Source organism: Dendrobates tinctorius, unplaced genomic scaffold (assembly GCF_039654945.1).
Source record: "Dendrobates tinctorius isolate UK_male_01 unplaced genomic scaffold, ASM3965494v1 ptg000366l, whole genome shotgun sequence".
NCBI classification, from domain to species: Eukaryota; Metazoa; Chordata; class Amphibia; order Anura; family Dendrobatidae; genus Dendrobates; species Dendrobates tinctorius.
The window spans coordinates 1,018,790-1,090,878 of NW_027362032.1; the positions used below are offsets into that span (position 1 = coordinate 1,018,790).

At 43.9% G+C, this 72,089-nt stretch overlaps 1 protein-coding gene, 1 long non-coding RNA gene and 1 pseudogene across 2 annotated transcripts; 2 read left to right on the forward strand and 1 right to left on the reverse strand.

Moving 5' to 3' along the window:
- The first annotated feature begins 21,508 nt into the window (after positions 1–21,508).
- Positions 21,509–25,894, forward strand: LOC141075619 (uncharacterized; annotated as a pseudogene).
- A 9,952-nt stretch (positions 25,895–35,846) lies between these two features.
- On the reverse strand, positions 35,847–41,954 carry LOC141075620 (uncharacterized). The gene is made up of 2 exons (XM_073562725.1): positions 41,852–41,954; positions 35,847–37,173 (listed from the first exon to the last, which is right to left on the reverse strand). Exons 1-2 carry the CDS (start codon positions 41,952–41,954, stop codon positions 35,900–35,902), a joined length of 1,377 nt encoding a protein of 458 aa, XP_073418826.1. The 3' UTR covers positions 35,847–35,899.
- A 2,080-nt stretch (positions 41,955–44,034) lies between these two features.
- LOC141075612 (uncharacterized) lies at positions 44,035–57,710 on the forward strand. The gene is made up of 3 exons (XR_012227311.1): positions 44,035–44,239; positions 47,444–47,527; positions 57,623–57,710. It is a non-coding gene; the product is annotated as an uncharacterized lncRNA (long non-coding RNA).
- Positions 57,711–72,089: the final 14,379 nt, after the last annotated feature.

Sequence of the window (72,089 nt, forward strand, 5' to 3'; positions counted from 1 at the left end):
GGAGGCAATATCTGTTATGTTTACAGGAAAAAGCCCAGAGGAAACTCTTCTTTACTAAACAAACTTATTTTGAACTTAATAATCAATCAAGTAATAGACTTGACTTGCTTTCAGTCTATTAGCTTTGGAGAATTCTCAGGTCTTAAAATTAATTGGGGTAAATTGGTAGGTATGTAGATTGTGGGTAATATAACAGTACCCGTGTTATTTGGTTTGCAAGTAGTACAAAAACATAAGTATTTGGGCATTGTAAGTAACCAAAATCCAATTAAAGACCTTGGAGACAATATATACCCCCTCGAGGATATGAAAAAAAAGTTTGAGATATGGTCTCGACTCCCCCTATCTGTAGTGGGCAAAATTGGATTAATTAAAATGATAATCCTCCCAAAGTGTTTACATATGTTGGAACATGCATCAATTAAGGTCCCCAAGAGTTTCTTCAAGAAAGTGCATAGCTTGATGGCAGCGTTTATATGGGGCTCATCTAGACCTAAAGTGAATATTGGTTCCCAGCAAAGGCCCAAAAGGCAGGGTGGATATGCGGTACCTGACCTTTTTTTGTATTATCTGGCTGGCCTACTATGATATTTAAAATATTGGTTGCTCCATGATAGACTCAATAATGCAGAGGCTCATCTCATTCATTTTCTCGGGGGGCACACACCATGGGCAGTATTGGAGGGTTCATACAGACCACCTCAGGGTCTGCTGTTTGCACATAGTTTAGTAATGCAGGATTGGCAGGAAAGTAAACATACTTTAAAGTTTTCTGATCATAGAATCATAGAATCGTAGAGTTGGAAGGGACCTCCTGGGCCATCTGGTCCAACCCCCTGCTCAAAGCAGGATTCGCTAAATCATCCCAGTCAGATGTCTGTCCAGCCTCTGTTTGAAGACATCCATTGAAGGAGAACTCACCACTTTTCGTGGCAGCTTGTTCCACTCATTGATCACTCTAACTGTCAAAAAGTTTTTTCTAATATCTAATCTGTGTCTCCTCCCATTCAGTTTCATCCCATTGCTTCTAGTCTTTCCTTGTGCAAATGAGAATAAAGATGATCCTTCTACAATGTGACAGCCCTTTAGATATTTGTAGACAGCTATTAAGTCTCCTCTCAGTCTTCTCTTTTGCAAACTAAACAATCCCAAATCCTGCAACCTTTCCTCATAAGACAGGGTTTGCAGACCGGTCACCATTCTGGTTGCTCTTTTCTGAACTTGCTCCAGTTTGTTGATGTCTTTTTTAAAATGTGGTGCCCAAAACTGGACACAATATTCCAGATGAGGTCTGACCAAAGAGGAGTAGAGGGAAATAATGACTTCACGTGATCTAGACTGTATGCTTCTGTTAATACATCCTAGAATTGCATTTGCTTTTTTTGCTGCTGCATCACACTGTTGACTCATATTCAGTTTGTGATCTATTAGTATACCCAAGTCTTTTTCACATGTGCTGTTGCTTAGGCCTATTCCTCCCATTCTGTATATGCTTTTTTCATTTTTATTGCCCAGATGTAGTACTTTGCATTTTTCCCTGTTAAAAACCATTCTGTTAGTTGCTGCCCACTTCTCCAGTTTATTTATATCTTTTTGAATCCTCTCTCTCTCTTCTCTAGTATTAGCTATCCCTCCTAGCTTTGTGTCATCAGCAAATTTAATCAGTTTACCCTCAATTCCTTCATCTAAATCGTTGATAAAGATGTTGAACAATAAAGGGCCCAGGACAGAGCCCTGTGGTACCCCACTTGAGACATTCTTCCAACTGGATGTGCTGCCATTTATGACCACTCTTTGGGTCCGATCACTAAGCCAGTTATGAATCCACCTAACAGTTGCCTTGTCCATTCCATACTTAGTCATTTTTTCAATAAGGATTGTATGAGATACTTTGTCAAATGCTTTGCTGAAGTCAAGATATACTATATCTACAGCATTTCCTTGATCCACCCAATCAGTGATTCCGTCATAGAAGGAAATTAAGTTAGTCTGACATGACTTATTAGTTACAAACCCATGCTGACTCTGTTTAATCATTTCATTCTTATCCAGGTACTGACATACATGTTGTTTAATAATTTGTTCAAAGATCTTTCCTGGTATAGAAGTCAGACTCACCGGCCTATAGTTGCCTGGGTCCACCTTCTTCCCCTTTTTGAAGATAGGAACAACATTTGCTCTTCTCCAGTCTTCTGGGACTTCTCCTGTTCTCCAAGAATTTTCAAATATTATGGAGAGAAAACCAGGGGAAGAGTCTTGAGGAGATCATCTGCATATTCCCAGTGCCTTCTGGGATAAGTGAAGAGTCTCCGCGAGCTCAACGATCACTGGGTTTTGGCTGTTGCAGCTGAAAAGAGGAAATCGGAAAGCCGCGCGCCGAATTTTGGCTCATCTTTCATCGTTTTTAAGAAATCTCAATATGGAAGAGGCCAGGAGCCATTTGGTGAGCTGCATTTCTTGCTACATGTTCACAGACTTACCAGTGGAAAAGCCAAACTTCACATGCCACAAATGCAAGCTTGTGTCCCTGTTGGAGGAAAAGTTGCAAAGTCTCGAAGACAGGTTAGCTACGTTGAAGATCATTAAGGAAGGTGAAGAGTTCTTGGACAGAGCAGAATTATCTCTTCATGTTACAGAAAGAGAAGAAATTCGAAGTGCACCTGAAGAAACAGAGGAATGGAGACATGTGACCCAGAGAAGCAGGAGGATCAGGAGGCAGTCAGCACCCATACTCCTCAGGAACCAGTACCAGGCTCTCACGCAGGAAACCAATGAAGAAATACATCAGGATAAGACTTTGCCCACAAACAGCAACCTTGTACGCCTTCAGAGTCCTCCTGGATGGAGAAAGAAAAATGTTGTGAAGAAGAAATGAAGAGTGGTTGTCATGGGGGATTCCCTGTTGAGAGGAACAGAGGCCGCTATCTGCAGACCGGATATAACTTCAAGAGAAATGTGCTGTCTTCCAGGTGCAAAAATTAAAGATGTGTCTGACAGGATATCAGGACTCTTCAGATCTACAGATGACTACCCATTCCTGCTACTACATGTGGGGACAAATGACACCACAAAAAAAGACCTGGAAACCATCTGCAGAGACTTTGAAGACTTAGGCAAGAAAGTGAAAGAACTGGGAGCGCAGGTGGTCTTCTCTTCCATCCTCCCAGTGGATGGCCATGGAACTGTTAAATATTAATAATCCGTTAATTTCTTATAAGAATCAGTTCTGTACATTGCTTTAGCTTACACGACATAGGCTATTTTTAAGCTTGGCTCATGGTAGAAAGACAGCTCCATATATGTAGAGACCACGTGCTTTAGGAGACGTATATAATTCATGGCTAACTGTAGAGGTCGCTCTTCTTCTTCCCTCACCATCATGAGAGACAGACACGAAGATGTCATCTGTTCTGGGCCATGACATGACATAACAGCTGGTATGTTACTTTACTACGAAGAAGCCGAACTGAGAGACAGACGCCATTTGCCATGTGAGATCCCAGAGAGAAAGAAGACTACACGTTGCTTTGCTATGAACTGATGGACAATATCTCACTTATTTTTATTCACCTATTTTTCTGTAATAACCTTTCTTTGATGGATGAATCCAAATAAACCACTATATTTTTATCTGGTAACTAGTCCTGAGTATTTTACAGGATAAGCATTATTTTACATTGGAGAGCCAGCCAGATCTGAATTTTTGTACTTTTTTGCGGATTTCCCTCAACTTGCCCACAAGGGGGATTGGACTTTGCTAACGTCAAATCATATGTGCAAGTTATCGGGAATTCCACTACTTACAAGAATCACACAGAACCTAGAAGTAAGAAGTGCCAGATAGATTGAGAAGTACTACAAGTGCCAAAGTGCCAGACGTGCTGAAGCCAAGACGTGTAAAGACAAGAGCCCAGCGTTGTCCATCAAAGGAACAAGCTGAGACATTTCAAGGTAAGAGAAATGGATGTCATTAATTGTCTTGCTAAGCAGAGTAAATTGAAATTTAAGTCTGTAGACAATTCTAATTCAGAAGTTTTATGGTTAAGTTTATATGCCGAGTGTGAACTCGAGAATCAAAGGTAAGATTCTAAGTTTTTCAATAGAGAAAGAGAGAGATTAAAAAATATTCTACAGATGGTAGATATATTTCATAGATCTGTGTCAGAGAAATCCAAAAATGATTGTTGTGATGTTCTCGAGATTGGCTGTAAAGTTAGGGAGATTGACTGTAATCAAGTGTCTGTAGCAGCCATTGAAGGTGACCTTGCAGACGTGGAACAAGATGGAGAAGTAGGAGGAGACTTCAGAACTGACGTAGAGGACGTACAAGGGAAAGACGTACCACTAAAAATAGACGACTCACAGGCCCAAATCCGAAGTAACGTAAGGAAGAATTTGATAAAAATATGCGAAATAATTCCTGCATATGACAACAAAATGCATGTTTGTAGAAACTCTGAGGTTTTTGAAAGTTGTGTTGACAAATTTGATTTATCGAACGAGGAGAAGAATCAGTTGTTCAAAATGTGGATCCCTGTAACCTTTTCCAGGAGGTTATCTTTAAAGTTATCTGGTGAAACACATGAGAATTTAACTGATAAAGACAGATTAAAAATTCTCATTTTTTGTTCATCAAATGAAAATCATCCAGATATTGATATTCTTCAAAAATTAAGGATTGGTCGGAAGGAATGTATTTTTACGTTCATGTCCATATATGAACGTTTGTATAGAATGCTGAGTGAGAATGTCAAAACACCGTCCCTCATAAGGAGTTTTGTAAGCAAATTTTGGTTTCTAAATCCTGCATCTCGTGTTATTGCGTCACAAAAAGATTCTTTGTTTGAATGTGCGCAATCTCTTGATTTTGCCAGAAAACATGAGAATCGTGAGAGGAAAGTAAATTGTGCTAATTTTGTAAAGACAGGCAGAGTAAAATCTTATCAGAAGCCTGTATTAGCAAAACCTTCTAAAATGAGTTTTCCCCAAAATCAAATATATGAAGAACAAAGGAAATCACATGTTTGTTATAAGCCATATGGAATGATGCAAAAGAACACCGAAAAGACACAAATTGAATTAAGAAAAATGATGAGTTTTGATCTTCTTTCTGTAACCAAGATGGCCGAATTTGACAGACAGAAACAGGTGGTGAGTGACATCATGGCCTGTAAACTGAATACTCTGCTCCAAGAATCTATCAGCTTTAAAATGGCAAGAACCTTTCAGGATATTTTTTGCAGAGAAATAAGTATGGGTGTAGGAATTGGCTAGAAAAAGTAAAATATATTGTGTAACAGTGTTATACAATTAGTGAGTTATATGTAATTATTTTATAGAGTATAATCCTGTAGTTTTATAGTTTGTGGATATATACATAGTCATACAGTATATATAGAGTGTTTGTAGAAGTAGAAATAGTAGAACTGTATTTTTTAATGAAAATTAAAATTTACTCCAGTAATAACATTTAGAATTATGAATATGATATTAACCTTATCTTTTATGTTTCCTTAGAATTTTCATTTCAAAGCAGGACTTAATCAGAAAAATTCTCTTACAAGGATTTATGCCTTTATTTACACAGGAAGTTGCAATAATTGCATGATTTTATATATCTAACCCTTAAAAGGAAATAACTAATTGCATTTTAAAATATGTTCTGTGTGTGTGTGCCTTCACTGCATGGCATGAATGACAACCACAGCAGGTGAAATTTGAACCTTGTTCTAATAATACAAGTATACCAGTATACTATGTCCCTGTTCCATAGGAAAAGAATTTTTAAGGGGGTCTCAACTTTTGCAAACCAATGGAATTTTTTTCCAGGCCTAAATGTCAAGTATAGCTATACAACATATATTTATGTCATGAGTATTCGGGGAATATTCAAAGAAATATTAAGACTAAATTTAAATAGTTTACAATGCATTGATAATTAGGATAATTTGGGTTAAAATACGTGTATTCATCACACCTTAGTATGTGAGGTATTTGGTTTAAACTTAATATGTGACACAGTCTGAGTGACAGTGACTGAGTGTATGAGCAGCTGCTGAGCGAGTAATGTGATATGTTTGTGAGGCCTCAGGATCCTGAATGCATGAGAGAAAGATAAAAAAAAAAAACCCCAAAAGCTTTTATCTTTAGGAGAAATATGCAGATCAGTTAAATTATTAGAATATTAAGATACATAATGAAATATTATCTATACAACATATATTTCTATATTTCTATAGTAATTATTATTTCTTGATTTAGTTAATAGTGGATAAGTGCAAAGTGCAATCGCACATCAAAATGGTTTATGCAAATTAATTTTTCCAAAGGATAATTTTATGATATTCAAATTAATTTTGATGGTTACACATCTTCAGACAAATAATGGTATAAGCAAGTATAAATTCACATAATTTATACATTAATTATTTTTAATTTTGGTTTTGATAAATGAATTATTTCATGAAACAATATTTTTTGGTATTAAGGGGGAAATATGTTTTTGATCCTGACTACATCATCACATTTGATTAATACCTCTTCTTCACACATTTTAATAAAGAACAAATAGAAATAAGGTACAATGGTATAAGTATTGGGTATAATAACATTAAGTATTATAAAGAGTCAGTTCTTTACAGTAAGAGGAATATTATATGCAAAGTTGCATAATTTGAATATTTTGATAACACAAGTTTATGACAATTATGAAATAATCCAGATCATGGAAATATTAAGGGTATATGTTACTGAAGACATAACTACTCTGCATCAACATAAAGGCCTTATTCTTATTTTTATTTTTATTCTTATTTTTTTATTATTTTTAATTCTTTCACCAATATTTAGTAAAGTAATATCTACTGAGAATATTGCTTCATTAAATATAGCAATTATATGGTTCTATTACTAAGGAAATGTTTCACTTCTCAGTTATATGCAACAATTCTTTTATTCATTCATTCGCTCACTCATATATTCTTATTTTGGTTCATGGCTTTACATTCCTACATATTATTAGTATAATAAATATATTCCTTATTAATAAAGATGAAAACACTGTTTACATAAAACACAGTGACACCTATGGGTTGAAAAAAGTAATTACACCTAAGACATAAAAAAAGTTCTATCACATGAAAAAATATGGATAATAATGTATTATCACTTATTATTGGTTTATTATTTCAAACATTGAAATCCATATACAGTACAAATTCTGATAATAATTATATGGATATTACTGATTGCTATGGTACGCTGTGATATTATAGGATAGGAAAATTACCAGATTTGGTATAGACTAGGGAATGAAGACTTCAAGCAAGATACTGAAATTACGTTAATAAAGACTTTTCATATTAAAATTGATTCTTATCAGTTGCAAGAAGAAGAATGCCGCGATCCAGAAGTCCCAGAAGGTAACAAAGCTATGATTACTGAGAAATGAACTGTGTTAATTACAAATGCAGTATCCACCACTGACAGTCACGAGTGCAGTATCCACCACTGACAGTCACAAGTGCAGTATCCACCACTGACAGTCACAAGTGCAGAATCCACCACTGACAGTCACAAGTGCAGTATCCACCACTGACAGTCACAAGTGCAGTATCCACCACTGACAGCCACAAGTGCAGTATCCACCACTGACAGTCACAATTAAAGTTTCTAACCTGACAACCAGAGGACGATGATCCTATGATGCTGAGATGAACTGTGTTATCACGTTCTTATCAAGTTCCAGAGGTTTCAATCACTTGAAAAGCTTCGATGTAAAGCTGGTGAACAATAAAGTAACCCTGACATATGTCCTGTGCATTAGGACAAGGACTGGTTATGGTGCTATGTTTAGCAAGGAAGAGTCATTTTAACCCTTGCTTTGCTGACCAAAGACGTCACACCTGTTCAAAGACCAGTGCGGATGGAGGATTCCAGAATATCCAAGGCGAGCCAATGTAAGCCCAGGTTTTTAAAGATGACACTGCACAGATATTAAAGCTGCATAGACTTTGTTTTCGTATTAACATTTGAATTTATGGACTTTGATTTGATACACGACACGATTTCTACAACATCTATATGCTATAAGAAAACTGTATTTTTAAAAGAACCAAGAAGAAGACAGAAGACATCAAAATGAAGACCAGATGACACCAGATGATGACTGAACCTGAGATGCTTCAATTTAGACTTAGGGAAGTATAATTATACATATTTTATATGAATATTGTTCACGGCTTACCATAACATGAATTCACATCAATTATGTCATTGAGTACTTATAACGGTAATCTGATATTATTATTATTATTATTATTATTATTGATATTAAATTATTTTGTCAAAGAAGAAGAAAAGAAGAAAAAAGATCTTGTTATATTTGAGGGTTCCAATTAATGTCTGTCTCCCTCAAAAGGGGGAATTGTTAAATATTAATAATTCGTTAAATATTTCTTATTACACCCAGTTCTGTAGATTGCTTTAGCTTATATGACATAGGCTATTTTTAAGCTTGGCTCATGGTAGAAATGTCAGCTCACTACATATTTAAGTTTAGCCTTGAGGTAAATGTCAAACTCCATATATACCGAGATCACGTGCTTCAAGAGACGTATATAATTCATGGCTAACTGTAGAGGTCGCTGTCTTCTTCCCTCACCATCATGAGAGACAGACACGAAGATGTCGCCTGTGTTGGGCCATGACATGACATAACAGCTGGTATATTACTTGACGGCTATGTGAGAAGCCTAAGAGAGACAGAGGCCATTTGCTATTCAGGATCTCAGAGAGAAGAAGAATACATGCTGCTTTGCTATGAACAATGGACAATCTCTCTTTCACTTATTTTTATTCACCTGTTTTTCTGTAATAACCTTTCTTTGATGGAAGAATCCAAATAAACCACTATATTTTTATCTGGTAACTAGTCCTGAGTATTTTACAGGATAAGCATTATTTTACACCCCCTCATATAGTATGATGTAGCCCCCCAGAATATAATGTTCCCTGAGAATAATGCAGTCCCCATCAGAATATAATGTAGCCCCCTCATAAAGTATATTGCAGCCCCTCTCCACCCCCATCATTGTCCTCACCACCTCCATCATTTCCTTCTCCCCCACCATCCCTATCATTCTCCCCCACCACTGCCTATTCCATCACCTCAATCATTGCCTCCTCCCCACCATCATTGTCCATTTTATCACCTCCATCATTGCCTCCCCCACCACCATCATTGCCCATCACCTCCATGATTGCCTCCCCCACCGCCATCATTGCCCATCACCTTCATTATTGCCTCTCCCCACCACCATCATTGCCCATCACCTCCATTATTGCCTCCCCCACCTCAATCATTGCATCCCCACCTCCATCATTGCCCATCACCTCCATCATTGCCTCCCCACCAATCATTGCCCATCACCTCCATCATTGCCTCCCCCACCATCATTGCCCATCACCTCCATCATTGCCTCCCCCACCACCATCATTGCCCATTACCTCCATCATTGTCCATCACCTCCATCATTACCCATCACCTCCATCATTGCCCATCACATCCATCATTGCCTCCCCCACCGCCATCATTGCCCATCACCTCCATTATTACCTCCCCCCACCACCATCATTGCACATCACCTCCATTATTGCCTCCCCCACCAATATCATTGCCCATCACCTCCATCATTGTCTCCCCCACTGCCATCATTGCCTCCCTCACCAATATCATTGCCCATTACCTCCATCATTGTCCATCACCTCCATCATTACCCATCACCTCCATCATTACCCATCACCTCCATCATTGGCCATCACCTCCATCATTGCCTCCTCACCGCCATCATTGCCCATCACCTCCATTATTGCTTCCCCATCAATATCATTGGCCATCACCTCCATCATTGTCTCCCCCACTGCCATCATTGCACATTACCTCCATCATTGTCCATCACCTCCATAATTGCCCATCACCTCCATTATTGCCTCCCCCCACCACCACCATTGCCCATCACCTCCATTATTGCCTCCCCCAACAATATCATTGCCCATCACCTCCAGCATTGTCTCCCCCACTGCCATCATTGCCTCCCCCCACCAATATCACTGCCCATTAACTCCATCATTGCTTCCCCCACCAATATCATTGCCCAACACCTCCATAATTGTCTCCTCCACTGCCATCATTGCCCATCACCTCCATCATTGTCTCCCCCACTGCCATCATTGACCATCACCTCCATCATTGCTTCCCCCACCAATATCATTTTCCATCACCTCCATCATTGCCTCCCACCACCCCTCACACACACACACATACACACAGCACCGGTCCGCATCACTCACTCACATAGCAACTCATCACACACACAGCACCGCATCACTCTCACACACACAGCACCACATACACACAGGCACACAGCACAACTCAGCTCCCCGCAGCAGCAGCAGCAGCACATCCCGGAAGCCTCTTTCTCTCTGGCAGCTTTCCCTCTGATACAGAATGCTGGATGATGATGTCATCCCGCTGGGCTGTCACAGACAGGAAACGCCCAGAAAGCAGGAAGCCGGGAAGTGCTGCGGCTGCGGGGAGGTGTGATGTGTTGTGTGCTTGCGTGTGTGTGTGGTGCTGTGTGTGAGAGTGATACGGTGCTGTGTGTGTGGTGCTGTGTGTGAGAGTGATACGGTGCTGTGTGTGTGGTGCTGTGTGTGAGAGTGATACGGTGCTGTGTGTGTGGTGCTGTGTGTGAGAGTGATACGGTGCTGTGTGTGTGGTGCTGTGTGTGAGAGTGATACGGTGCTGTGTATGTGGTGCTGTGTGTGAGAGTGATACGGTGCTGTGTGTGTGGTGCTGTGTGTGAGAGTGATACGGTGCTGTGTGTGTGGTGCGGTGCTGGGGATGGGCTGCCCACTATTAAAGAGGAATGGTATTCACGCCTCTCCACGCCCATAGGGGCGTGGAGAAGCGTGAATATTCATTTCGTTTTAGCAGCGGGGACAGGAACTTGTCTCCTGCTGCTGCTAGCTGGCACAGGGTGGGCCCCCTTGACTCCGGGGCCCTATACCCACTGACTTGGGGGCCCTTGAGCAGTGGGGGCCCTTGGAGCAGTGGGGCCCTAGGCACTTGCTGGCCAGTAAGCCAGCAGGTGTTAGTGCCTGGGCCCACCAGAGAATCCTCCGGTTCCTCGTTGGGCCAGTCCAAGCCTGCATAGACAATGGTCCTCTGTGGCTTACCACTTGCTCCTTTTACCACTATGCAGGCAGCAGACAGTCCAATAGTCGGTATCTCTTCTGGATGGACTAAGGTTCTAGTGCTGCTGCTGAATCAACAAGAAAAGTGACCTCATGGCTTCCCACAAGGACGGTTAATTCTGGAAATACAGTGTTTTATAAATGTATTTCTACTTTAGCCAAATTAAATATTTCCTCTCATTACACATTTCTTGTACCAAATTTTCACATTTTATCAAAGTAGTTTACCATCAAATACAACCCATCTGTCAGGGGACACACTCAGCTCTTCTAGTGGCCCCTTCTTATCTCAAAACCACAACCACATTCCACAACAATCCTCAGGCTCACAGCTTATCTCCCACCTCAGGACTGTTTGCTCTGGGTGGTGCCGTCTCCTAGTTTTTCAAGATTAAAAAGACATTGTCAGGGATATAGAATGTTTACTCTCTATTTGTTATAATATGTAAGAGTTGGGCCTATAAGTTACCAATAAGGACACATTGCACATCTGATCTGAAGACTGTTCTCTCTGTGTACCTGATGAGAAAGGACCATATCCGGTCTCATTCCAGGGATACCTTCTTGGTACAATCTTAATAACTTTCCAGCCATCAGATGAAATGGTCAATAACAATTCTGCCTTAAGGGCCTGTCACACTAAGCGATATCGCTAGCAATATCGCTGTCTGATACTTACCTCCGACCGCTCCCCCGCTGGTTATCGCTGATCGCGCGAGAACGTCCTGGACCATTTCTCGTCGTCAGCTTCCTGCTGGGCTTCCTGCTGGCGCCGACGAGCAACGCGTGGACGCGGGCGAGAGGACATCAGGATCGCCTCGTCTGACAGGTAAGTAACGACGCCCAACCCCAGCGATGTTGCTGGTGAGATCTGCCTGTGTGGCAGCTCACTAGTGACCACTTAGCGATGCACCAGCGATCCTGACCGCGTCGTATCGCTGGTCGGGATCGCTGGTGCATCGCTAAGTGTGACAGTACCTTTACAATGAGGACAAGACCTTAAAATATAGCTATGGGACAAAGTCCCATAAGGATGTTACATGAAATTCTTAAATACAAAAGACAAACAAGATGAGGACTATACACAATATAAACCCTGGAGCACAATCGATTTCTACCCACTTATAAGAAGTCTGACAAATATCAGTGAAATTCATAAGTCAACAAGAAGATAATAAACCAGTAGCAACAATACAATTACTGCTACTAATATCCAGGATCTAAATAATCCTCACTGATTACACTATGTCCTAGGTATTCACCAGCTTGTATCTATATCGTGCCACCTCCGTCCGATGAAGGCCTGTAAGGGGCGAGTGTGACAACACAGTGTAATAATAACAAAGTGCCCCAAGGACTATGGCTACTGATATCACAAAGATACATATGCTCACAAGGACTTCGGACTAGTGCAAAGGCCCCTTTACATTTAGCGATGTACCAGCGATCTGACCAGCGATCCGACCAGGTCAGGATCGCTGGTGCATCGCTAAATGATCGCTAGTGAGCTGTCACACAGGCAGACCTCACCAGCGATGCAGCAGCGACGCAGCGGACGATACTTACCTTTCACACACAGCAATCCTGACGTCCTCCCGCCTCCACGCGTCACTCGTCAGCACCAGCAGGAAGCCCCAGCAGGAAGCTGACAATGAGAAATGGAGCCAGACATTCTCACGCGATCAGCGATGGACAGCGGGGGAGCCGGTCGGAGGTAAGTATCACACATAGCAATATCGCTAGCGATATCACTATAACGTCACAAAATCGGTGATGTAGCGATATCGCTATGTGTAAAACCCCCTCATACTCCTACAACCTGAACTGCTGAGATAAAGTCCAATGACACCGCCTCTTTATATCCAGAGACGTTCCCGTTCTTAATATCAGGTATTCAGAGCACCACCGGCGCAGACTCTCCTCAGTGAAACGAGGAGGGTTCAGTCACTCTGTGTTATTAAAAGAAAAACATATAACAATACAACATAGAATATTCTCTATGGGGATCAGGTGGCGTGTACCTAGGTGATTTATATCACTATAATAACCTATGATTTGTCTCCAGTCCATACATGACTGTCAACCACGCCTACTGGACTCCCTTATACAGTCAGGATTTTATATTCCAATCCTTATACATTCACTCAAGATAACATTCAAGGAGTCTCATGTGTAACATAAAACATATAGTTATGGCGTTTTAGTTCTATATAATTTTAAAAGACAGACAAAACAGCACACTTACCAGGAAACAACATTCAACAAAGTACAGAGGACAAAACAGAATACCGGCAAAAATTCATCTTATACTGGGTTCTATTTTAGGTTAATCCAGCGGATTCCTTACTCCGACGAGAATCTCCCTTGATTCTCCCATCTAGAGCAATTTAACGTGCACACACAGTTGCCTTCTCACACTGGCTTTGTACCCATTCTACAGAATTCTTTACAAGAACAAACCCCATTCCTATGGAGCTTCGCAACTTACAGGAGTTATTATAACTCCAATTGCATGTAAACAACTTCCAACTTACAGGAGCCTCTCACAAACCCCAATTGGAAAAGTCCACAATCACAGTCCCCATTCAATTCCAAGAATAACATTCATACTGGATTAACAAGGTTACTGAATATAATGAAAACTATTAAATGTTCTTACCTGTATTCAGATACAGACGATTCCCAGAGATCCTTAGACAATACGAAATCCGTCATTTTCCCTCAGACCGGGATAACTGATAATGCCCCTGTTGACGCCTACTGTCAAGGCGGAGGACTTACTTAAGGAGTCCCAGACTCCCCCGTGCACGGTTTACAGTACTCACCGGTGAGGGAAAGGTGTTGGATTTCTCGGCCAACGCACCAAATGTCAGTGGTTTTAGTCTTCCAATTAGAAATCGTCCAGACCTGAATAAGTAAGATCCTTTATTTGTCATGCCGGCATGGAGAAAGACTGACAACCACACCAGCTGTGGGCAGTCATCTAAAGTAAACCCCGGCACTCAAATAAGGAAAAGAAGGAATGTATATGCAAAAGTGAATTTATTAATTGACACACTGCAAAGGGAACCTAGCCAAAGCAACAGCACCAACGTTTTGGCATAGAGCCTTTCTCAAGGTTGTTGCATCACTGGTCAGAGCAGGGAAACATGGGTCTCAAGGACTACTGGATTATTCGAAGAGAGGTGAGGTGCCATACGGTTTGCAGAGTGTGCATGGGTGAGAGATGTGATAAGGTCACTATGGAGAGTGAATGGACGCCTGCAGTAGAGGTCCAGGACAAGCGCGGGTGGCGAAGGGAGCGGCTGCAGCGGCATGGTGTAATTGGCCTTGAGACCCATGTTTCCCTGCTCTGACCAGTGATGCAACAACCTTGAGAAAGGCTCTATGCCGAAACATTGGTGCTGTTGCTTTGGTTAGGTTCCCTTTGCAGTGTGTCAATTAATAAATTCACTTTTGCATACACATTCCTTCTTTTCCTCATTTGAGTTCCGGGGTTTACTTTATTGCCTATTTATGATTCTTTACCCCCAGAGCACCTTCAGTGTGTGGTAGAGCCTGGAATTTATATACTCTCGTGGGCAGTCATCTGTCTGACTCCTTACAGATTCTTAGAGTTTAAATAAGAAAAGAATAGGGCGTTCAAAATACTACATTTGCAAAAATAGTACATACATTGGAATATGCTTAGCTGTTAACAATTCTTATCTACGTTACCAGAGAAGTAAAGGTATGACATTTTATTTTTGTACGTTAGATAAGGATAGCAAACTAAGCACACCCATGTATTACATCAGCTGAAAAGAGTGTCTAGGCATAATAATGGCATATATGCAATCATGTATATACTGTACAGTATATATATATACTCACACACATACACGTATGCATATATATATACATGCACATAAAAGAAAGGACTTTATTACTATTATTATAACATTAGTAGTTTGGGGGACATGTAGGACTTGTTTTTAATCACTTTTTATTCTGCTGTTTGTGAGGTAGGATGTAGAAACAGACGGCAATTCTGCTAATGTTTTCTATTATGTGACTGTACGGCCCCTTCACACGACCTGTCATGGTTTTCACAGATGCCACGTGTCCCCTATTTGACATACGGTGCTGCTCTTATGTCCGTGTTTTCCCAGCAGCACATGTGGGTATACAGGTGTATATGGGTCGCCCCATCCCAGGGCTGTGGGGTACTCGGTACCCGTGTCAGCGGGATGTGTCACAGCGGCGGTGACCCGGTCTGTGGCCCTGGGCGCCCAAATCAATGGTGGTGTGTAGTTAATGAAGTGGAATAGTTTGTGACGCCACCTGTGGTGTTTGGCAAGCAAGATGTTAAGCCAACGCTGCGTGCAGATCCTCTGGGGCTGATGGTGTGTTGCAGCATAGATGGTGTAGCTCCCCACAGGTGAAGCTGTAACCCCAGGGCAGTGTATAGGCGCAGGCGGTGTGAGGAATGTTGGTACCCAGATGTAGCAGTGCTGACGGTGTTGGCACACAAAGGAATGGAAGACACCAGGGCTTGTAGTTCCAAAGCTTTACTCACAGTTCATAGTACACACTGGTGCCTGCCTCCGTGCCGTGTCCTCCGGGGTAGAGACTCAATCAACCTCCCGGGCAAGTCAGGATTCTCCTCTCCAACACCCCGCCAACAAGTACCTCTCCTGAACGACTCCTCTATTGCGCCTTGTAGTGTGAAGAGCTCCAGTACCGTGGTACTCTGAAGTTCCTCCTGTCAGATGTTCCTAACAGCTCTCCTTGTATGGCAGACAGTTGTAGCCTACTTCGGGGACTCCCTTTATCCTGAGTCCCGGCTCTCTATACAGATGCTGTTGTGCCCCAAGTCTTGGATGGGAGTAGTGCATTTACAGCCAACTACTCCACCGGTGTCTGCTGCAGAACCATGTCCATACAACCTCGGGGACCGGGCCCAGGCCTTGCGCTGAGAACCTATAGGCAGGGTTCCTCTTCCAACCCACAACTCCTCTCTGTTCTCCTACTCCTTCGTTCAGTGCTGTTCCTTCTCTCTCTTATGGAAGCTTAGGTTGCAGTTCTATGTTTGCTCCTTCTCTTCCCTTCCCGTGCCAGCTGGCTCAGATCACTGAGGCAGCTGCAGAACTCCTTCCTCTCTCTCTCGGACCCATCCTCAGTCTCTCCTCACTGACTGTCCTTCTCCCGCCTGACCTCCCGTCAGACTGACCTGTCATTCTAAACCTTCCCAACCTTTTATGTATCTCAACTCCACCCACCTCCCAGCACATCTCGTGTTACAAAGCAAGGACCCACGAAAGGTGCTCTGCTATCCTCTAAGCATGGAGCCGCAATCTGGTCCATTGCTGAACTATCCTGTGTGTGGGTGCAGGTTTTGGAGCGTGGAAAGGAGTTCCCAACTTACCTAGGTGGTGGGGCACTACACCTTAGGAGAAGATGCAGTACCTCTGTGGCAACTGAGCCCCAGCGTTATGGAAGATAAGTCTATGAGGAACGTGTTCAGCTGCCGACTCCGAGGAGGAAACTGCTTGTTGTCTGTGGCCTAAATATATAGGTTTTATTAGTAGATGTCAGGGAAGAAAACTAAACCCTGTAAGATAATAAATCTCCTCATATGTTTCCCTTATTATCTCCAGTAATTGTATTATTACACAGGATTCTTATGATGTTACATCGGATCATCTTCTTCTCATTCAGGTCTCTACAATATCGGATCCTCTCAGTGAAGATCTTCTACAGAAGAGAATTTTCCTGATTTACCCATCAAGGATGGATATGGACAGAGACAAGATGGCGGAGAGGATGTTACACCTCACCCTAGAGATCCTCTTCCGTCTCACTGGAGAGGTGAGAGATTCTGATGACATCACATTACATCATTCTTATCTATGGGAATAACAGACGGACAGAACTGGAGAGGTGAGGACTCTGGAAATGTCTGTAGTGAGATTTATTAATGTGTCTCTCCATTACCAGGATTACACAGTGGTGAAGAAGACCTCTAGTGATCACTGTCAGGACCCTGTGTCTGAGGGATGGGGAAGACCCCTGAGCCCAATCACGGGGCCTCCACCTCACCCCCTGATCCATGAGGACATCAATGACCAGAAGATCTTAGGCCTCATCTACAAGATGATTGAGCTGCTGACTGGAGAGGTGACACTGCTGGGAATGCTGGGACATTATACAGTAACACTATGAAGGGATCGGGGGATGACGGTATCATTGGGGGACAATACAAAGACCTTTCTAATGATCTTTTTACTCTTAGACCTGTGACGGGGACAAGGGGGCATCCTCTACGTCTGGAGGAAAGAAGGTTTAAGCATACTCACAGACGCGGATTCTTTACTATAAGAGCAGTGAGACTATGGAACTCTCTGCCATATGATGTTGTAATGAGTGATTCACTACTAAAATTTAAGAAGGGACTGGATGCCTTTCTTGAAAAGTATAATATTACAGGGTATATACACTAGTCTCCTTAATATTGCGTTGATCCAGGGAGCTAGTCTGATTGCCGTATGTGGAGTCGGGAAGGAATTTTTTTTCCCCAATGTGAAGCTTACTGTTGCCACATGGGGTTTTTTTGCCTTCCTCTGGATCAACATGTTAGGGCAAGTTAGGATAGGATATGGGTTGAACTAGATGGACTTAAAGTCTCCCTTCAACCTTAATTACTATGTTACTATGTTACTATGTATTGTATGTGTCAGGTTCCTATAAGGTGTCAGGATGTCGATGTCTATTTCTCCATGGAGGAGTGGGAATATTTAGAAGGACACAGTGATCTGTACAAGAACGTCATAATGGAGGTTCTCCAGCCCCTCACATCTCCAGGTAATAGACAGGACTAAATACATACGGCCTCTAATTATCTGTATGTAAGGAAGCAATTCAGTCCCTGTATGTGTTTCCTCCAGATCTATCCAGTAAGAGGACAACACCAGAGAGATGTCCCCGTCCTCTTCTTCCACAGGACTGTAACCAAGAAGATCCCAATGTTTCTCAGGATCATCAGGTAGATGGAGAGAAGGTGTCAGGAGATCTCCCCTATGATGTGTATACGGCTGTGAAGGTCTTGTGCTCAGTCTTGTTTTATCCACCAGTATTACATGTTTTATACTTGTGTAATGAGAACGGTGGAGATGGCAGGATTACAGCTGATCATAGATGGGACTTCTCCATCTGTCTGTGACTTTTACAATATTTGTTTCAGGGTGAAGATCTGACCCATATTAATACTACAGAGACATATGTAAGGGGTGATGAGCGGTGTAAAGAGGAGATTCCCACATATGACTACCCAGGTGAGTAGTAACCACTGAATGCAGAGAAGTCACAGATTCCTCTCAGTCACCGGCTGTGGCTGCTTTATCGGTGGTGTAGTCCGGCCGTATTACCATGATCACCATTTTGCCTCTAGACCACAACATTCTCCTCCACCCAAAACTGTTCAAAAGACTTTGGGCATTGAAAGCCCTTTTCTATAGAACTTGTCACCTAGAAGATCCACCTACCTTCTGGGTTTAGGAGACGCTGACCGTTACCTGCCCAGATCTGTAACTATAAAGCCAAATGACAGCGTACGTAGAATGTGCTGACAAGTTAGAAAATCACTTGAAGAAAAGTATTATGATGGGCCAGTAAGAGAAAGCGGAGGGTAATGATGCTGTTGGCTTCCTAGATCCCTGAGATCTTATCGGATGAATCTTCTCTCCCTTCTGTGCTGCTGAATATCTCATGGTCCTGTAGTAATGGCCCGGATTGGGGGGTGGTCCACTGCTTTCCGCGACCAGACGACACAGACACCAGACGGAGGCAGATTTTGGTTGCAACAGGTCCGAGTTTATTGGCCATCCTCCTGACGACTGTAGCCATACACCGCAGCTCCTTTACAGCTCTCCGTATTCAGGCCCAGGTACCTTCACCTTCCTTCTGTTGTAGTGACGTTCCTTGCGGATCTTTTGCTGGGGCTGCCCTAGGCCTATCTACCGCCAGCGCTTCACCAGTCCAAGGTCGTCGTCTGTCCTGCGGTTCTTTGTGTCAGGTCCACCCCCTGACTGTCTCTTCCTGTCAGTCCCCTGGTCGAGCTCTCCACAGTCGTCAGTCTTCCGTACTGAGTCTTCTCCTCCTGAGCTCCTCCCGGGACTAGCCTAGCCTGGAACCCTGTCCTGTCCTATTTATCCCCTTCCTCGGGAATTTCCCTCCTGGGTTTCTATCTCCCCGCCCCCATGACTAAGTATTTTCTAAAGCCCTAAGCTGCTGTCAAGTCCTGAACTACGCTCCCCCTGCCATCTTGTGGTCAAATCTAGGTATTGCACTCCTTTTCTATCTTCCCCAGCTGTTTCCCTTCTGTCATTGCCAATATCCATCTATAGTGCACAAACCGTCCCTTCTTCCTTCAGTCAAGTCTATCCTTCAAGTCACCTTCCCACACTCCCCCTTCCTTTGTGTATTGTCATCCCCGACAATCGTACTCCTTACCTACGTTGTCCTGAAGCTTGTCCACCGTCTGTTGTCGGACCTCTCGTCGGGCCAAACCCGCCACACGCGGGGGGGGCGCCGAACCAAACCGGGAGCACCATGCTCCGAGCAGCCTACTGCTACCCGCCGGCGCGCACGGCACGTGACAGCTTCTTTCAGGTTGGCGAGGTCCACCCGGACTACTCTACGTCATGTACCTCCCACTGCTCTCCGTTTCTGTTACCCTCTACTGTCCGGAACACCATGACCGAGGCCTTTCCCCTACCAGGCCATCGCTAGCGCCCGCCCATCCTTTTAGGGTGTCTGTGGTGTCGGGGGCCCACTGACGGACCACTGTCTGGCTCAATATCTTCCGTCTCTTTGTCCATCAAATTAAAAAGAGTCATGGTCGGCGTTTTTATCCTACCCTGTACCCGGGACCTGTTACACTTTTTTATACATACTACACATTAAATCAACTTGTTAGCATACCGTTACCTCTACTTTAATAACAGTATGAGTAACCCCTTTTCTTTTTTTCCTGTTTTTCCTTTTTTTCTTTCAACACATTTTAAAACAGAACAGGAATACTCCCCCTTCCTTTAACATTAGCACTTTCTCCCTGCATCCCCGCTTGGTCAGGAGAAAACAATAAACAGCAAAACATAAAAACATTTTCCTTCTCTGGAACACGAAACTGTCCTCTAGGCCTGCACAACGGTGCATCGAAATCCCGGTAGTCCGGGCCATCTCCTGATAGCCGGTGTTATGCCGATAGTAGGGGGCTTCACAGCCGTGGAGCTCCCGGGATGCTGGGAGTGTCTTTGGGGGTCCCTTTTTTTACGGGGGCGCGTGGCCTTCAGGTTCGACGATCACGGCTACCGCATAATAGCCGCGGGGACAGTATTCTTTATAGTATGACACAAGTCCCCCTCCCGCAAAGCCCGGCCGTGACGGATGGAAGTCACATTAAGATATACCTTTTGGCCGGTTGCGAGGTCTCGAATGAACCCGTATCCCTTCTCCAGGTTGGTATACACGAGCCACTGGTGGATCGGAAAGCCACCATGCCTGCCTCTCCTTTTTTGTGGAGCAGGCTCCAGATCTCCCACTCTCGGGCCTTCTTCTCTATGACTTCTGCTACCCATACGGAGGGTCCGTAGTAGGCCACGTAGTTCGGTGGGAGGGACGCAGCCTGGGTCGAGAGCGGGGGAAGAGGCGGCCACAGATTCCGGCGGCCCAGCAGCTGCTGGGGCCGGACGGCGGGCAGGGGCAGCCGTGGGTCCCGGTGGATAGGCTACAGAGCCCAACAAGTGGGCCGCAGCCAGCTTCGGGAGTGAAGTGGACGCGGCCGCGGGGCAGGCCGCAACTGGAGTCGCAGACGGAGCCGGAGTGGTGGCAGGCTTCGGTGGATAGGCCGCCGACTCTCGGTGGAACGTGGCAGGGACGGCCACAGGTGGGTTCCGCACTGGCGACACAAGACATGGCGCCGCCGGGCAGGGTGGCTCGGGGACATGGGCAGAGGCGTCACTCAGCCCAGCAGAGGCCGCAAAGCTCTCTCTCACCCCATTGCCACAGCCTCCGGCAGGCCACCCCGCAGCTCCTCCCGCAGCCTCCGATCTTCACCCCGCCATCCGGCAGGGTTAGCCTCCAGGCTTGTCGGTCCCACGGGGAGGCTCCCAGGCGATGTCTTCGGCGGCTGCTCCAGCAGGGCCCACAGTCGCTCCTCTTCTCCAACCGAAGTCTGGGGTGCTGTCAGTGGCTCCCAGGGGCAGGTCTCCCGATGAGATTTGACCTCTTGACGCCACTGCCACTCCAGGCGTCCAAGACCGCGGCAGCTGCAATAGGTCTGAGTTTATTGGCCGTGCTCCTGACGAATGTAGCCATACACCGCAGCTCCTTTACAGCTCTCTGTATTCAGACCTGGGTACCTTCACCTTCCTTCTGTCGTAGTGATGTTCCTCGCGGATCTTTCGCTGGGGCTGCCCTAGGCCTATGCACCGCCACCGCTTCACCAGTCCAAAGTTGTCGTCCAATCTGTACCCCTGGGGCCTCGTCTGTCCTGCAGTTCTTTGTGTTAGGGCCACCCTCCTGACTGTCTCTTCCTTTCAGTCCCCTGGTCGAGCTCTACACCATCGTCAGTCCTCTGTACTGAGTCTTCTCCTCCTGAGCTCCTCCCGGGACTAGCCTAGCCTAGAACCCTGTCCTGTCTTATTTATCCCCTTCCTCGGGAATTTCCCTCCTGGGTTCCTATCTCCCCACCCCATGACTAAGTATTTTTTAAAGCCCTAAGCTGCTGTCAAGTCCTGAACTACGCTCCCCCTGCCATCTTGTGGTCAAATCTAGGTATTGCGCTCCTTTTCTATCTTCCTCAGCTGTTTCCCTTCTGTCATTACCAATATCCGTCTAGAGTGCACAAACCGTCCCTTCTTCCTTCAGTCAAGTCTGTCCGTCAACTCACCTTCCCCACACTCCCTACAAGACCAGGTCCAGTCTTTCTGGCCAAACTTCCCTTTTATGAGCGACAACAGTAAATGTGCCGTGAGGCCAAGTGTGAATTTCTGTCCAATAACAGCAGAGTTTCCCTTTATCCTGACTTTTACATTTGTATTAAAACCAACTAACTTCCAGGAGGATTGTGATAATCTCCAGGACAAACATTCCACCTGTGCCCTGATAGATCTCTAAGCTGTGCGTGGCTGATGGCTGGAATATACATTTATTCCCGCCTGCAGGAGATGTGTTGGCTCCAGCCCTGGTGTCATGGATTCTCTCCACGTCATAAATTCCATTATGTTTTCCATCCTAAAGAATTCAAATTACTGCACAATCTTTCCTCAAATGAGGAGAACTAATAGTTTCTCTACTCTTTTGGTCAGGACTCACAGTAGCTCAAATAGTTCACCAGAAATGAATGCAACTCTGGTTTAGTGTTCTCCCCTCATATTTACTGTACATTGTTGTTGGGGATGTAAAATAAGTTTTAACTCTGTCTTTTTCTACATCTTCATTCTGTATGATAGTTTGTGGTGGCATCGGCTTGTCTCACTTATGTAAGTCTGTAACTCCCTGATAGTCTTAACAAAAATCTCTCCATCGCCTCTTCCAAATGCCAAAGGGCTAAATTTAAAGGGAACCTGTCAGCAGGATTGTGCTCAGTAACCTACAGACACTGTCAGGTCAGCGCCGTTATACTAATTACAATGATACCTGGTGATGAAATCCGTCTTGTGGTTGTTGTTTAATCTGTATTTGTAGTTTTCAGTTAATAAGATTCTCGTGCTCTGGGGCGGGGCTGTGGGTGGGGCTTTATGTGGTGCTCTGATTATATATTCATTTGTATTGGCTAATGACAGGTCGCTGACCCCTCACTGACCTGCCCCCCATTATTACATAATGCATATAATAGCATTGATATTATTGTTGATAATGCCTATAATATTGTGGCTATTGTGAGGCTTAGAAAAAAATTACATCCAGCAAAATGTCACCGGCGATGGCGGCGCCTGCGCAGTAGCATCTATCTCTTATCAGGTGCTTCTGTGGTGCTTCTGTGGTGTCAGATGGCAAGAAGAATAGTCAGGTAGCCGGGTCAGAACCAGAAGGACAGAATACAGAATCAGAAGACACAAGAGTAGTCAGTAAATGGGCCACAGTCACAACAGAAAATAAATAGACAAGCCGCAAGCTGAGCACAGAGGACTGAACCAGAGGAGAACAACGCTGTATCTGGCAGATTCCGGCCATGTACTTTGCGCTTTAGTAGGGTGTGGTACTTTCCAATTGGCTGAAGTAGGGAGCAGATTACTCCAGCTGGACAGCAGGAACAGATCCCAGAAGAGATTGGACACACCATATGCAGAATCCCTAATATAACTAAATGACAGAAAACCAGAATAGTAAAAATCCCCATAAAGTGATTCCATTTTACAAATTAATTCACTGAGGGTTATAATCCTTAGGAGGACTGAATATTGTGACTCCACAGCCACTTTCCAGAAATTAACACACAGTGGATGTTGGAGAGTGAAAATTACACATTTGCCATTTTCTTACCCAGCACATAGTGCCCAGATTGTGCTCCAGGAGACACACACCAAAAATTAAGTGGATTCTTCTCACTATAATATTGCTAAATACAGGATCCTAAATGTTGTTTGCGCACACTGCAAGACTCCGAAGTGAGAGCGGATTTTGCTGGATTGGTTTATGGAAACCTTGTTGCTTTTCAACAGCCTTTGAGCCACTAATAGTGTGGGAACCTCTGTTTTTCCATTGACAGATGATGGACCTGAGTGGGGACTTGTTTTTTGTGAGATGAGAAATGGTATTATTTTCGCCTACATAACATTGATTGGTTTCTTTTTATTGGATATTTGGGAGGCAGAATGAACAAACAGTTGAACACCACACACTACTGGCTCATCCAACAAGGTTTTCTATTAGACTGTGAACTGTCATTGTCTTGGTAAACAAGTAAAGTTTTTTTTACATAGCTTGCCATTTTTATGGACAGTTTAAATAGAAATGTTCAAAAATATAAAACTCAAGGATATTTTATTAAAAAATAATAATTATTTTGTATCTTAGCAGATGACTGTACCAGGAGATCAGAGGGACAGCTGACATCTTCAAATTTTAAATCTGATGATCTTGAGATCCTACAAGATACAACTGAAGTGATTGCTATTACTCCAGATATATCATCATCCATTCACAGCAAAGATCTGTCATCTGATCCTATGAAACAGGTCCCATCTTCTGATTCTTCTGATTCATTACCGACTACTAAGGAAAATCAAAGTCACAAAAGAGGCATTAAAAAACAAACTGCTCCTAAAGGAAAGAAGTCATTTTCATGTTCAGAATGCGGGAAATATTTTATCCAGAAATGTAATCTTGTTATACACCAAAGAACTCACACGGGGGAGAAGCCTTTTTCCTGTTCAGAATGTGGGAAATGTTTTAAATGGAAATCGTTTCTTGTTAGGCACCAGAGAACTCACACAGGGGAAAAGCCTTTTTCCTGTTCAGAATGTGGGAAATGTTTTAACCGGAAATCAGTTCTTGATAGCCACCAGAGAACTCACACAGAGGAGAAATCTTTTTCATGTCCAGAATGTGAGAAATGTTTTGCACAAAAATCACATTTTGTTAACCACCAGAGAACTCACACAGGGGAGAAGCCTTTTTCGTGTTCAGAATGCGGGAAAGGTTTTATCCAGAAAGGAAATCTTGCTAAACACCAAAGAACTCACACAGGTGAAATCTAGAAGCCTTTTTCATGTTTAAAATGTGGGAAATGTTTTAAACAGAAATCAGACCTTGTTATTCACCAGAGAATTCACACAGGAACAAAACCTTTTTCATGTTCAGAATGTGATTAATGTTTTGTACAGAAATCAAATTTTGTTACCCACCAGAGAACTCACACAGGGGAGAAGCCTTTTTCCTGTTCAGAATGTGGGAAATGTTTCAAATGGAAATCGTTTCTTGTTAAGCACCAGAGAACTCACACAGGGGAGAAGCCTTTTTCCTGTTCAGAATGTGGGAAATGTTTTAACCGGAAATCGGTTCTTGATAGCCACCAGAGAACTCACACAGAGAAATCTTTTTCATGTCCAGAATGTCGGAAATGTTTTGCACATAAATCACATTTTGTTAACCATCAGAGAGTTCACACAGGGGAGAAGCCTTTTTCCTGTTCAGAATGTGGGAAATGTTTTACCCGGAAATCAGTTCGCGATAGACACCAGAGAACCCACACTGGGGAGAAACCTTTTTCCTGTTCAGAATGTGGGAAATGTTTTAACCGGAAATCAGTTCTTGATAGCCACCAAAGAACCCACACAAGGGAGAAGCCTTTTTCATGTTCAAAATGTGGGAAATGTTTTAAATGGAAAAAAAATCTTGATAGGCACCAGAGATCCCACACAGGGGAGAAGCTTTTTTCTTGTTCAAAATGTGGGAAATATTTTAACCGGAAAGCGCTTCTTGATCACCATCAGAGCAGTCACACAGAGGAGAAGCCTTTTTCATTTTTTTAATGTGGGAAATTTTTTACCTTGAAATCAACTGTTAATAAACATCAGAGTCATCACATAGGGGAGAAGTCTTTTTTATGTTCATAATGTTGGAGTAGTTTTAACCAAAATTGGATTTTCTTAAAAGGGTTGTCTCTTGTCATTCCTCATGTTTGCTAACAAAAGGATAAAACTAAACTTTATTAACTCAAAATATAAAACTATACTCATTATTCACCCCCTGAAGGTCAGTCAGAAGATGACTAATAGAAAAAACATATACCCCACATGTCAGTATATAGGGTGATTAAATAGCAATTTGTATAGCAATTTGGTTATGGACATTCTTAATGATGTTGATACTTATAGGAAAGTAACAAGTTACCCTACTAGTGTTTGTAAAAATGAATTGGAATCTTTTGCAATGGAGGGAGAAAATTTAGGGGTAATTAATAAAAAAAAATAAAACTTTTTTGAATAAAGATTTTCCTGTCACCTTGTTGTTTTACGGTCTCCCGAAAATACACAAACAAATTTTTCCCCCTCCATTTCATCCAATTATATCGAGTATAGGATCACTTAACGAAAGTTTAAGTGTTTGGATTGACAGACATCTACAAACCCTAGTTTCCTAGGGGAGGGAGGTGCCGGACAACGGCCGTTTCGCGATTACTCGCTTCTACGGGTCCAGGTGAGGGGATTAGCTAAAGGTCATTCCCTATATAGGATCACAGACCTTACTAATTAACATACATAGCAAGTTGTGAAACAAACATTTACAAAAAAATATATTGCTATACAATATACAGAGTGCAAGATACTAGTAAGGAATAAATCTTTCCATATCGATTTACAAGATAATCTATATTTTTACAATATCATAGGAAGATTATAATCTAAATAACTTTACATACAATTTTTTATATAACATTTTTTATAAAAATACTGATAGTCCCAAAGGACTAAACGACCGGATCGATCTATCGGTATTTTTATAAAAAATGTTATATAAAAAATTGTATGTAAAGTTATTTAGATTATAATCTTCCTATGATATTGTAAAAATATAGATTATCTTGTAAATCGATATGGAAAGATCTATTCCTTACTAGTATCTTGCACTCTGTATATTGTATAACTATATATTTTTCTGTAAATGTTTGTTTCACAACTTGTTTTGTATGTTAATTAGTAAGGTCTGTGATCCTATAAAGGGAATGACCTTTAGCTAATCCCCTCACCTGGACCCGTAGAAGCGAGTAATCGCGAAACGGCCGTTGTCCGGCACCTCCCTCCCCTAGCATTCCTCCACGTCCTGCATGTCCACACATTTGATGGAAATTATATGAAATAAAGACTCACAGTTTTTCAGCTACATTGGTGAGTGCTGCATATTTCTCCTTTTTTCGCTTCACATTGAAATATTCATGTTTTTTCATGCAAGCACCTCCATTTTTTGACTGAACCATATGCCGCAATACTTCAGATAAATAGCTCCATCTGGTAATGTGGTGATTTGTGTGCCCTAGTATGCCGTTCATCTGTTTGCTCTTTGCTGGGATCATTCAACTTGTGTAATTGAACTGAGCACAGGGTTTATTTCACTCACTTTTTATCCATACAATGGACACAGACGTAAATATGGAGCTTTCTGATATGAGTGCGGTTGAACAGGGACTTTTAGCAGGAGGAGAGGATGCAATCGTAAGGAAGAGCTGCATATTATCAGCACAAGATCACTTGAATTTAAAATACAATCATTAGCTGAGAAATCCGATCATTCTGGACTGTAAAATCATTGAAATCATACACTGAATGCAAGAGAGTCCCGAGAGGTTTACGTATCTTCAAGGAAATTTCACAATTTCAAGATGATCCTATTCTCCAAAAGAAATGGACTGATCTCCTTCACCAATGTTCTCTCAATTTATTACAATTGGTAGCAGAGAAAAATGAGCAGGAGTATGATCATCTGACTGAACAGTTGGAGAAAGCGAAATCAGAATTAAAGTCACGCTACACAGAAAACCAAAATACAAATTTTTACAAAAAATTGGATAAAAAACTCGTATTACAACAAATTGATATTAAACAGAAGAAAAAAGGAAAATTTTTGAGAGATAAAAATGACTATGAAAATAACATGATTTTTTCCTGGAATAAAAATCGTTCCTCTTTTTCTAAAAAGCGGAGATACAACATGGCTCATAAAAAGAAAAATAACTATGAAGGATGGACCACGGATTCGGACTCAAGTGTTGCAGACGATCGAGAGGACTCAAGCATGCTTACTTTTCCTTCTACCTCTAATAATACGCCCGCTTTAGGAAAAAACAAGATGAGGCCGGAAAATTACAAAATCAAGAAACGCAAGCAAGTATGGAGGAAATAACACCTCCAAGGACAATCTAAGTATAATAAACCTTTCAAAGCACCAATTATCCAGTGAACATACTGAAGTTCTATCTAAAGGCTTAAATTTGTTGTATTCCAGAAAAATTTGATTATGTCGATTTTAGGATTGAATTGTTTAAAAGTATAAGAAAGCTACATCTTAAAAAATTTTTTTCCAGTGTTTCAGCTGCAGTTTCTGTTCCTATACATGAAGGTGAGAAACCTCCAACTATTGGTCCTTTAGGCTTTATGCTAAATTCAGATATCTGTCCCAGACAATTTTTAAGTGATGTTGAAATGTTAATGAGTATAACTGAACCAGATTTCTCCCTGGAATCAGTTAATTCCAATGAAGAAATACCAATACCTTTTAAAGGAGGAATAAAATCAAATTTCATGCCTCCTATATCTCCTGGGAACAGTATCGATCTTTTCCATGATATGGTCATCAAGGATGTAGAAGCTTTACTCTATCCCATGTCAGAAAAAAATTTGAGAGCATCTGAGATGAAAGCTTTGCAAGAAATGAAGGGATGGAGTGATACTGTGTTCAGGAGATCTGATAAAGGAGGGAATTTGGGTCTTTTGGATAAGACATACTATATACAAGATGCCCTAAATCACTTGAATGATAGTAATACCTACTGTATGCTAAACGACAACCCTTTGCATAAATATAAGGACAAATTAAGATCTCTTTTAAGAAAGTATGTTCAATTGGGGATATTATCAAAAAAGAGAGCAGAAAAACTCTTTCCAGAATACCGAGAAATTCCCTTTTGGTACAGTGTGCCAAAAGTGCACAAGTCTTTAAAAGAGCCTCCGGGTCGCCCTATAATTTCAGGGAAAAACTCTTTGACTGAACCACTTTCACAATACTTAGACTGGCTACTAAAACCTTTACTAAAAGCTGTGCCATCCTTTGTAAAAGATTCAGGAGATTTATTGAAAAAATTGAAAGATTTCCATTGGCAACCACATTTCTCCTTTGCATCTATTGATGTTGAGAGTCTATATACCCGCACCCCCCATGATAAAGGCATAGCAGCAATAAAGGAGATTTTACACAAACAAATCACAGGATTTTATTTCCTTTATTATCGAGTCACTTGATTATGTTTTGACACATAATGCCTTCAAATTTCTGGATAAGTGGTATATACAAAAGGTGGGCACAGCAATGGGCACGCCAGTCTCTTGTGTCATACAAAGAGCGGGCACAGCAATGGGCACGCCAGTCTCTTGTGTCATACAAAGGGTGGGCACAGCAATGGGCACGCCAGTCTCTTGTGTCATACAAAGGGTGGGCACAGCAATGGGCACGCCAGTCTCTTGTGTTTATGCAAATTTATTTCTAGCACGATTTGAAGAGTTTTATATAAAAACAGCCCTAAATCCACACTTAAGACATTTACAAGCATATTTTCGCTTTGTGGATGATATTTTTATTATCTGGGGCGGTTCTCAGGAAGAATTCGCAGATTTTGTAAAATACCTGAACAATGTGAACAGTGACAACATGCGCTTCACATTTTCATTTGGGGGAAACACAATAGATTTTATTGATGTCAAATTTAAAATAAAAAATGGTTCTTTAAAAACAGAAGTGTTTAGAAAAGAAACAGCAACAAATAATTACTTACATTATAAGAGCGCTCACCCATTACACACTAAAAAGAGACTTCCATATAGTCAAATGCTAAGGCTAAGTTCACACGTACCGGAACTCTCGCGGAAATTCCCGCGAGAGTTCTGGAATTCCATTCCGCGGGAAAATCGCATTTTAAATTCCCACGATTTTCCCGCGGAAAAACTAGCATTTTGCAAGCGTATTTAGCTTGCAAAATGCTAGCGTTTTCCAAGCAATCTGTAGCATCGCTTGGAGAACTGATTGACAGGTTGGTCACACTCGTCAAACATAGTGATTGACGAGTGTGACCAACTTTTTACTACTGAGGCTGCCTATGCGGCATCAGTAGTAAAAGATAGAATGTAAAAAAAAATAAAAAATGGTGTTATTCTTACCTTCCGACGTCCCGCGCACGCGTTCCCAGTAATCCTTTGCGAAAATGCCCGCAATGACGTCCGTTCTCGCGGGATCGCGGTTATTCGCGATGACGTCGCGCGAATGACCGCGAGACTTCGCGATCCCGCGAGAACGGACGCCATCGCGGGCATTTTCGCAAATGATTACTGGGAACGGAAGTGTGGAGAGAAGCGGGAAGGCTGCGCGGGACGCTGGAAGGTAAGAATAACAATATTTTTTATTTTAAAATTCTATTTTTTACAGGGATATGGTACCCAAAGCCCGGAGGACAGTCTCCTCTCCTCCGGACCGTGGGTACCATCCGCAATTGTTCTGCTTACTTTCCGCATGGTGTGCACAGCCACATGCGGGAAGTAAGCGGAACAATACATTCCTATGGGTGCGGGATCGCCGCGATTCCGCAAATTAATGAGCATGCTGCGTTTTTTACCGCAAAGCGATTCCGCCGCGGTAAAAACCGCAGCATTAGCACAGCATTGCGGAATCCCATAGGAATGCATGGGATGCTTATTTTTTGCGTTTTCGCGGCAAAATCGCGCAGTTAAAACCGCAGCGGAAACGCGAAAAAAACACCACGTGTGAACTCAGCCTCTAGAGTAAGAAAACTGAATAATGATGAAACCATTTTTAATGAACAAATTTCTGAGCTGAAACAACGTTTTTTGCAAAGGGGATATACTATGACTTTATTAAATGAAGCATATGAAAGGGTAAAAAAATTTTCTCAGATGGATTTATTAGAGGAAAGGACTAAAAAATTAAATAGTGTAGTCAAACCTACAAAAAAATTTAATTTTTGTTTCAAACATAGTGCAATAGATAGAGCAATCCATGCAGCAGTGAGAAAACACTGGTATCTCATTGACACAGAAAAAACCTTACACACAGATGGTAAATTAGTTCCTCAATTTGCATACAAAAGGGCACATAATATAGGGGATTTATTAGTACATCATAGACTTCGTCCCCCTCAAAAAAATTGGCTACGAGATTTATCAATAAAAGGAAATTATAAATGTGGTCACTGCAAATACTGTCATCTTCATCTGACAGGGAATTCTATACATTTCGGCTCTATGGAACATAAGGTACAAAACTACATTTCTTGTCAAACTAAATTCGTGGTTTATGTTATTTTTTGTCCATGTGGTTATTTTTATATTGGAAAAACTATAAGACCACTTACGATACGTTTTGGTGAACACTATAGATCTATTACATCAGTAAAGGGCTCACTGCGATTAATTAAGCATATTCAAGATGTGCAGAAAGCTAACCCAGAAATTTTGAGTTTTGCAGGGATTGAAAAGGTCAATTTTCCACCTCAAGGAGGTGACCATGACAAAGCTTTATTGCAACAAGAAGCAAAATGGATCCTGAAAGCGAACGCACAAGGTCCTTTGGGACTAAATGACCGGATCGGTCTATCAGTATTTTTATAAAAAATGTTATATAAAAAATTGTATGTAAAGTTATTTAGATTATAATCTTCCTATGATATTGTAAAAATATAGATTATCTTGTAAATCGATATGGAAAGATTTATTCTTTACTAGTATCTTGCACTCTGTATATTGTATAACTATATATTTTTTTGTAAATGTTTGTTTCACAACTTGTTATGTATGTTAATTAGTAAGGTCTGTGATCCTATAAAGGGAATGACCTTTAGCTAATCCCCTCACCTGGACCCGTAGAAGCGAGTAATCGCGAAACGACCGTTGTCCGGCACCTCTCTCCCCTAGCATTCCTCCACGTCCTGCATGTCCACACATTTGATGGAAAATATGTGAAATAAAGACGCACAGTTTTTCAGCTACATCGGTGAGTGCTGCATATTTCTTCTTTTTTCGCTTCACATTGAAATATTCATGTTTTTTCATGCAAGCACCTCCGTTTTTTGACTGAATCATATGCCGCAATATTTCAGATAAAGAGCTCCATCTGGTAATGTGGTGATTTGTGTGCCCTAGTATGCCGTTCATCTGTTTGCTCTTTGCTGGGTTTATTATAGTTTTGCTGTGTATAATATATCAAATAGTTATTATGTGTAAAATTAAGAGAATTTATAAAAATATAAAGATAGAAATGAAAAAGGAAGAGGATATTTTAAGAGAGATGTTAAAACGGAAAAATATAACTCTCTGACGTAATTTTTACAATAGGTTTGAGAATTCAGATGACATTCAAAGCAGATGTTGATACAAGGTTTTCAGAATAAAGAATGAATGTGATACGAATGGTGAGAGAATAAGTTTAGGATTATGATATTTCTCAAATCATAATCAGGGGGACTCTAAAATATCAGTATTTCTATAATAAAAAATAATATAGATTGCTTAACATATGCAGGGAAGCAGAGACTCTGGTTAGTGGGTGACTGAGCTATTCTGAGTACTTTGGCTGATACATCTGTTCTCTGTCAGAACTATAGGGCATTTGTCAGAACTGTCAATATGTGGCTATTTGGAGGTTGTAAATGGTTGCAAAGGTCAAAGGCCATAGGCTTAAGTTTTTCAAAGGTAATGCATAAAAACTAATATACGTATTCTATAAGTTACTACTGTTGTTCTAACATGGTAGAAGCTATGAACATAGCGGCAGATCACCAGATGTGGTTATGAGACAGGAAAAATAGACACTAATGCAAGTCTATGGGTCAAAATAGTATAAAAGCCGACCTAAGTCGTTTACAGGGAAATTTCTCATACCTTGAGAATCTCCAACACATACCACATGCCTCAAGACCACATGTAAGAACCAATGAATGCTTGTTTTTTCTCTTCTTTTAATCTAATATTTATATTTTGTGTGCTATGAACTTACTTTTCTTCATTTTTGTAATCTTTTTTTGAATGAACAGTAAACAAGATTTGTTTTATCCACACAATTTAATATTGTTTTCCATTCTATCCTCACTGTGCTCTTACTAAAGAAAAAAGTAAGAAAGAGATTTTTTCTTCACACCCCATCTCTAGCAAGTAGTCCATCGTATAAGTAGTTCACTCCGTGATCCAGAAATCCAAATCGTTGCTGACGGCACCATCGACGTAGCCAGTTGTTCACCTGCAGAATCTTATTCCACCTCCTTGTTCCATGGCCATCCACTGGGAGGATGGAAGAGAAGACCACCTGCGCTCCCAGTTCTTTCACTTTCTTGCCTAAGTCTTCAAAGTCTCTGCAGATGGTTTCCAGGTCGTTTCTTGCAGTGTCATTTGTCCCCACATGTAGTAGCAGGAATGGGTAGTCATCTGTAGGTCTGAAGAGTCCTGATATCCTGTCAGACACATCTTTAATTTTTGCACCTGGAAGACAGCACATTTCTCTTGAAGTTATATCCGGTCTGCAGATAGTGGCTTCTGTTCCTCTCAACAGGGAGTCCCCCATGACCACCAATCTCCGTTTCTTCTTCACAACATTTTTCTTTCTCCATCCAGGAGGACTCTGAAGGCGTACAAGGTTGCTGTTTGTGGGCAAAGTCTTATCCTGATGTATTTCTTCATCGTTCTCCTGCGTGAGAGCCTGGTACTGGTTTCTGAGCAGTATGGGTGCTGACTGCCTCCCAATCCTCCTGCTTCTCTGGGTCACATGTCTCCATTCCTCTGTTTCTTCAGGTGCACTTCAAATTTCTTCTCTTTCTGTAACATGAAGAGATAATTCTGCTCTGTCTAAGAACTCTTCACCTTCCTTAATGATCTTCAATGTAGCTAACCTCTCTTCGAGATTTTGCAACTTTTCCTCCAACAGGGTCACAAGCTTGCATTTGTGGCAGGTGAAGTTTGGCTTTTCCACTGGTAAGTCTGTGAACATGTAGCAAGAAATGCAGCTCACCAAATGGCTCCTGGCCTCTTCCATATTATTGTTAAAGAAATTTCGAATTGATGAAAAATGAGCCAAAATTCACGTGCTGATAGGCGCGCGGTTTACCGATTTCCTCTTTTCAGCTGCAACGGCCAAAATCCAGTGATCGTTGAGCTCGCGGAGACTCTTCACTTATTCCAGAAGGCACTGGGAATATGCAAATGATCTCCTCAGGACTCTTCCCCTGCCAAACTCCTGCTCTCCTTTTTTAGTGGGCAAAACGCTACTCATACAGCACAGGGTGAGGGTAAAACAGTGTGGCAATGCTTTATTGTACCACAAAACAGGCAGATAACACATAGAACAGTCCCAGGAAAATACCCAAGATGGGGCACATTACAGAGTCTCACCCTCCACTGACCCGCTGGGATAAGAGCAGCTGTGACTACATATCTTCCAGGGTCGCTACCTCACCTGTGGCACACACAAAGAGAGGAGGTAACAACAAGCGTAGGAAGATGACAGTCCATACACGGCCAGTTGATCCGAAGATCACAACCTGGCTTCATATTCCAGGGTCGGTTACTCCACCTGTGGCATGCACACAGAGAGGAAGTGACAACAAGTGCAGGAAGATGGCAGTCCATTGAATCCATACAAGGAACAAGGCTAGTTGATCTGAGGATCATAACCTGTCAGGAAACGTATCCATAGTTCAGCAATGGTCAATGAAGCAGATCTGTATTCTTCCAACTGAGGCTGAAAACCCCTAGGTTGTTTCCTATATAGAATCATAGATCCGTGTCCCTCGCAATGAAGCCATGATGTAAATGGCTGCCGTCCTGTCTCTGGTCCTTTTGGGATGTATGGATGTCTTGGCAGAATCTCTCTGGCTTTTTCCCTCTGTCTCTTTACTCTTTATATACAGGTATGTAACCTATTTTTAGACTTAACAAGTGTCCCACATTCAGTATTTGCTTAAAGGGTAAGAATGAAGATGAAATCAAATAGCATTACTTGATTATTTAAACTATTTGCATAGTTTTTCCCTCACTGCTTGGAGATTAGTTAGGCCTCTTTCACACTTCAGTTTTTTACAATCAGTCACAATCCGCCAGGTTTTTAAAAAAACGGATCCTCAATTTTTTTTTGAGGATCCGTTTTTTTCCCCATTGACTTGCATTAATGGCGGATTGTGACGGATTGCTGTCCGTTGCATCCGTTTTTTTTGAGGATCCGCCAAAAGTTGCAGTCCGTCACCATCCTCAAAGGTTTCAAAACGGACCTTGTAACGTTTTTTCCTCTGGCGGATCCTCCAGACACTCATTTAACCCGAAATTCTTTCTGGGTGCTGGATGAAAAAAAAATATCTCTCTCTCGCTCCCGGCCAGCGTTTCCTTTAAATTTCCTCATTTTCAGGATCCGTCTCAAAACGAATCCTGTGCCATCCGTTCACATCAGTTAACAACGGATCCGCTTGTATGACTTTTTGGCGGATTTGAACTGATGCAAAAAACTGAAGTGTGAAAGAGGCCTTACAGATCGCTTGGAAAACGCTAGCATTTGGAAAACTAATTACACTTGCAAATCACTAGTTTTTAAGCGGGAAATAGGTGGGAATTTTCTTGCATATATCCCGCGGAATGGAATTCCGGAATTCCCGCAATTCCACACGTGTACACATAGCCTCAGGGGGTAAATTATGGGTATAGTTTTACATTTGGAATTAATAAAGTTTAGTTTTATCCTTTTGTCAGCAAACATGAGGAGTGACAAGAGACAACCCATTTAAGGAGATTCAGTTTTGGTTAAAACTATTCCAACACTATGAACATAAAAAAGGCTTCTCCCCTATGTGACGTCTCTGATGTTTATTAACAGTTGATTTTCAAGTAAAATATTTCCCACATTAAGAAAATGAAAAAGGCTTCTCCTCTGTGTGACTGCTCTGATGGCGATCAAGAAGTGCTTTCCTGTTAAAATATTTCCCACTTTCTGAGCAGGAAAAAGGTTTCTTCCCTGTGTGAGTTCTATAGTGTTCATTAAGACTTCCTTTCTGGTTAAAACATTTCCCACATTCTGAACAGGAAAAAGGCTTCTCCCCCGTGTGACTGCTCTGATGTCTAACAAGAATTGCTTTCTGGTTAAAACATTTCCCACATTCTGAACAGGAAAAAGGCTTCTCCCCTGTGTGAGTTCTATGGTGATTAACCAATTGTGATTTCCAGTTAAAACATTTTCCACATTCAGAACATGAAAAAGGCTTCTCCCCTGTGTGAGTTCTATGGTGATTAACCAATTGTGATTTCCAGTTAAAACATTTTCCACATTCAGAACATGAAAAAGGCTTCTCCCCTGTGTGAGTTCTCTGGTGAGTAACAAAATGAAATTTCCTGTTAAAACATTTCCCACATTCTGAACATGAATATGGCTTCTCTGCTGTGTGAATTCTCTGATGTGTAACAAGAATCGCTTTCTGGTTAAAACATTTCCCACATTCTGAACATGAAAAAGGCTTCTCTCCTGTGTGGGTTCTTTGGTGACTAATAAGATGTTCTTTCCGGTTAAAATATTTCCCACATTCTGAACAAGAAAAAGGCTTCTCCCCCGTGTGAGTACTATGGTGATTAACCAATTGTGATTTCCAGTTAAAACATTTCCCACATTCTGAACATGAAAAAGGCTTCTCCCCCGTGTGAGTTCTATGGTGATTAACCAAATGTGATTTCCAGTTAAAACATTTCCCACATTCTGAACATGAAAAAGGCTTCTCCCCTGTGTGAGTTCTATGGTGATTAACCAATTGTGATTTCCAGTTAAAACATTTCCCACATTCAGAACATGAAAAAAGCTTCTCCCCTGTGTGAGTTCTCTGGTGTGTAACAAAATGAGATTTCTTGTTAAAATATTTCCCACATTCTGAACATGAAAATGACTTCTTTGCTTTAGGAGCAGTGTGTTTTTTAATGCCTCTTTTGTGACTTTGATTTTCCTTAGTAGTCGGTAATGAATCAGGAGATGGGACCTGTTTCATAGGATCAGATGACAGATCTTTGCTGTGAATGGATGATGGTATATCTGGAGTAATGGCATTCACTTCAGTTGTATCTTGTAGGATCTCAAGATCATCAGATTTAAAAATTGAAGATGTCAGCTGTCCCTCTGATCTCCTGGTACAGTCATCTGCCAAGATAAACAATTTTTTTTTAATAAAATATCCTTGAGTTTTATATTTTTGAATATTTCTACTTAAACTGTCCATAAAAATGGCAAGCTATGTAAAAAACTTTAATTATTTACCAAGACAATGACAGTTCACAGTCTAATAGAAAACCTTGTTGGATGAACCAGTAGTGTGTGGTATTCAACTGTTGGTTCATTCTGCCTCCCAAATATCGAATAAAAAGAAACCAATCAATGTTATGTAGGCAAAAATAATACCAATTCTCATCTCACAAAAACAAGTCCCCAATCAGGTCCATCATTTGTCAATAGAAAAACAGATAAGGCAGGATAGAGTTAATGCTATAGTTATGGTTAATGTTGTGGCTAAAGTTAGAGTTACTGTTAGGCTAAAGTTAGGATTAGGCCAAAGAATTAGGCTTTTCTCAATTGTCTCCCCAATAATTGGGTCACGTCACATCAGTCATGTCAGAGTTTTCTTTTTCCGGAAAAAAAAAAATCAAAACTAATAAAATGGCCCATCAGTATTATAGTGCAGAGGAGGTTTATGCACTTTTATGTTCTGACATTGAAGAAAGTGCAGTGTCAGATGGCGATGTGGATTTCGAGGGCTTTAGTAGCAGCGACAGTGATAGCTCAGAAATGAGCAGTGATTCTGGTCCATTCTCAGACACAAGGACCAGTACAACAAGAAAGACAAATAGCGCTTCTGGAGAAATGTCTCCAACTCAGGGAACAATGCCCAGTACTAGCGCTGTCCCTAGTGCTCGTGAATTGGCGCATACCAATGTCCAAGGGGCTTTGCCTCTTGATGAAGCATTTCCCAGATGGGAGGCTTCGGATTCGGCTACTCCATTCATCCCTAATTTTAATTTCATTCCAAGTGTAAATGTGGAGGTGGAAAAATTTGGACTAATTTTTTTTTCATTTGTTTATGACAGATAGCTTGCTAGAGCATATTATCCTACAAATTTATATATGTCCCAATTCATCAGCCAGAATTCACAATCCTATTATGCTGGGTCATATATGGAAGTGAAGTTGAAATGGACCTATCATAGACTGACACTGGCTACTCAGAAGATTGTGTGACACCCGTTTCCTGTCTCTTTGTCTTGAGAATAAACTTCAGTTGTGTAAAAGCCTTTGCTAAGAAAGAAGTAGACATCTAACTCTGTGTTCGGTGTGACACTCGGCCTATATTGGATCAGGTACAAGCAATCATATAGATCTCGCTTTAAGGGATCACCCTCACACTAATACCTGGGGGTAGGTGGATCCTCCAGGTTATAAGTTCTATAGAAAAGGGCTTTCAATGCCCAAACAAATTTGAACAGCTTTGGGTGGAGGAGAATGTTGTGGTCTAGAGGCAAAATGGTGATCATGGTAATACGGCCGGACTACACCACCGATAAAGCAGCCATAGCCGGTGACTGAGAGGAATCTGTGACTTCTCTGCATTCAGTGGTTACTACTCACCTGGGTAGTCATATGTGGGAATCTCCTCTTTACACCACTCATCACCCCTCACATATGTCTCTGTAGTATTAATATGGGTCAGATCTTCACCCTGAAACAAATATTGTAAAAGTCACAGACAGATGGAGAAGTCCCATCTATGATCAGCTCTAATCCTGCCATCTCCACCGTTCTCATCACACAAGTATAAGACATATAATACTGGTGGATAAAACAAGACTGAGCACAAGACCTTCACAGCCATCTACACATCATAGGGGAGATCTCCTGACACCTTCTCTCCATCTACCTGATGATCCTGAGGAGCATTAGGATCTTCTTGGTTAAAGTCCTGTGGAAGAGGACGGGGACATCTCTCTGGTGTTGTCCTCTTACTGGATAGATCTGGAGGAAACACATACAGGGACTGAATTCATACTTTACACACAGATAATTATAGGCCGTGTGTATTTAGTCCTGTCTATTACCTGGAGATGTGAGAGACTGGGGAACCTCCATTATGATGTTCTTGTACAGATCTCTGTGTCCTTCTAAATACTCCCACTCCTCCATGGAGAAATAGACAGCGACATCCTGACACCTTATAGGAACCTGACACATACAATGATACCGTCATCCCCCGATCCCTTCATAGTGTTACTGTATAATGTCCCAGCATTCCCAGCAGTGTCACCTCTCCAGTCAGCAGCTCAATCATCTTGTAGATGATTTCTAGGATCTTCTGATCATTGATGTCCTCATGGATCAGGGGGTGAGGTGGAGGTCCCGTGATTGGGCTCAGGAGTCCTCCCCATCCCTCAGGCACAGGGTCCTGACAGCGATCACTAGAGGTCTTTCTCACCACTGTGTAATCCTGGTTATGGAGACACATTAATAAATCTCACTACAGACATTTCCAAAGTCCTCACCTCTCCAGTTCTGTCCATCTGTTATTCCCATAGATAAGAATGATGTAATGTGACGTCATCAGAATCTCTCACCTCTCCAGTGAGACGGAAGAGGATCTCTAGGGTGAGGTGTAACATCCTCTCCGCCATCTTGTCTTTGTCCATATCCATCCTTGATGGGTAAAACAGGAAAATTCTCTTTTGTAGAAGATCTTCACTGAGAGGATCCGATATTATAAAGACCTGAATGAAAAGAAGAACCGATGTAAAATCATAAGAATCCTGTGTAATAATACAATTACTGGAGATAATAAGGGAAACATATGAGATTATTTTACAGTGTTTAATTTTCTTCCCTGACATCTACTAATAAAACCTATATATTTAAGCCACAGACAACAAGCAGTTTCCTCCTCGGAGTCGGCAGCTGAACATGTTCCTCATAGACTCATCTTCCATAACGCTAATTCTCGTCTCATTACCGACACTGGAATCGGCATTAGCCATACTGCAGGAGATATTCATTACATGTGACATGAGAAATAACTCCTTCATGATAAGGACGACATCCTCATCTTCTACTACGGCTCTAGAGACAGATTTGGCCAGAGTCGGTCACTGCCTCCATCCCCACCAGCCGTCTATATGAATGTTTCCCGTCTTCCCCGCACTGTAATCTTCTATCACGTTGTGAAGGGTTAAAACTAAAATCAGAGCTGAAGTTTTATTTTCTACATTTTCTGAAGGTTTCGTTTCTCCATTTTTGTTGCTTTAAGATAATTTTTTTGTAATTGGGATGAAAAGTTCAGGCTGTTATGAAACCAAACTGTTCCTCATCAGGTACAAGATAAGGGACCCTGGGGTGTAATACTCTGAAGAGTATGCCATTATACTCCTTTCTATGACGGACATATATGTAGTTTCCGGTTTTCTTGCAATATTATTGGCTTATAAAGTGAAGCATTACCATGATGCTTTTGGTAGTTGAGAACTTTGCATAATTAAGCAAAATATTATAAAAGAAGTGACTAAAATAAAGGGGACTAGTGATCTGTCTTGATCCTCCCGTACAGAGACCCCCCGTCTACGTGTGGTCATTCCCAGTTGCTAGGAACGCCATGTGGATTAATTTGGAAATCACTGGATCAACCGTGAAGGGTTAATTTAACCCTCTCCCCATCTACGTTAGATCTCAGCTCTGATTCACACACAGAAGTTTGAGGCTTTTAGAAAAGATTTTTTGTTTCCACAAACACAACGGACAGAAATGATCTGACCCCAAAGTCTCCATGTACAGTGATTTATGGGGTTTATTTCTGGCCTTAGGCTTTCCTATATTACAAGAGAAACATCAGAAAAAGCCGATATTAAAATGTTTCTGAAGAAAACTGGCTCCAACAATTCTTGTAAGAAGAAAAAAATATGCAAAAAGCAGAAGACACATTTTATTATGTTTCAACAAGTGAAACATTTTTTTTACAAATGAACTCTTTTGGGCCCCATAACATAGATGTACACCACAGGGACAGCACAGGAGTGGCTGCAACAAAAACCCTGGCAGTTTAAAGGGAAGGTGCCATCAAAGCCGGATGTGGCGTTGGCGTGTGTTCCACTTGCCGGATGTGGCATTGGCGTGCGTTCCATTTGCCGGATGTGGCATTGGCGTGCGTTCCGCTTGCAGGATGTGGTGTTGGCATGCGTTCCACTTGCAGGATGTGGCGTTGGCATGCGTTCCACTTGCCGGATGTGGCATTGGCGTGCGTTCCACTTGCCGGATGTGGCGTTGGCGTGCATTCCGCTTGCAGGATGTGGTGTTGGCATGCGTTCCACATGCAGGATGTGGCGTTGGCATGCGTTCCACTTGCCGGATGTGGCATTGGCGTGCGTTCCACTTGCCGGATGTGGCGTTTGCGTGTGTTCCGCTGACAGGATGTGGCGTGCGTTCCGCTTGCAGGATGTGGCGTTGGCGTGCATTCCGCTTCTAGGATGTGGTGTTGGCGTGCGTTCCGCTTGCAGGATGTGGCATTGGCGTGCATTCCACTTGCCGGATGTGGCGATGGCATGCGTTCCACTTGCCGGATGTGGCATTGGCGTGCGTTCCACTTGCCGGATGTGGCGTTTGCGTGTGTTCCGCTGACAGGATGTGGCGTGCGTTCCTCTTGCAGGATGTGGCGTTGGCGTGCGTTCCGCTTCTAGGATGTGGTGTTGGCGTGCGTTCCGCTTGCAGGATGTGGCATTGGCGTGCATTCCACTTGCCAGATTTGGCGATGGCATGCGTTCCACTTGCCGGATGTGGCATTGGCGTGCGTTACACTTGCTGGAAACACTAGGTTGTGGAGCGCACACCTCGGCCTCATTGGACACAATTAGTAGCCCGCCTTCATTTGGGTGTCGGATTTTTTTCTTGCGGCTCATGCGCCTTTATGGCACACTGGCGTGCGTTCCATCCACCAGAAGTACCATGGTATGTTTTTTCATACTCCCCCTTTCTCTGGGTAACACGTGTCTGTAGGACGCTCTATTGATTGGAGACATAATGGCATGCACACCATATGGGGTATGTTCAATGTTAACACCTGTGGGAATTCCTAATGTGCAGTGGTAATTCATCATCTATTTAAAGTTAACCCTTTTTGTCCCCTCCCGTTCCTCACAACTTTAGACAGGGAGTGCAAGGGATCCATTCCTCTCTAGCTCAGCACTATGGCACCTCACCTCCTATCACAAGGATAAGTCCCCTGATGACTCAGCTTGGAAGAAACACATTGGGCTCTTCCATGGGGGAGTGCAGGGCTTGTTTAGCACAGGGGGAGCTGTGGACTGTCAGGGTGGAGTCTTGGGGATAGACTATGGTTCGCCCTTTAGGGTCTTGTAGGGCATTTTCTTCCCCTTGTCCTGCATGGATCATCCTGGACCCAGGATCTACTTTTCCTCCTGCACCTGCTTCATGAATTGCTGAGCTTGTGCTTTTTCTCACTTATTGCTCTGGCATATTCCGGGTGGTAAGTGTAACTCTACTAATCTCATCCAGATTCCAGTCATTACTGTTATATGCAGCCAAAATCTGTCAGTCGTTGTTTGCAGGGTTCTGTGGGATTCTCCCAGATCCACGAGAGATTCTGGGACTTGCTGATTGCAGTTCAGCCATTGCAAGTGGGAATCATTCCTCCTCACGCCCCTCTATTTGTGACTTCACCGATACATTGTTTATATGTATAATAATAATAATCTTTATTTTTATATAGCGCTAACATAATCCGCAGCGCTTTACAGTTTGCCCACATCATCATCACTGTCCCCGATGGGGCTCACAATCTAAATTCCCTATTAGTATGTCTTTAGAATGTGGGAGGAAACCGGAGTACCCGGAGAAAACCCACACAGACACGGGGAGAACATACAAACTCCTTGCAGATGTTGTCCTTAGTGGGATTTGAACCCAGGACCCCAGACTGCAAGGCTGCAGCGCCACCACTGAGCCACCGTGCCGCCCTAAAGGGTATGTTTACTAAAGGGTATGTTTTATCTCCCGTCCACCACACACCAGCTCCGGCTCCGCTCCCGTCCACCACACACCAGCTCCGGCTCTGCTCCCATCCACCACACGCCGGCTCCGGCTCTGCTCCCGTCCACCACACTCCAACTCTGGCTCTGCTCCCATCCACCACACTCCAGCTCCGGCTCTGCTCCCGTCCACCACATGCCAGCTCCGGCTCTGCTCCCGTCCACCACACGCCAGCTCCGGCTCTGCTCCCGTCCACCACACGCCAGCTCCGGCTCTGCTCCCATCCACCACACGCCGGCTCCGGCTCTGCCCCCGTTCACCACACACCAGCTCCGGCTCTGCTCCCGTCCACCACACACCAGCTCTGACCCTACACCCATCCACCACACGCCGACTCTGCTCCCGTCCACCACACTCCAGCTCCGGCTCTGCTCCCGTCCACCACACGCCAGCTCTGGCTCTGCTCCCTCATGCTCACCCTCTGACCCCCCATTCTCAGCCTCTGCTCCCCCCCACGCCCAGCCTCTGCTCCCCCCACATGCCCAGCCTCTGCTCCCCCCACGCCCAACCTCTGCTCCCCCCATGCCCAACCTCTGCTCCCCCCCATGCCCAGCCTCTGCTCCCCCCATGCCCAACCTCTGCTCCCCCCATGCCCAACCTCTGCTCCCCCCACGCCCAGCCTCTGCTCCCCCCACGCCCAGCCTCTGCTCCTCCCCCCACGCCCAGCCTCTGCTCCCCCCACATGCCCAGCCTCTGCTCCCCCCACGCCCAACCTCTGCTCCCCCCATGCCCAACCTCTGCTCCCCCCACGCCCAGCCTCTGCTCCCCCCCCACGCCCAGCCTCTGCTCCCCCCCACGCCCAGCCTCTGCTCCTCCCCCCACGCGCAGCCTCTGCTCCTCCCCCCACGCGCAGCCTCTGCTCCTCCCCCCCATGCTCAGCCTCTGCTCCCCCCACACTCTTCCTCCCCCCTCCACACACCGTCTCCCTTCTGTCCTCTGCGGGGTGTCGGCCGCTCCCTCCTCCGGGCTTCTTGGTGTGTTGTGCCGAGCTGACTGCTCTGCTACTCTGCTGCGCGCTCTCCACAGTGGAGGAATGGTACAGGACCTGCAATGACATCACAATCATGTGACTCAAGGGGGAGGAGCCACAGCATTTGCAGGCTGGAAGCTGAAGGAGATGGGAAACTTGTGAGAGGTAATGGCGGGAACAGGGAACATGGGGAGGACAGGGGGTGTGTGATAGAAGGGAGCAGGGGGTGTGTGATAGAGGGGAGCAAGAGGGTGCAGGGGGTGTGTGATAGAGGGGAGCGAGAGGGTGCAGGGTGTGTGTGATAGAGGGGAGCGAGAGGGCGCAGGGGGTGTGTGATAGAGGGGAGCGAGAGGGTGCAGGGGGTGTGTGATAGAGGGGAGCAAGAGGGCGCAGGGGGTGTGTGATAGAGGGGAGCAAGAGGGTGCAGGGGGTGTGTGATAGAGGGGAGCGAGAGGGTGCAGGGGGTGTGTGATAGAGGGGAGCGAGAGGGCGCAGGGGGTGTGATAGAGGGGAGCGAGAGGGTGCAGGGGGTGTGTGATAGAGGGGAGCAGGAGGGTGTGTGATAGAGGGGAGCGAGAGGGTGCAGGGGGTGTGTGATAGAGGGGAGCAGGAGGGTGCAGGGAGTGTGTGATAGAGGGGAGCAAAAGGGTGCAGGGTGTGTGTGATAGAGGGGAGCAAGAGGGTGCAGGGTGTGTGATAGAGGGGAGCAAGAGGGTGCAGGGGGAGTGTGATAGAGGGGAGCAAGAGGGTGCACGGGGTGTGTGATAGAGGGGAGCAAGAGGGTGCAGGGGGTGTGTGATAGAGGGGAGCAAGAGGGTGCACAGGGTGTGTGATAGAGGGGAGCAAGAGGGTGCACGGGGTGTGTGATAGAGGGGAGCAAGAGGGTGCAGGGGGTGTGTGATAGAGGGGAGCAAGAGGGTGCAGGGGGTGTGTGATAGAGGGGAGCAAGAGGGTGCAGGGGGTGTGTGATAGTGGGGAGCAAGAGGGTGCAGGGGGTGTGTGATAGAGGAGAGCAAGAGGGTGCAGGGGGTGTGTGATAGAGGGGAGCAAGAGGGTGCAGAGTGTGTGTGATAGAGGGGAGCAAGAGGGTCAGGGGGTGTATGATAGAGGAGAGCAAGAGGGTGCAGGGGGTGTGTGATAGAGGGGAGCAAGAGGGTGCAGGGGGGGTGTGATAGAGGGGAGCAGGAGGGTGCAGGGTGTGTGTTTGATAGAGGGGAGCGAGAGGGTGCAGGGGTGTGTGATAGAGGGGAGCAAGAGGGTGCAGGGGGTGTGTGATTGTTATAATAATTGTAATAAAGTTCTTTCTTTTATGTGCGTGTATATAGACATATATATCCATACGTGTATGTGTGTGAGTATATACACTCACTGGCCACTTTATTAGGTACACCTGTCCAACTGTGTGTTAAGACTTAATTTCTAATCTGCCAATCACATGGCGGCAACTCAGTGCATTTAGGCATGTAGACATGGTCAAGACAATCTCCTGCAGTTCAAACCGAGCATCAGTATGGGGAAGAAAGGTGATTTGAGTGCCTTTGAACGTGGCATGATTGTTGGTGCCAGAAGGGCTGGTCTGAGTATTTCAGAAACTGCTGATCTACTGGGATTTTCACGCACAACCATCTCTAGGGTTTACAGAGAATGGTCCGAAAAAGAAAAAAAATCCAGTGAGCGGCAGTTCTGTGGCCGGAAATGCCTTGTTGATGCCAGAGGTCAGTGGAGAATGGGCAGACTGGTTCGAGCTGATAGAAAGGCAACAGTGACTCAAATTGCCACCCGTTACAACCAAGGTAGGCAGAAGAGCATCTCTGAACGCACAGTGCGTCGAACTTTGAGGCAGATGGGCTACAGCAGCAGAAGACCACACCGGGTACCACTCCTCTCAGCTAAGAACAGGAAACTGAGGCTACAATTTGCACAAGCTCATCGAAATTGGACAGTAGAAGATTGGAAAAACGTTGCCTGGTCTGATGAGTCTCGATTTCGGCTGCGACATTCGGATGGTAGGGTCAGAATTTGGCGTAAACAACATGAAAGCATGGATCCATCCTGCCTTGTATCAACGGTTCAGGCTGGTGGTGGTGGTGTCATGGTGTGAGGAATTTTTTCTTGGCACTCTTTGGGCCCCTTGGTACCAATTGAGCATCGTTGCAACGCCACAGCCTACCTGAGTATTGTTGCTGACCATGTCCATCCCTTTATGACCACAATGTACCCAACATCTGATGGCTACTTTCAGCAGGATAATGCGCCATGTCATAAAGCTCGAATCATCTCAGATTGGTTTCTTGAACATGACAATGAGTTCACTGTACTCAAATGGCCTCCTCAGTCACCAGATCTCAATCCAATAGAGCATCTTTGGGATGTGGTGGAACGGGAGATTCGCATCAGGGATGTGCAGCCGACAAATCTGCGCCAACTGTGTGATGCCATCATGTCAATATGGTCCAAAATCTCTGAGGAATGCTTCCAGCACCTTGTTGAATCTCTGCCACGAAGAATTGAGGCAGTTCTGAAGGCAAAAGGGGGTCCAACCCGTTACTAGCATGGTGTACCTAATAAAGTGGCCAGTGAGTGTATATATATATATATACACATGATTGCATATATGCCATTATTATGCTTAGACTGAAACTCTTTTCTGCTGATGTAATACATGGGTGTAATGCTTAGTTTGCTATCCTTATCTAACGTACAAAAATAAAAAGTCATACCTTTACTTCTCTGGTAACGTAGATAAGGATATCTTATCTCCACAATTTTAAGCGTGCCCTGAAAACGCATTTATTCAGACTGACTTATCGCCTCAACACATTAACCTAATCTATCCCTGGGTGGCACAGCCAAAAGTTTTGCCATAACCAGGTTCCTCGCATCGTGTTCCCACATGCTTTATGCATCCATTAGCCCTCTGTGTCTGTACTGTTACACACTTAACATTATGGCTGGTCCATACAATCAGGGCAACTGTTACCACCCACCTTTCGTGTCTCCCTCTTTCCTCATAGACTAAGATTGCGAGCAGGGCCCTCATTCCTCTTGGTATTTGTTATAATCTACTGTATGTGATTATTGTTATGCTGTAATGTCTATTGGCTGTACAAATCCCCTCTGAAATGTAATGTGCTGCGGAATATGTCGGCGCTATAGAAATAAAATGTATTATTATTATTAAGGATTGCCAACAGCTAAGTATATTGTATGTACTAATTTTGCAAACGAAGTATGTTTCAACGCCCTCCTCTTTTATTATTTAAACTCTAAGAATATGTATTGAGGCAGACAAAGGACTGCTCACATCTGGTGTGGCTGTCATTCTCTCTCCATGCTAGCATGACCAAATAAAGGATCTTACTTATTCAGGTCTGGACGATTTCTAATTGGAAGACTGAAACTCCACTGACATTTGGTGTGTTGGCCAGGAAATCCAACACCTTTCCCTCACCGGTGAGTACTGTAACCCATGCACGGGGGAGTCTGGAACTCCTTAAGTAAGTCCTCCGTCTTGAGGAAGCATTGACAGCGAAACGCGCGTCGGGGTTTAGGATCTTTTAGCGGGCCACTTGGCATTTATGTAACAAGAGCTGGGAACAGGTAATATGTATTTATGAGACATCTATAGCGTTATTCGCATATCTGATTGTTAGCCTTCATAAGTATAGCTTTCTGTGTAATACAATGGCAGCACTTGCAGCCGCCTTATATGCTTAGGTCTATAATGAGACTTTGCACTATGCAAGGCACATGGCAGCATTGGGAACTGCCTTAATGAGATTCCTGTGTTTTCAATGCAGGATACACACTCATTTAATAGTGCGGCTTTGAGTGTGCTATACTATGTCTATATTGAGCTGAAAAATATTCAGAATTGAGAGTCCTCAGTGGTTGATACCTTTTAATGGCTAACTGAAAAGATGGTAACACATTGCAAGCTTCCTAGACTACTCAGGTCTCTTTATCAGGCTAGACTAATACAAAATCTGAAGAGTCACATATTTATGCACAATACAACACAGAAAAAATGCAATAGATGAGACAAGTGACGTGAAGCAGAACTATCAATATGGGAGAGGGAGAAACATAAATATTGGACCAGTACATAGATAAGGAGTTTTACAGTCCTCTGATTGGGGTCTCCTAATGTGTTGTGATGCCCCTACAAGGTCTTGGAAGCAAATTCCTTAATTGATGTAAAAAGACATAAATCCATGCGACACTTTCATTCCAGCACTGAGAGTGTCAAAGGTCGTCATAAATTTATACTCACAGACTCTTCTCTCTCTCTGAGATGTGAAGTTACCTTTCAATACCAGTAATTTCATATCCGTGGTGTTGTGGTCCATCATACAAAAATGTTTTGCCACAGGTAGATCCCTTCTTTTTTCTCTTATTGTGTGATGATGAGCATTCATCCTTGTTCTAAGCTTTTGCCCGTTCTCCCCCACATACAGACCCCCAGTTGGACATTTAGTACAGATAATTAAGTACACCCCATTAGATGTGATGCAGCTGAGAGTACCTGGGATCTTGTAGTCCTGATGTGAGTTGGGGATCTTTATCTTGTCCGTGGTCATTATAAATGGACAGGTTTTACATTTTTTTCTGGTTTCAAGGAAAGGTTCCTGCAGCTGTTGGAGAGGACAGGGAGCTTCTGACAATGATGCTTCTTACATTTGGGGGCTGCCTAAAACACAGCAGTGGGGGGTCTGGAAACATGGATTGTAATCGGGCATCTTTTTGCAGTAAAGGCTGTAATTTCCGTGCCGCTCCCCTTAGCACTTCCAGATTTGGGTTGTAGGTGACCACTAGAGGCTCCCGGTTATTCTCTTCTTCAGCTTTGTAATGTAGCAGGTGATTCCTTGACATTCTGGTGGCTCTTGTAATCTGGTTTTGAATTGTTCTTGGATGGTAGCCCTGACTCAAAAAGGACTTTTTGAGGTGACCAAGGTGTTTGTCTCTATCCATGGGGTTGGAACATATACGATTGTATCTGATGGCTTGGCTATAGATAATAGAGTTCTTTATGTGTTTTGGATGGAAACTGTCCCATTTCAGGTATGTTGGACGGTCGATTGGCTTCTGATACAGGGATGTCTCTATTTCATTGTTTTTTAGCTTAATGACGGTGTCCAAAAAGTTAATCTCAGTGCTGGAGTAGTTGAATGTTAAATTGATGGTGGGATGAAATTGATTAAACTGTTCGTGGAACGTCTTTAGCTGTTGCTCAGACTCCGTCCAGATGATTAAAATATCATCAATGAAGCGGTAGTAGGCCAGGGGCCTGATGGGGCATGAGGACAGAAAGTCGCTTTCAAGCTTGGCCATGAAAAGATTGAGCTGGTAACTTTAAAGTAGACCATATGGCTAAATATACATAATAGGAAGAAGCACGTCATAAAGAATTTTGTTATTAATAGGAGCATTTACTATACGCCTTTGATGTGCAAAATATTTAGTGGATACGGTTCTCATTATGTTATATGTGACTACTACAGTGCTAATCTAAAATATTATGTGAATTGTAATTTATTAAGCCATGTGGTTATTACAAAGATAAAATAAATATTTGCTATGGAGAAATAAGCTGTAAGAGGCAATTTAACTTTGTATAACAAATTAAATAATATACTTTTAATAATGTGAGATCTTAGAGACATTTTGGTCTTATATGTTTGTAGATATTATAGTAAATATTTTTTGCACTATTATATGCATTTGGGTATATATGACTCCTTTTATGTCCCTGAAACTTGTGTATACGCTAAATTTTGATCTTTCTATGGTATGAGGCACTTTATTTTATATGTATATGTTGGAATAAAGATTGGAATTTTTAATGAGTATTTCTATCACACTTTTTTGATCAGGAAGTAGCGTATTGTCTACAATGATCAGTATGTTTCATTAAAATAGAACCCAGTATAAAATTTTGCCGGTATTGTTTGAATGTTGTTTTCTGGTAAGTGTGCTGTTTTGTCTATCTTTTAAAACTACATAGAACGAAAACGCCATAACTATATGTTTTATGTTACACATGAGACTCCTTGAGTGATCTCTTGAGTGAATGTATAAGGATTGGAATATAAAATCCTGGGTGTATAAGGGAGTCCAGTAGGCGTGGTTGACATTCACCTGTGGACTGGAGACAAATCATAGTTTATTATAGTGGTATAAATCACCTAGATACACGCCACCTGATTCCCATAGAGAATATTCTATGTAGTTTTGTTATATGTTTTTCTTTTAATAGCACAGAGTGACTGAACCTCCTCGTTTCACTGAGGAGAGTCCGCGCCGGTGGTGCTCTGAATACCTGATATTAAGAACGGGAACGTCTCTGTTTATAAAGAGGCGGTGTCATTGGACTTTATCTCAGCACTTCAGGTGTAGGAGTACGAGGGAACTTTACTCTCTTGTCTTATATGTCTCTGTGTATGTGTGTATGTCCAGTCCCTAACTGTGAAGATCGTTGTGTGTTTGTACTGTTACACTAGTCAGAAGTCCTTGTGAGTATATGTATCTTTGTGATATCAGTGACCATAGTCTTTGGGGAACTTTGTTATTATTACACTGTGTTGTGACACTCGCCCCTTACAGGCCTTCATTGGGTGGAGGTGGCAGGATATAGCGATACAAGCTGGTAAATATCTAGGACATGGTGTAATCAGTGAGGATTATTTAGATCCTGGATATTAGTAGCAGTAATTGAATTGTTGCTATTGGTTTATTATCTTCTTGTTGACATATGAATTTCACTGATATTTGTCAGACTTCTTATAAGTGGGTAGAAATCCATTGTGCTCCAGGGTTTATATTGTGTATAGTCCTCATCTTGTTTGTCTTTTTGTGTTTAAGAATTTTATGTAACATCATTATGGGACTTTATCCCATAGATACAGATATATATATTTTAAGGTCTTGTCCTCATTGTAAGGCAGTAATGTTATTGACCATTTCATGTGATGGCTGGAAAGTTATTAAGATTGTACCAAGAGGGTATCCATGGAATGAAACTGGATATGGTCCTTTCTCATCGGGTACCCAGAGAGAACAGTCTTCAGATCAGATGTGCAATGTGTCCTTATTGGTAACTTATAGGCCTAACTCTTATATATTATAACAAATAGAGAGTAAACATTGTAGATCCCTGACATTGTCTTTTTAATCTTGAAAAACTAGGAGAAGGCACCACCCAGAGCACACAGTCCTGAGGTGGGGAGATAAGCTGTGAGCATGAGAAATGTTTTGGAATGTGGTTGTTTGTGGTTTTAAGATAAGAAGGGACCACTAGAAGAGCTGAGGGTGTCCCCTGACCAGATGGGTTGTATTTGATGATAAAACTTGCTTTGATAAAATGTGAAAATTTGGTACAAGAAAGGGGTAATGAGAGGAAAAATTTAATTTGGCTAAAGTAGAAATACATTTATAAAACACTGTATTTCCAGAAGTAACCGTCCTTGTGGTAAGCCATGAGGTCACTTTTCTTGTTGATTCAGCAGCAGCACTAGAACCTTAGTACATCCAGAAGAGATACCAACTATTGGACTGTCTGCTGCCTGCATAGTGGTAAAAGGAGCAAGTGGTAAGGGCCACAGAGAACCATTGTCTACGCCTGTGGAGACACCGGGCCCTCGGCACAGGTAAAAGTGCAATTATACAAATTATAATATCAACTGTGTGGGAGGGATATGATGCAAGCCCTGAGCCTGGGAATAATTCCTACTGCTGCCGGACTATAGGTGAAATCCATGGCTGAGACAATGGTGATCCAGGGGTATGGGGAATCTAGATACTTTTACAGTCTAGATCTAGTAACTGCAGGACCATCCTTTATCAAGGAAGCAATAGATAAAGGTATACAAATGTAGATTTTCACACACCTGAAGAACTACACTGCACCATGTACTACAGGTATTTAGGGGTCCTGATGTAAAATATGAGAATTTCCATGCTCTAGATTGTTCTTGGACACTCTATACTGGGATCATGAAGGGAAATGTGTCATCAGTTTTAAACTGGCAGAACGAATTAAATTGTTGTTTTTTGCTTTTTAGAGGTTCTGTGCCACATGTTTCCCTCTCCAGATGTAAAGTAGATCATGGAAATTCCTTTGTGATTTTGTTAAAGAGTGTAAGGAAAGTAACAATGGGAGGATTTGGGTGATGGCTTATTTTACAATACCAGACTGCAGGCATGTTCACAAGTTCTAAAGTGGAACACCATTTCTAAACCCAGTGTCCACCTGCAGCGAGGCAGGGGAACGAGTGAGAAATGCTGATCCTTTCCTAGAATTAGAGGAAGAATTGATCACATACCCAGAATCGTTGTGGTCCACATGACCTGCAGATGTGGGATTGATAAAAGGGCTGATTATATCCTGTCCAGCTCACCTTGTAACACAGCCAGTAGGGAGGGCGCCCCCATCTGTAAGCGAGGCGGTGATAACAAGAGCCCCCACAGTGCCGGACCCCCATACTCTGCTGAATGACTGGAGGCCGCAAAATAAGGTCTTTACAGTGAGATCTCAGTAATGTCAGTGGAGTTTTAGTCTTCCAATTAGAAATCTTCCAGACCTGAATAAGTAAGATGTTTCTTTATTGATCATGCCGGCATGGAGGCAAAATGACAGCCACACCATATGTGAGCAGTCATCTGTCTGACTCTATACAAATTCAAAGAGTTTAAATAAGAAAAGAGGAGGGCGTTCAAAATACTACGTTTGCAAAATAGTACATACATTGAAATATGCTTAGCTGTTAGCAATCCTTATCTATGTTACCAGAGAAGTATGACATTTTATTTGCATGCAAGACAAGGATAGCAAACTAAGCATTACACCCATGTCTTCTCATTACACCAGCTGAAAAGAGTTTCAGTCGAAGCATAAGAATGCAATCATCATGTGTATATTATATATATATATACACATACTCATACGCACATACATATATATATATATATATATATATATATATACACTCACTGGCCACTTTATTAGGTACACCATGCTAGTAACGGGTTGGACCCCCTTTTGCCTTCAGAACTGCCTCAATTCTTCGTGGCAGAGATTCAACAAGGTGCTGGAAGCATTCCTCAGAGATTTTGGACCATATTGACATGATGGCATCACACAGTTGGCGCAGATTTGTCGGCTGCACATCCCTGATGCGAATCTCCCGTTCCACCACATCCCAAAGATGCTCTATTGGATTGAGATCTGGTGACTGAGGAGGCCATTTGAGTACAGTGAACTCATTGTCATGTTCAAGAAACCAATCTGAGATGATTCGAGCTTTATGACATGGCGCATTATCCTGCTGAAAGTAGCCATCAGATGTTGGGTACATTGTGGTCATAAAGGGATGGACATGGTCAGCAACAATACTCAGGTAGGCTGTGGCGTTGCAACGATGCTCAATTGGTACCAAGGGGCCCAAAGAGTGCCAAGAAAAAATTCCCCACACCATGACACCACCACCACCAGCCTGAACCGTTGATACAAGGCAGGATGGATCCATGCTTTCATGTTGTTTACGCCAAATTCTGACCCTACCATCCGAATGTCGCAGCAGAAATCGAGACTCATCAGACCAGGCAACGTTTTTCCAATCTTCTACTGTCCAATTTCGATGAGCTTGTGCAAATTGTAGCCTCAGTTTCCTGTTCTTAGCTGAGAGGAGTGGTACCCGGTGTGGTCTTCTGCTGCTGTAGCCCATCTGCCTCAAAGTTCGACGCACTGTGCGTTCAGAGATGCTCTTCTGCCTACCTTGGTTGTAACGGGTGGCAATTTGAGTCACTGTTGCCTTTCTATCAGCTCGAACCAGTCTGCCCATTCTCCTCTGACCTCTGGCATCAACAAGGCATTTCCGGCCACAGAACTGCCGCTCACTGGATTTTTTTTCTTTTTCGGACCATTCTCTGTAAACCCTAGAGATGGTTGTGCGTGAAAATCCCAGTAGATCAGCAGTTTCTGAAATACTCAGACCAGCCCTTCTGGCACCAACAATCATGCCACGTTCAAAGGCACTCAAATCACCTTTCTTCCCCATACTGATGCTCGGTTTGAACTGCAGGAGATTGTCTTGACCATGTCTACATGCCTAAATGCACTGAGTTGCCGCCATGTGATTGGCAGATTAGAAATTAAGTCTTAACACACAGTTGGACAGGTGTACCTAATAAAGTGGCCAGTGAGTGTATGTATATATATAAATATAAGAGAATTGGGATCCAGCAAAAAGATGAAAGTTCACCAGAATTATAAAATCTTTTTCTTTATTTATCCATTAATTCATGTAAAAAATATATGAGGAACTCCAAACAATTGGTAACATTCCAGCAAGGGACTACATGTTTCAGCACTATGTGCCTTCTTCACGGTCCTATTTGAACTGAGCTCCAACACTGACAATATATCCTCCTTTGTGGAACATATTCAAATGACCCTTAATTAAAAGCAGTGAAACAAACCAATTAAAAACACCTGAGTAGATGGTTGAAACTCAGTTCAAAAATATTGCTAGAAAAATACATATATTGAACATGTTTTATACATAGACCAATGATATAAACATTTGGTAATAAATCAACAGTGATGTGGAATAACTGCCACAAAAAAAAAAAAAAAAAATATTTTATAAACATATATGAAAAAATACATCAAGTAGTAGGCGCGATCTAAATATCAGAGACAATCACAAATATAACTCTCAAAAGGAATAATATATTGGAGTAGGTATAAGATAGAGATATAATCTTTTGAAAACTAATATATGCACTCTATAAAAAAAAAAAAAAAAAAATTCTACTCTTATTTTCTTACTTAATATTGTGTAATGAGATCCATTCTACTGTTCAATCCGTCAGGAACTCTAGTCTCTAATAAAAAGATCCACCTACTTTCTCTAGAGAGGATTTTACTTTTATACTCACCACACCTACGTGGTTTTGTAACCACCTCTATTCCCCTAAAGGAAAAGCTTTTTAAATCTCCTTTATGCACATTAGCAAAGTGTTTGGAAACCGCAGAGGCTCCTGCAATAGGCAAATTATATATATATATACATGCACATAAAAAAAAGAACTTTATTACAATTATTATAACACCCAGGGACACTGCTGGAGGAGCCAAGAGGGGAGCATTGCTGCCGGCCGCAGGCTGGGATGAGGGGTCATTTGAATGTGTGGCGCGCCGCTGTGGGTGTACGGTGCTGCGGGGGCTCTGCCGACATTTTGTGAAAGGACAGAACCCCCGCAGTTTATATATTTATATTTACTCATTTATATAGCGCTATTAATTCCACAGCACTTTACAGACATTAGTGGCATTGTCCCCAATGAGGCTCACAATCTAAATTCCCTATCTTTAGAGACGGACATGCGGCGCGTCTTTCCAGATCACAACATGTCTGTTTATTTGCGGAGACGCGATAGATCTCACCCTACAATGTATTGGACGCGGTGAATCCACACGGTTCAGTGATCACATGTGGAGTCACCTGCGTTCAATAGCCGGCAGCGGACGTGTGCTGCGTACAAAGCGCTGCCAATTCCTGATCGTGTGCACCGGCCTAAGGGAATAAATCAGTCAATTTCAGAAAAAAAACAAATTCCTCTGACCTCTGCTGGTGTCAGTGCCGTCTGTGGCCCCAACGGGGATTTATGTGATTCCTATTTTAGGGGGATTCAGGCAGAGCCCCCGGACGCACTGCAGAAGCGCAGTGTGAACAGGGCTTAATATCCTATTGTGTGGAATAGTGCTGTCTACTATACTATTCACACTGTCCCAGTGCAGCAGACAGACACGGACGCCGGGCAGACATGGACGCCGGGCAGACACGGACGCCGGGCAGACACGGACGCCGGGCAGACACGGATTCCGGCCAGACACGGACAGCAGCCAGACACGGACACCGAACAGACACAGACACCGGCCAAGCACAGACAGCAGACAGACATGGACACTGGCCAGACAGGTGCAGCAGCCAGACACGGACACCGGCCAGACACGGACACCGGCCAGACACGGACACCAACCAGGCATGGACACTGGGCAGACAAGGACACCAAGCAGACATGGACACCGGGCAGACAAGGACACCGGGCAGACAAGGACACCAGCCAGACACAGACACCGGCCAGACACAGACACTGGCCAGGCACAGACAGCAGACAGACAGGGACAGCAGCCAGACACGGACACCGGCCACACACGGTCACTAGGCAGACATGGACACCGGCCAGACATGGACACCAGCCAGGCATGGACACAGGCCAGACACGGACACCAAGCAGACATGGACACCGGGCAGACAAGGACACCGGTCAGACACAGACGCCGGCCAGACACGGACACCAGGCAGACACGGACAGCAGCCAGACACGGACACCGGCCAGACACGGACACCGGCCAGACATGGACACCGGCCAGACACAGACACTGGCCAGGCACAGACAGCAGACAGACAGGGACAGCAGCCAGACATGGACACCGGCCACACACGGTCACCAGGCAGACATGGACACCTGGCAGACACGGACATCAGCCAGAAGACACTTTTTTTTATAAATCTGTTGCTGTTGTCTTTCAGAATATTTCCTGCCAACACTGTAAATAAATCCACAGCAACAATGGTGGGTGTGAACAGACACTACAGGGGATTTCTGAGAATGTAAAAATAATTAGCATGAACTGATAAATTCCCCGTGGCTCCAGCACCGATGCTCGAGGGGTCTCTGCCAGTCTCAGCACTGGGCTGCAGGGGTCTTGTGGCTCCAGGGGTCTCTGTCAGTCTTAGCACTGGGCTGCAGTGGTCTTGTGGCACCGGGGATCTCCGTCAGTCTCAGCACTGGGCTGCAGAGGTCTTGTGGCTCCGGGGGTCTCTGCCAGTCTCAGCACTAGGCTGCAGGGGTCTTGTGGCACCGGGGATCTCTGTCAGTTTTAGCACTAGGCTGCTGGGGTCTTGTGGCTTTGGGGGTCTCCGTCAGTCTTAGCACTGGGCTGCAGGGGTCTTGTGGCTGCAGGGGTCTCCGTCAGTCTTAGCACTGGGCTGCAGTGGTCTTGTGGCTCCGGGGGTCTCCATCAGTCTTAGCACTGGGCTGCAGGGGTCTTGTGGCACCAGGGATCTTCATAAGTCTCAGCACTGGGCTGCAGTGGTCTTGTGGCACCGGGGATCTCTGTCAGTTTTAGCACTGGGCTGCAGTGGTCTTGTGGCTTTGGGGTTCTCCGTCAGTCTCAGCGCTGGGCTGCAGGGGTCTTGTGGCTCCAGGGGTCTCCATCAGTCTTAGCACTGGGCTGCAGGGGTCTTGTGGCTTCACCTTATATTATAGCTGCAAAATGAATAAAAACCATCAGGGCCCCCGAACCATCGGCCACGGAGCCAGAGGGGATTTAGCAGAGTAGTTTGGGGGACATATAGGACTTTAATCTCTTTTTATTCTGCTGTTTGTGAGGTAGGATGTAGAAAAAGACGGCAATTCTGCTAATGTTTTCTATTATGTGACTGTACGGCCCCTTCACACGACCTGTCATGTTTTTCACAGATGCCACGTGTCCCCTATTTGACCTACGGTGCTGCTCTCATGTCCGTGTTTTCCCAGCATCACAGATGACAAAGGACCAAGACAAGTCTATGGGTCCGTATAAACATGCCGTCCGTGTGCTGTACATGTGCAGTCCGTGTGCTGTACATGTGCTGTCCGTGTGCTGTAGATGTGCTGTCCGTGTATTTTACATGTGCTGTCCTTGTGCCATCTGTCTGCCATACAAGTGCCGTCTGTGTGCTGTACATGTGCTGTCCGCGTGTTGTACATGTGCCGTCCAAGTGCTGTATATGTGCTGTCCGCGTGTTGTACATGTGCCGTCCATGTGCTGTACATGTGCTGTCCGCGTGTTGTACATGTGCCGTCCATGTGCTGTACATGTGCCGTCCATGTGCTGTCCATGTGCCGTCTGTGTGCTGTACCTGTGCCATCTGTGTGCCGTACATGAGCTGTCTGTGGGCTGTACATGTGCCATCCGTGTGCTGTACATGAGCCGTCCGTGTGCTGTACATGTGCCGTCCGTGTGCTGTACATGTGCCGTCCGTGTGCTATACATGTGCCGTCCGTGTGCTGTACATGTGCCGTCCGTGTGCTGTCTGTGTGCTGTACATGAGCCGTCCGTGTGCTGTTCATGTGCCGTCCGTGTGCTATACATGAGCCGTCCGTGTGCTGTACATGTGCCGTCCGTGTGCTGTACATGTGCCGTCCGTGTGCTGTACATGTGCCGTCTTTGTGCTGTACATGTGCTGTCCGTGTGCTGTACATGAGCCATCCGTGTGCTGTACATGTGCCGTCTGTGTGCTGTACCTGTGCCATCTGTATGCCGTACATGAGCTGTCTGTCTGCTGTACATGTGCCGTCCGTGTGCTGTACATGTGCCGTCCATGTGCTGTACATGTGCCGTCCGTGTGCTGTACATGTGCCGTCCGTGTGCTGTACATGTGCCGTCCGTGTGCTGTACATGTGCAGTCCGTGTGCTGCGCATGTGCCGTCCGTGTGCTGTACATGAGCCATCCGTGTGCTGTACATGTGCCGTCCATGTGCTGTCCGTGTGCTGTACATGAGCCATCCATGTGCTGTTCATGTGCCGTCCGTGTGCTGTACATGTGCCGTCTGTGTGCTGTACCTGTGCTGTACCTGTGCCATCTGTGTGCCGTACATGAGCTGTCTGTGTGCTGTACATGTGCCATCCGTGTGCTGTACATGAGCCGTCCGTGTGCTGTACATGTGCCATCCGTGTGCTGTACATGTTCCGTCCGTGTGCTGTACATGTGCCGTCCGTGTGCTGTACATGTGCCGTCCGTGTGCTGTACATGTGCCGTCCGTGTGCTGTACATGTGTTGTACATGTGCCATCTGTGTGCTGTACATGTACCGCCTGTGTGCTGTACATGTGTTATCCATGTGCTGTACATGTGCCATCCATGTGCTGTACATGTGCCGTCCGTGTGCTGTACGTGTGCTGTCCGTGTGCCGTCCGTGTGCCGTCTATGTGCCGTCCGTGTGCTGTACATGTGCCGTCTGTGTGCTGTACATGTGCCGTCCGTGTGCTGTACATATGCCATCCGTGTGCTGTAAATGTGCTGTCCGTGTGCCGTACATGTGCCGTCTGTGTGCTGTATATGTGCCGTCCGTGTGCTGTACATGTGCCGTCCGTGTGCTGTACATGTGCCGTCCGTGTGCTGTACATGTGCCGTCCGTGTGCTGTACATGTGCCGTCCGTGTGCTGTACATGTGCCGTCCGTGTGCTGTAAATGAGCCGTCCGTGTGCTGTATATGTGCAGTCTGTGTGCTGTACATGTGCCGTCCGTGTGCTGTACATGAGCCGTCCGTGTGCTGTACATGTGCCGTCCATGTGCTGTCCGTGTGCTGTACATGAGCCATCCATGTGCTGTACATGTGCCGTCCGTGTGCTGTACATGTGCCGTCTGTGTGCTGTACCTGTGCCATCTGTGTGCCGTACATGAGCTGTCTGTGTGCTGTACATGTGCCATCCGTGTGCTGTACATGAGCCGTCCGTGTGCTGTACATGTGCCATCCGTGTGCTGTACATGTGCCATCTGTGTGCTGTACTTGTTCCGTCTGTGTGCTGTACATGTGCCGTCCGTGTGCTGTACATGTGCCGTCCGTGTGCTGTACATGTGCCGTCCGTGTGCTGTACATGTGCCGTCCGTGTGCTGTACATGTGCCGTCCGTGTGTTGTACATGTGCCATCTGTGTGCTGTACATGTACCGCCTGTGTGCTGTACATGTGCTATTGTAAAATAATGCATATCCTGTAAAATATTCAGGACTAGTTACCAGATAAAAATATAGTGGTTTATTTGGATTCTTCCATGAAAGAAAGGTTATTACAGAAAAACAGGTGAATAAAAATAAGTGAAAGAGATATTGTCCATTGTTCATAGCAAAGCAGCATGTATTCTTCTTTCTCTCCGGGAACCCACATGGCAAATGGCGTCTGTCTCTCTGTTCGACTTCTTCGTACTAAAGTAACATACCAGCTGTTGAGTTATGTCATCTTGCGTCTGTCTCTCATGATGGTGAGGGAAGAAGACAGCACCCTCTACAGTTAGCCATGAATTATATACGTCTCTTGAAACACGTGATCTCTACATATATGGAGCTGTCTTTCTACCATGAGCCAAGCTTAAAAATAGCCTATGTCGTGTAAGCTAAAGCATTCTACAGAACTGGGTCTTATAAGAAATTAACGGATTATTAATATTTAACAATTCCCCCTTTTGAGGGAGACAGACATTAATTGGAACCCTCAAATATAACAAGATCTTCTTTCTTCTTTTCTTCTTCTTTGACAAAATAATTTAATATCAATAATAATAATAATAATAATAATAATAATAATATCAGATTACCGTTATAAGTACTCAATGACATAATTGATGTGAATTCATGTTATGGTAAGCCGTGAACAATATTTATATAAAATATGTATAATTATACTTCCCTAAGTCTAAATTGAAGCATCTCAGGTCCAGTCATCATCATCTGATGTCATCTGGTCTTCATTTTGATGTCTTCTGTCTTCTTCTTGGTTCTTTTAAAAATACAGTTTTCTTATAGCATATAGATGTGTTGTGTATCAAATCAAAGTCCATAATTTCAAATGTTAATACGAAAACAAAGTCTATGCAGCTTTAATATCTGTGCAGTGTTATCTTTAAAAACCTGGGCTTACATTGGCTCGCCTTGGATATTCTGGAATCCTCCATCGGTACTGGTCTTTGAACAGGTGTGACGTCTTTGGTCAACAAAGCAAGGGTTAAAATGACTCTTCCTTGCTAAACATAGCACCATAACCAGTCCTTGTCCTAATGCACAGGACATATGTCAGGGTTGTAGCTTCCTGACAATTACCTTATTGTTCACCAGCTTTCATCGAAGCTTTTCAGGTGATTGAAAACCTCTGGAACTTGATAAGAACGTGATAACACCGTTCATCTCAGAATCATAGGATCATCGTCCTCTGGTTGTCAGGTTAGACACTTTAATTGTGACTGTCGGTGGTGGATACTGCACTTGTGACTGTCAGTGGTGGATACTGCACTTGTAATTAACACAGTCTATTACTCAGTAATCATAGCTTTGTTACCTTCTGGGACTTCTGGATCGCGGCATTCTTCTTCTTGCAACTGATAAAAATCAATGAAGTTTAGAAATGTGAAAAGTCTTTATTAACATAATTTCAGTATCTTGCTTGAAGTCTTCATTCCCTATTCTATACCAAATCTGGTAATTTCCCTATCCCATAATATCACAGCGTACCATAGCAATCAGTAATATCCATATAATTATTATCAGAATTTGTACTGTATATGGATTTCAATATTTGAAATAATAAACCAATAATAAGTGATAATACATTATTATCCATTTTTTTCATGTGATAGAACATTTTTATGTCATAGGTGTAATTACCTTTTTCAACCCATAGGTGTCACTGTGTTTTATGTAACCAGTGTTTTCATCTTTATTAATACGGAATATATTTATTATACTAATAATATGTAGGAATGTAAAGCCATGAACCAAAATAAGAATATATGAGTGAGCGAATGAATGAATAAAAGAATTGTTGCATATAACTCAGAAGTGAAACATTTTCCTTAGTAATAGAACCATATAATTGCTATATTTAATGAAGCAATATTCTCAGTAGATATTACTTTACTAAATATTGGTGAAAGAATTAAAAATAATGAAAAATAAGAATAAAAATAAAAATAAGAATAAGGCCTTTATGTTGATGCAGTGTAGTTATGTCTTCAGTAACATATACCCTTAATATTTCCATGATCTGGATTATTTCATAATTGTCATAAACTTGTGTTATCAAAATATTCAAATCATGCAACTTTGCATGTAATTCCTCTTAGTGTAAAGAAATGACTCTTTATAATACTTGTTATTATACCCAATACTTATACCATTGTACCTTATTAATATTTTTTCCTATTAAAATGTGTGAAGAAGAGGTATTAATCAAATGTGATTATGTAGTCAGGATAAAAAACATATTTCCCCCTTAATACCAAAAAATATTGTTTCATGAAATAATTCATTTATCAAAACCAAAATTAAAAATAATTAATGTATAAATTATGTGAATTTATACCTGCTTATACCATTATTTGTCTGAAGATGTGTAACCATCAAAATTAATTTGAATATCATAAAATTATCCTTTGGAAAAATTAATTTAAATGTAACACACTTGGACAGAGAAGGAAGGTCCACTATTCCCAGATGCAGCTGGTGAATACCAGGCTCTGTGCTGGTGCCTGTTTAAAAGAGCTAAAGCTGATAAGGAAAGAATAGATTTTCTTCCTAAACTATTTTCTATTTTGTTGTGCGATTGCACTTATCCACAATTAACTAAATCAAGAAATAATTACTATAGAAATACAGAAATATATGTTGTGTAGATAATATTTCATTATGTATCTTAATATTCTACTAATTTATCTGATCTGCATATTTCTCCTAAAGATAAAAGCTTTGGGGGTTTTTTTTTTTCTTTCTCTCATGCATTCAGGATCCTGAGGTCTCACAAACGTATCACATTACTCGCTCAGCAGCTGCTCATACACTCAGTCACTGTCACTCAGACTGTGTCACATATTAACTTTAATACACGTATTTTAACCCAAATTATCCTAATTATCAATGCATTGTAAACTATTTCAATTTAGTCTCTTAATATTTCTTTGAATATTCCCCCTTTAAAATTATTTTCCTAAGGAACAGGGACATAGTATACTGGTATGGTATACTTATTATTAGAACAAGGTTGAAATTTTCACCTGTTGAGGTTGTCATTCAAACCATGCAGTAAAAAAACACACACCCAGAACATTTTAAAAAGCAATTAGTTATTTCCTTTTAAGGGTTAGATATATAAAATCATGCAATTATTGCAACATCCTGTGTAAATAAAGGCATAAATCCTTGGAAGAGAATTTTTCTCGATTAAGTCCTACTTTGAAATGAAAATTCTAAGGAAACATAAAAAATAAGATTAATATCATATTCATATTCTAAATATTATTACTGATGTAGATTTTAATTTTCATTAAAAAATACAGTTCTACTATTTCTACTTCTACAAACACTCTATATATACTGTATGGCTATGTATATATCCACAAACCATAAAACTACAGGATTATACTCTATAAAATAATTACATATAACTCACTAATTGTATAACACTGTTACACAATATATATATTACTTTTTCTAACCAATTCCTACACCCATACTTATTTCTCTGCAAAAAATATCCTGAAAGGTTCTTGCCATTTTAAAGCTGATAGATTCTTGGAGCAGAGTATTCAGTTTACAGGCCATGCTGTCACTCACCACCTGTTTCTGTCTGTTAAATTCGGCCATCTTTGTTACAGAAAGAAAATCAGAACTCATCATTTTTCTTAATTCAATTTGTGTCTTTTCGGTGTTCTTTTGCATCATTCCATATGGTTTATAACAAACATGTGATTTTCTTTTTCTTTCTTCGTAGATTTGATTTTGGGGAAAACTCATTTTAGAAGGCTTTGCTAATACAGGCTTCTGATAAGATTTTACTCTGCCTGTCTTTCCAAAATTAGCACAATTTACTTTCCTCTCACGATTCTCGTGTTTTCTGGCAAACTCAAGGAATTGCGCACATTCAAACAAAGAATCTTTTTGTGACGCAATAACACGAGATGCAGGATTTAGAAACCAAAATTTGCTTACAAAACTCCTTATGAGGGACGGTGTTTTGACATTCTCACTCAGCATTTTGTACAAACGTTCATATATGGACATGAACGTAAAAATACATTCCTTCCGACCAATCCTTAATTTTTGAAGAATATCAATATCTGGATGATTTTAATTTGATGAACAAAAAATGAGAATTTTTAATCTGTCCTTATCAGTTAAATTCTCATGTGTTTCACCAGATAACTTTAAAGACAATCTCCTTGCAAAATTTACAGGGATCCACATTTTGAACAACTGATTCTTCTCCTCGTTAGATAAATCAAAGTTATCAGAACAACTTTCAAAGATCTCAGAGTTTCTATAAACATCTATTTTGTTGTCATAAGCAGGAATTATTTGGCATATTTTTATCAAATTCTTCCTCACGCTACTTCGGGTTTGGGCCTGTGAGTCTTCTATTTTTAGTGGTACGTCTTTCCCTTGTACGTCCTCTACGTCAGTTCTGAAGTCTCCTCCCACTTCTCCATCTTGTTCCACGTCTGCAAGGTCACCTTCAATGACTGCTACTTGTAACTGTTTCTCCACATTACAGTGAATCTCGGGAATATCACTATCCTCTACACAATCATTTTTAGATTTCTCTGACACAGATCTATGAAATATATCTACCATCTGTAGAATATTTTTTAATCTCTCTCTTTCTCTATTGAAAAACTTAGAATCTAACCTCTGATTCTCGAGTTCACACTCGGCATATAAACTTAACCATAAAACTTCTGAATTAGAATTGTCTACAGACTTAAATTTCAATTTACTCTGCTTAGCAAGACAATTAATGACATCCATTTTATCTTACCTTGAAATGTCTCAGCTCCTTTGATGGACAACGCTGGGTTCCTGTCTTCACACGTCTGGCTTAGGTCTGGTACTTTTGGCACTTGTAGTACTTCTCAATCTATCTGGTACTTCTTACTTCTAGGTTCTGTTAAATTCTTGTAAGTAGTGGAATTCCCGATAACTTACACATATGATTTGACGTTAGCAAAGTCCAATCCCCCGTGTGCAAGTTGAGGGAAATCCGCAAAAAAGTACAAAAATTCAGATCTGGCTGGCTCTCCAATGTAAAATAATGCATATCCTGTAAAATATTCAGGACTAGTTACCAGATAAAAATATAGTGGTTTATTTGGATTCTTCCATGAAAGAAAGGTTATTACAGAAAAACAGGTGAATAAAAATAAGTGAAAGAGATATTGTCCATTGTTCATAGCAAAGCAGCATGTATTCTTCTTTCTCTCCGGGAACCCACATGGCAAATGGCGTCTGTCTCTCTGTTCGACTTCTTCGTACTAAAGTAACATACCAGCTGTTGAGTTATGTCATCTTGCGTCTGTCTCTCATGATGGTGAGGGAAGAAGACAGCACCCTCTACAGTTAGCCATGAATTATATACGTCTCTTGAAACACGTGATCTCTACATATATGGAGCTGTCTTTCTACCATGAGCCAAGCTTAAAAATAGCCTATGTCGTGTAAGCTAAAGCATTCTACAGAACTGGGTCTTATAAGAAATTAACGGATTATTAATATTTAACAGCTATCCATGTGCTATCCATGTGCTGTACATGTGCCGTCCGTGTGCTGTCCGTGTGCTGTCCGTGTGCTGTCCGTGTGCCGTCCGTGTGCCGTCTGTGTGCCGTCCGTGTGCTGTACATGTGCCGTCCGTGTGCTGTACATGTGCCGTCCGTGTGCTGTACATGTGCCGTCCATGTGCTGTACATGTGCCGTCCGTGTGCTGTACATGTGCCGTCCGTGTGCTGTAAATGTGCCGTCCGTGTGCTGTATATGTGCCGTCCGTGTGCTGTACATATGCCGTCCGTGTGCTGTACATGTGCCGTCCGTGTGCTGTACATGTGCCGTCCGTGTGCTGTACATGTGCCGTCCGTGTGTTGTACATGTGCCATCTGTGTGCTGTACATGTACCGCCTGTGTGCTGTACATGTGCTATCCATGTGCTGTACATGTGCTATCCATGTGCTGTACATGTGCCGTCCGTGTGCTGTACGTGTGCTGTACGTGTGCTGTCCGTGTGCCGTCCGTGTGCCGTCTATGTGCCGTCCGTGTGCTGTACATGTGCCGTCCGTGTGTTGTACATGTGCCATCTGTGTGCTGTACATGTACCGCCTGTGTGCTGTACATGTGCTATCCATGTGCTGTACATGTGCTATCCATGTGCTGTACATGTGCCGTCCGTGTGCTGTACATGTGCTGTCCGTGTGCTGTCCGTGTGCCGTCCGTGTGCCGTCTGTGTGCCGTCCGTGTGCTGTACATGTGCCGTCCGTGTGTTGTACATGTGCCATCTGTGTGCTGTACATGTACCGCCTGTGTGCTGTACATGTGCTATCCATGTGCTGTACATGTGCTATCCATGTGCTGTACATGTGCCGTCCGTGTGCTGTACGTGTGCTGTCCGTGTGCCGTCCGTGTGCCGTCTATGTGCCGTCCGTGTGCTGTACATGTGCCGTCCGTGTGCTGTACATGTGCCGTCTGTGTGCTGTACATGTGCCGTCCGTGTGCTGTACATGTGCCGTCCGTGTGCTGTAAATGTGCTGTCCGTGTGCTGTACATGTGCCGTCCGTGTGGTGTATATGTGCCGTCCGTGTGCTGTACATGTGCCGTCCGTGTGCTGTACATGTGCAGTCCGTGTGCTGTACATGTGCCGTCCGTGTGCTGTACATGAGCCGTCCGTGTGCTGTACATGTGCCGTCCATGTGCTGTCCGTGTGCTGTACATGAGCCATCCATGTGCTGTACATGTGCCGTCCGTGTGCTGTACATGTGCCGTCTGTGTGCTGTACCTGTGCTGTACCTGTGCCATCTGTGTGCCGTACATGAGCTGTCTGTGTGCTGTACATGTGCCATCCGTGTGCTGTACATGAGCCGTCCGTGTGCTGTACATGTGCCATCCGTGTGCTGTACATGTGCCATCTGTGTGCTGTACTTGTTCCGTCTGTGTGCTGTACATGTGCCGTCCGTGTGCTGTACATGTGCCGTCCGTGTGCTGTACATGTGCCGTCCGTGTGCTGTACATGTGCCGTCCGTGTGTTGTACATGTGCCATCTGTGTGCTGTACATGTACCGCCTGTGTGCTGTACATGTGCTATCCATGTGCTGTACATGTGCTATCCATGTGCTGTACATGTGCCGTTCGTCTGCTGTACGTGTGCTGTCCGTGTGCTGTCCGTGTGCCGTCCGTGTGCCGTCTGTGTGCCGTCCGTGTGCTGTACATGTGCCGTCCGTGTGCTGTACATGTGCCGTCCGTGTGCTGTACATGTGCCGTCCATGTGCTGTACATGTGCCGTCCGTGTGCTGTACATGTGCCGTCCGTGTGCTGTAAATGTGCCGTCCGTGTGCTGTACATGTGCCGTCCGTGTGCTGTATATGTGCCGTCCGTGTGCTGTACATATGCCGTCCGTGTGCTGTACATGTGCAGTCTGTGTGCTGTACATGTGCCGTCCGTGTGCTGTACATGTGCCGTCCGTGTGCTGTACATGTGCCGTCCGTGTGCTGTACATGTGCCGTCCGTGTGCTGTACATGTGCCGTCCGTGTGCTGTACATGTGCCGTCCGTGTGCTGTACATGTGCCGTCCGTGTGTTGTACATGTGCCGTCCGTGTGTAACATGGAAAGTCTATGAGAAGCTTTATAATTCCATTTCCATTATCCATACGGATGACCAAGATCAGAGTCTCATTATCCCGAGTAGAGAAGCTCCAGGGACAAAGACCCCGTCTGGTTCTAACACGCTGGGGGCCCGGAGTATCCAGCCACGAGGCCCGGATTCTCTCATTTGTGGCCCCAGCGTTTCCTGTAGAATAAATCCCTTTCTCACACAGTCCTGTAGTAATGACTTTGTTCTCACGGTTTGTAGGAGGGTTCGTCTGACTCCATCTTATGTTATCAGTATAAGTGCAGGATAGGAGAAATGTGGTCAGTCAATCCACGCTGTGAATCACTGAGGAATGAGTTCTGTGAGACTCTGAAACGCGTAGAATAAAGTCCACTGTATTAATAATCTGAGTTTTTCGTGTTTCACAGCGCGGATTGACTGACCACATTTTTCCTGTCCTGAATCTTCTATGTTGGTCCCTCGTGGATCTGTGGTTCTGCAGCAGCGAATCCTCCATTGCCGGTTACAAATCTCCATTTGGCGAGTGTATTACTTGCGATTGTTATCTGCACTCCGGATAATGCACTATTGCGCTATTTCTCTTTTACAGCAATATTAGTATAAGTGCGAGAGATGAGAGACCGACGACCGCAGTTTTACCGTGTGTGTCCGACAGAGGCGTATCTAGGCTTTCTGGCACCCGGCGCAAGAATTTGGTTCGCCCCCCCCACACACACACATGCGACTTGCACACTTAGCCATGTACCCACGAGCTGCTCTCCCTAATGCCCTCAATGTTCAGTGAGAATCTGAGAGAAGCAGGAAGAGAAGCTCGTTGTCACAGGACCATAAGTATGAGAGTCACATATGAGTGAAGTGTCCGTGTGACGACTACTGGAACCTGCAGAGCTGAATCCTGACATTGCAGCTTCTGAATTCTCACAACGAATGCACTGCACACATTTAGGATTCTCACTTGCCGATGTACAGTCATGTCAGCACAAGTATGTGATTTATATACTTCTGGCCACATTCCTACTAGACATGCCCGGCCTCACTCCATTCATTTTCATTGAGTGAGGCCACACACGTCTAGTCAGCATGTGACCGTATGTATGTAAATTACCGGCACGAGAGAATCCTGACAGCATGCAGTGAGCACTGTGAGAATTCAGACGTCTGCAGTCACATAGAATGTCTGCAGACTCAGCACAAACCTGGACAGCCCCTTTAATGCTCCTAACAAATAAAAACATGAGAATAAGTCAGTATCACAAATAACATTTACCTCCAGGTACCTTATAGATGATGTCGTCTCTGGAGTCGTTCTCCTTTTCTTCATCTTGTCCAGACCCCATGATGAGTTTTCTCATCCACATCTCATCTCTGCAGACTTCCATCTTCTCCGGTCTTCTGCAGCAAATCTCCACATGACGCCCTTAAAGATAGAAGTGTCATTATAAAGCTCCTAAATACAAATATCTGCAATATACTGTCGCCTCACACTATTCCCCTCCCTCCTCATACTGTCTCCTCTATCATCCCTCTGTTCACAATACTGTCTCCTCATATATTTACCCCCTCACTCTCTATACTGTTTGCTCACACATACCCCTGACTCCCCATACTGTCTGCACACATCCCATCACCCTCACTCCCCATACTGTGTCCACATACATTAACCCGTTTGCTCCCCATACTGTCTGCACCCATCCCCCATACTGTTTCCTCATACATACTCTTCATTTTGTGTCCTCAAATCTCCCCACTCATATTAAATCCCCCATCCCCAATTCCCCACACACATTAAGTACCCCCCATCCTGACTCCAAATCCCCCCACCCACATTAAATGCCCCATCCCCACTCCAAATCCCTCACACACATTAAATAACCCCCATCCCCACTCGAAATCCCCCCCACATTAAATAACCTCCCATCCCCACTTCAAATCCCCCCACGCATTAAATAACCCCCCATCCCCACTCCAAATCCCCACACACATTAAATAACCCCCCATCCCCACTCCAAATCCCCCCACACATTAAATAACCCCCGTCCCTACTCCCAAATCCCCCAACACATTATGTACCCCCACTCCAAATCCCCCCACACATTAACCCCCATCCCCACTCATTAACCCCCCACACATTCACCCCATCCCCACTCATTAACCCCCACACATTAACCCCCATCCCCACTCATTAACCCCCCACACATTAACCCCCATCCCCACTCATTAACCCCCCACACATTAACCCCCATCCCCACTCATTAACCCCCACACATTAACCCCCATCCCCACTCATTAACTCCCCACACATTAACCACCATCCCCACTCATTAACCCCCCACACATTAACCCCCATCCCCACTCATTAACCCCCCCACACATTAACCCCAATCCCCACTCATTAACCCCCCACACATTAACTCGCATTCCAACTCATTAACCCCCCACACATTAACCCCCCCACACATTAACCCCCATCCCCACTCATTAACCCCCATCCCCACATTAACCCCCCACACATTACCTCCCATCCCAATTCATTAACCCCCTTCCCCAAATTAACCCCCCACTCATTAAACCCCTTCCCCCCTCATTAACCCCCCAACCCCACATTAACCCCCATAATGTCCTCAGGTTTCCCTCTCCTCCTCCCATATGTTCCTCATCTTTCTCCACCACACCACATGAATATGTCTGCATCCTGGCCTTGCGCCGAGTCCTCATACACTGTCCTCAGTAAATTTACTCCCCCTGCTCCCTCCCTATCCATTCCATGGGACTCTGCAGCCATCCCGCAATCTTCCCTTGCACAGTCGGTGGTGTCTTCAGCTCCATTACCCGTCTGAAGCACTTACCGCACCAACCGCAACGCTGCCTCACTGCCCGAGTCTTCGCCTCTGTAGAGCTGGCATGTGATGTCAGCAGCGTGATCATGTGACCTGATCATGCTGCTGGCGCATGCGGAAGTGCCGGCGGCGGTGAGGCGCCGCTGGCAGTGGCGGCGTAGCGGCGCTTACACCTCTCCAAGTGAGTCAGACAGTGTATGTACTAGTACACAGACGTGCAGCACTTTCTCTGCGCCAGCTGCAAGTTTGACAGCCAGCTCAGAGAACTGGAGAATCTGAGTGTGGGGGCGGCAGAATGCTGCCAGCGGGGAGTCTCTTCTTTGGACCACCGCATCAGGCAGCCCGATGGTGCTCCCTGTCGGCTGCACTCTGGGTAAATGCCCCAGCTGCCCCCCCTGGATACGCCCCTGGTGTCTGACATCAGTTCTACAGTGTGAGAGATGCGGGTTCTGTGACCGAAGCTGGGGGTATACGGGTGTATACAGTATACACAGGGGTCTGCGACTGAAGCTGGGGGAATACGGGTGTATGCAGTGTACACAGAGGTCTGCAACTGAAGCTGGGGGTATACGGGTGTATACAGTGTACACAGGGGTCTGCGACCGAAGCTGGGGGTATACGGGTGTATACAGATTATGCAGTGGTGTCTGTGACTGAAGCTGGGGTATACAAAGTACACAGAAGGGTCCGCACAAAGGCGGCTTTGCTCCGTACACCTCGTACACACATGGCTCTGCTCCGCACACCTCGTACACACACGGCTCCACTCCGTACACCTCGTACACACGTGGCTCTGCTCCGTACACCTCGTACACACACTGCTCCGCTCCATACACCTCGTACACACGTGGCTCCGCTCCGCACACCTCGTACACACAGGACTCCGCTCCGTACACCTATTACACACACGGCTCCGCTCCATACACCTCGTACATACACGGCTCCGCTCCGTACACCTCGTACACACAGGGCTCCGCTCCGTACACACACGGCTCTGCTCCGTACACCTCGTACACACGCGGCTCAGCTTCGTACACCTCATACACACACGGCTCCACTCCGTACACCTCGTACACACGGCTCTGCTCTGTACACCTCGTACACATGTGGCTCCGCTCCGCACACCTCGTACACACACGGCTCCGTTCCGTACACCTCGTACACACAGCTCCGCTCCGTACACCTATTACACACATGGCTCCGCTCCATACACCTCGTACATACACGGCTCCGCTCCGTACACCTCGTACACACAGGGCTCCGCTCCGTACACACACGGCTCTGCTCCGTACATCTCGTACACACGTGGCTCCGCTCCGTACGCCTCATACACACACGGCTCCACTCCGTACACCTCGTACACACGGCTCCGCTCCGTACACCTCGTACACACAGGGCTCCGCTCCGTACACCTTGTTCACACAGGGCTCCGCTCCGTACACCTTGTACACACACTTCTCCGCTCCGTACACCTCGTACACACAGGGCTCCGCTCTGTACACCTCGTACACACACTTCTCCGCTCTGTACACCTCGTACACACACGGCTCCGTTCCGTACACCTCGTACACACAGGGCTCCGTTCCGTACACATCGTACACACACGGCTCCGCTCCTTACACCTCGTACTCACACAGCTCCGCTCCGTACACCTCGTACACACACAGCTCCGCTCCGTACACATCGTACACACACGGGTCCGCTCCTTACACCT

Coding starts and splice junctions, on each gene's coding strand:
- LOC141075620 (XM_073562725.1), bottom strand. CDS start 41,954: ATGAGCCGCAAGAAAAAAATCCGACACCCAAATGAAGGCGGGCTACTA. Junction 37,174..41,851: donor ACCTAGTGTTTCCAGCAAGT/GTAACGCACGCC, acceptor TTATCTTGGCAG/ATGACTGTACCAGGAGATCA.